The following is a 72089-nucleotide window of genomic DNA, read 5'->3' as shown; positions in this document are numbered from 1 at the left end:
CTTCTGATGATCTAGATCTTGGTTGGCACCCACCAATGCAGTCTGAGAGGGAGGCACACCATGAGCCGACAAAGCTAGGTAAAAGGAAGGTTCCCGCAAGGCTTTTAGTTATGGGTGATGACAAACAAGAAGTAGAAGTGGTGTATTCTGCTGCTGATGAACAGTCTGACGATGACAACCCAGTCATCACAGTCATCACTCCAGCCCCAGCGGGCACGCAGCAGACAGACATTTTTACCCTATTCAAAAATGCTGCTGTGCAGGATGTGTGTGGCGTGGCACCACTCGTGGTACCACCACCAACACAGGTAACTACTACATCAACACGACTTACAGCTTCCATATTTTCTCGTCAGAAGGGCCGGCAGGGACCTCCATCCAGCTCGACCTCCATTACCTCAAGTAGTGGTGCTGTAAGTGCACATCAGAGTCAAATTCCGCCACGACCATCCTCCAGTTCATCTGGCATTGAAAGTAGCACCTCCACCACCACCAGAAATCTCAACTCCCCAGATTGGGACTTCTTTAGTATTAGCAAAAAGGTGGAAACCCTAGTCATTTGTTTGATTTGTAAACAAGTAGTTAGTCGGGGTAAGCTTAGTACCAATTATGGTACCGGAGGCCAGAGAGGTCATCTCAAAAAACACCACATTATCCAGTTGGAGGAGCACCTAAGTAACATCTGGAAAGCCAAAAGTAGAAATCCAAATGTAGACATTGATATTGCATCTGGTGACGAGGAGGAGCTGATCGTGCAGGGGGAGGTGAAGAACCGAGAGACATTTTTTCTGGTACACACAGTACCCATGGCAGCAGCACTGCAGTGGTAGCGCCCACACCATCCTCTACCCCAGCAACATCAAGGAGGCACAGTAGTCTGGTAGAGACTCCAATGCGAAAAAGTACATCAATGAGCCTAACTGCGTTGAAGAAGTCTGGATCCTCATCACATATGAAAATGGTCCAGACCACCATTAAAAGCATGTTTTGGTCGGAGGTGCCATTTGAACGCAACCACCCAATGGCACATCTTTATAATGCAATGCTGGCTAAAATGTTAGCGCTGGACCTTCTCCCTTTTTCTTTTGTGGAAGGGGTGAGTTTTCTAGAATTTGTGGCAACAGTCTGCCCCAAATGGAAGGTTCCTAGCAGGTCCTATTTTGCCAGAGTTGCGGTTACAGCACTACATCAAGATGTGCTGGACGTGATTGGGGTAGCTTTGCAGAAGAGTGCTGTTCACGCTATCCACCTGACAACAGACATGTGGACCAGTTGCCAAGCCGTTAATTACATGTGCATTACTGCACACTGGGTCTCTTTTGCTGGGGTTAGAGACAAGATATCTGCAGGTATTGACAGTGTCACAATTTTTCAAGCTACTCAGTAACATGCAACAGTAGCCATGTTTGCCATGGAGAAATCTCATACTGCAGTAAATATTTTAGAGGAGTTTAACAGTAAGGTCTTTAAATGTTTGCATCCAAGAAAGCACATGATTGGTTATGTTTCCACGGATAATGGCAGTAATATAGTTAGGTCCATGTCTGATGGTGGCTATTTCAGAGTACCGTGCTTGGTGCACAGTATTAACATTGTTGTTCAAGATTTCTTGAAAAAAGAAAACAAGGTCAGCAAGTTACTGACCACCTGCCGAAGAATCTGCACACATTTCAGCCATTCTTTTAAGGCCCGGAAGCAGCTGAGGATCATTCAACGTGTCCATAGAGTGCCAGTCAGAGGACTCATCCAGGAGGTGGCAACACGTTGGAACTCAACCTTCTACATGCTTGAGCGTCAGTTTGAGCAGTACTTGGTAATTAATGAGTAGGTCTTTAACACATGAAAGACATGAGGCTAGAGGTGGAGGAATGGGACCTAGTTAAAAGCCTGACAGACATGGTTCATCCTTTTGAGGTCTTTACACGTGAAGTCAGCAGGGAGGACTGTACTTTGGGCAAAGCTATCCCATTGTTGCGCATGCTAGAGCACCAACTGAAGGCGGTGTCTTCAACGTTCCAAGATTATGCTGAAAAGCAAGACGCATATCAGTTGGCGGAGAGCTTAATAACCCGCCTACTTGACAATGCAAGGCTTAAAGGAATACATTGTGAACAACTATACATTTGTGCCACTATTCTGGATCCACTTTTTCAAAAAGGCACTGGCCATCAATACATTCATTCCTTTTACTGAAGCAGATGTTTCAAAGTACAAACATTGGCTAGCTCCGTCAGCCACTAGGTTCGAAAAAGAGCTGCAGGGAATTGAAGGAACCACCACAAGTACTACCGAATCAGCAGGCCATCCGGCGTCAAGGTCCACTTCTGTGGCCGAAGGCAGTCACTTTCCCTCTGAGCCGTTACCGACACCAACAACTGTATCATCATCATCATCTGCACCAGGCCCAGCCATAATATTGTCGGAAGCAGATTGGATAACTCATCAAGGGTTTGCTCGTTCCAGTGTTGATGCAAAGGCCACAGATGGTACGCAAAGTGGAGCACCCCTGGATGACCTTGAGTGGATGGTGCAGACCTATCTGGATGACCCAGCAGAGGTCTTCTTTGATCAGAACCCATTGCTGTATTGGTATGGGAAAAGGGCTCAATGACCACTCATCACCAAGCTGGCTCTAAATTATTTGTCTTGCCCACTCGCAAGCGTGTCTTCTGAACGTGTTTTCAGTGCTGCTGGTGCCATTGTAACTTCAAAAAGGACCCGCCTCTCGCCCAAAAATGTGGAGACGTTAACAATGATCAAGATGAATCAGCACTTCATACCACCAGATTACAAAATACGTGAATCCACGCAGGAAGAAGAGGACACCGAATTAGGTGACAGAAGCTCTTCTCTGTTAGCTGACCTACTCCCGTTTCAATTCACAGAGTTTGAGGACAAGCTCTACTTCCCTGACACCTAGGCCTGAAATACTGACTTTCTTTTTTTTCCTCCTAATTCACTTTTATTCCTGTGTGTCTTTCTTTGTTTTGCGACTTTTAGCACAACAAAACTCTAATCACAACAAATCCATCAGCAGCACTGTCTTCGTCTTATTTCCTTATTGAAGTTGACACTGTCTGCATTCCTGAAGTTCACAAGTTCACAACTCAGTCATGCTCTTCTATCCTCCTCCAGACTCCCCCCATCCATTTCCCTCAAGGCAGATGGCTGGATTATGCAGAATCAAGAAACTGTCGCCTCATGGACGTGTCCCCTCAAAGGAAGTGGGACTGGAATTACTGACTATATGCTGACTGTTACTTCTGAAATTGACACGAGAGGCTGCCCTGTGGCCCTTCACTCTGAGAATAGGATGCTGACAAAAAGTAGAACAGGTAATGAATGATGAGATGGCATGCAGTGGACAACACTGGCTGTCAGGCTCTGATGAAAGCAATTGCTGTTTGTTTGTTGTGCATGAAATGAATCCTATGTGTTCTGTTATTTAGTTTTTTACACACTAAATGTAACTCAAGTTTACTCTGTTTTCTTTTTACCTTGCTTCATGCAAATTGTACTTCTACTGCAGGGGCCACTATGTTGTATTTTTTAATATGGAAAATGTTCTTGGACTCACTGTGTGTAGACTGTGACTGCATGAACAACATTGAGTTTGCCAATACCATGATGATGATGATGATGAGTCTTGATGATCAAAGTTACATAGTTAATATCTTTACAGTCACTCACTGGGATGGATGGATCATCATCGTCGGTTTATGGAAGAACTATGGCCATTTCGTGAGTGGAAAACAGGTAAACAAGTCAACAACAACCACAGCAGAACTACATGTCTGTCTAGTCGTGGTATGGAGTGGTCGAGCCAGTGTAGTGTTGTTATGCCAGAGTCCAGACAGCAGTTCATGTAAAATTGCGGCTATGTGGCTTGCTGCATAAAATTAGATCTGCTTTGTCTGTCTGTGTCAGAGATGTATGCCTCATGGAGGTTGGTTCACTCAGTGGTGCCTACCTTGACCGTCTGCATTGCCCTGGCATGCTGTGTGCTAATTATTATCCTTGAAAAGGAGACTCAGAGTACGCACTTTAGAAATTATGCGTGTATGTAATACTGTCGCCTCTGAAAGTGAAAGTGTTATTTTTGCACTGCACACCGTACCTTATATTTTTTCTCCGTGGTGTTTTAATATCCCTTCCTGTTTTTCCATTGACAATTACAGGCCGGCTTTTACCATGTGTGATGGGAAAAACATTAACGCAGGCTTACCATATCAATCGGCAATTCCGCATGTGCCAGGCAGGCAGTGGACTGTGTGGTCCCCAAGATTGATCGACGGAGCGTCAGGTGGAATAGAGGAGTACCGCGAATAAGAGGAATGGCTGGATGCATGCAACTTCCCAAATTGAAGAGGACACCTACAACATACAGTTACATTATCCTCTTCACTTCTCCTTATCTTTTAAATAATGTTATTGTTGTGAGCTTCTATGAGTGCGACTCTGTGCGTTTGCTCTCTGCTTCAAATTCATCCCTACAGGTATTTGATAAGTTTCTTTGCTATTTTTAAAACCAATTTTTAATGTACTAATAGGTGTTTATTCTCTCTGAGGGCAGATAGGCAAGTGAAATTGCGTAATTACTGCAGCCCTGTACTGTCAAATTGTTTATTCATAGTTAGTAAGTAGTAGTAAGTACTACTTTTCAGTACCCTAACCATCCATTTAGCAAACAACTTCATGCATGCACTTCCTTTATGTCCCTTAAAAGATTCATGGATATCTTTGTATCCAAAGATTTGTTTTTCTTCATTTGTTGTTTGCCCATGCTGTGTTTTTTTTCCTCTATCCACAAAACCCATCCAATTATCAAACCCTAACCCTCTTCCCCCGGGCTGTGTGGTTTTCATTGAGGTGTGACTAAATAACAACAATAATTCCACACACTTGCTGGGGAGGATAACGTCAAAGCAACAGAAAATCAATTTCAAGGCAGGTCAAGGAATCCGAGGATATATGCTTATTCTGCTTGACACACACCCATGAGTATTTGCAAATCAAATCAGAATTTCATGTGCGCCATCGAGTGGATTCATCATCAACAACATCCTCCTCCTACACATGACGAATGCTTACGCTGCTGTGTCCTTCAGTACTATTTCTTATAGTAGCCATACTCCACGCAACTAGTAGTTATATTTTGAATACTTTAGCATTGCTTAGGCTACAATTTATGGCACTGTTCTTGTGTACTGTACTATCTATCACACTGTTCTAATGCTCCTCTCAGGCCACTCAATGTTTCATTTCCTTTTTTTCCACATGGTGCTACTGCCAGTGTGTACCACTACTAATACCACCACAACGATGACATTTCATTCGTCGAGGATTCCGTAGCCAACCTTAATCGCCATTTGCCACGCAGCCAGCCCTGTGCCTAGCCCTATTCTCAAACACGAATCACAGGTAAGATAATCATTTTGGGGGATGAAGAATAATGGAGTAGGAGGAGAGGAGAGACTGACGGTAGTACTAGTAAAGTAGTAGGACAATTGAATTCACTAACTCTGTCAGTGGCACTTTTGTACAAATTTGGGTGATTAGACAATTTGAATCAACCAGCCTGTTAAGTTTCAGGAAAACAAACGTACAGTTAACCCCCCCGCCTCCCCCACAAAATAGTAAAAACTCGTATGCTATTGTTAAGTTGAAATAAATAATTTTTGGGATCCTAACAAAAATAAACAATCCCACAAGAGCCGACCCACCCCCCTCCCTAAACCCAACCAATGTCCATGAAATCATTTCCCCAAAAGCCCAAAAAACGCCAATGCCCAATTCCCACCCCGCAAAAGTCTCTAAAAAAGGGGCAAGGGACAGTCTCTAATTCCGCCGGTGGTGTCCTTTGGCCAGGTGGTCACGCTGCTCTCTCCGGAGGTCCTTGAGCAGGGCTTTCTGCCTCGCCACCTCCTGCTCAAGGTAGGGCACTCGCAGAGTCAATTGGTGCACACGAGCCTTGCACTTGCAGGTACTGTGGGGGCAGCTGTTGTTTTCGCTGCTCGGTGGTGGCGGGTGGCTGCCGGAACATGGCGCCGTACCGCTGGAGTATTGCGCTGGCTGTATGACCCAGGGGCAGCGGAGGAGGATGCAGCTGTTGTGGATGTTGTTGACTGCGTGTCATCCTCCTCCTCCTGAGCCAACAGCCTCCGATATTCGGCGACAATTGCCTCCAGCTTCCGTTGCCGGGCCCGGATAGCCAACTCCTTCCTTGTTAGTTTAGAAGGAGTATCTATATATGAAGAAAGAAAAACATACTGTAACCAATGCTCTTTAAGATTAACACAACATAATTCAGCAGAAAGTTGTGTCACAGTAGCACTAGCAACTTGCAAGCACAGTACATAACATTTGCGTCATGTATCTATCTAACCTCCCACTTCGTTGGCCTCTACTCTAACATTAGTGGGAGTTTCAGGAATTCTACTAGCACTATATGGACTCACTACATTAGACTCAGACAGTACACCAGTCTTCTTCTTCTCTCTTGTTTAGCGAAATTAGTACGTCAACTTGTGGAAGCCGGCATAATGCCAGCGCAGTCAACTTGCACCCAAGAAAAACAGACACAAGCCATGATGACGCAGACTTGCGTTAATGTTACCAGTCCAGTACATGCAGGTGGTGAAGCTCTTACTTTTCTATTACGGGTGGCACTGGCCATACTCTGTTACAAGGACTACTGCTTAATTAATTTAACTTTCACCCTGCCCTGCCCCTGACTACTACAAAAGGAAAATGAAGAAGATAAATAATATGATCATCTATCCATTTACAGGATATTTCTTATATAAGGGATGACTTTAGGTGCTTTGTTTTTGATTGAGTGAACACCGATAGGCCACACATGAATGACAGAGTTGTAAAAAAATTAAAACAGAGGTAGTAGTGAATGGTCCCCGTAATCGCCGGAGGAAGGCACTTGTGAGTTGTGACTTACTTGACTTGATAATGTGAACTATACAATATAGATACACAATATATGCTATGCTTGCAAACTACTGTTAGTCAAGGTAGTATTCTGAAAAATTACAACTTCTACTTTCCTCGGCTTTGCTACTCTGGCATCGATGTGTGGTGTTACATGCTCTTCAAAGTAACACTCTTCATCCAGTGACCGTCTACTCTGTCTACATACACCTATGCTATCTATGAGGAAGATACCATCCAGTCATCCGTCCATTCAAAGTAAATGTCAATCATTCTTCTTAATGTCTCAACTGGACAAACCTTACTTTTTCTCACCGAAAAACAACCTTTTTATTTTATTTTGTTAACCGCCAGCCATGCATCCGTGCTTGACTTGCATTTGAATTTGAACCAAAGGATATATTTCGCACACATACAATTTCTGTTTCACCCACCCAGGCAGTCCTCTTTTCTTTCTCCTTCCACCCATCCTTGCTTCAGCCTTCAACCGGCCATGCATCAGATTCCCAGCCACCTCTAGCAGCATTCAAAAACACGTATCATTCTTTGCCAGTCATTGATTTAACTCTCTCGTCCTTCCTTACACCCTTCTTTCCCTTTTCGTTCATCCCATCCATCAAGTTCATCTCTGATCTGACTGGGCTTCTCGACAAAACTTTCACAGGTGAGTTGAAGTCAAATTTAGTGGAGGCCATTGGTTACTCATCAACTCCCGCCTCTAATGCTATTGCTAACGAAATACGTTTTAGGTTAAATATTCTTTTTAGAGTTTTTAGCTTCTCTGAGATGAATATTTGGACACGAGAATTGACTAAATGTCCTTGTGATGACCTATCAGAACAATCAGATATTCATATTTTATTCTTCTGCAAGTTTTATACATGGCTACGGAAGAGACTGATTGTCCCCATATTGAAGGAGATGGGAGTGAATCGATGCCACCCCGCTTTTTTAGTAATGCAGAAATTAGACACTATATTAACAATTGCATCTATTTCTGAATTTTTTAGAAATGTTTTTAGATTGCGGAAATCAATTTGTATCTGAGATTTACTATTTTTAATGCTTATGTGATGCTCATCTTTTTATATTGTAACTTTTGACTGTAATTTTTTAATCATTGAAATTCTGTATGTACTTTTATGGTTGTTTTTTTATGATAATAACCAAATAAAGTTTAAAGTTTAAAGTTTTAAAGTGCTAACGAAGTCAAGGGTGACTGTCTTCTACCTGGTTGACAAAAACCTAGTTCTAAATTTGTAAGTCTTCTTAACAGTAAAGTGTACTTGTACTGTACAACAAATCCACCCCTGCAGCGAGCCTACTCTGCAATCTCAATAAGTAAGGAATCTAATAGCTTACCACTGCCCGCCATACCGTGGCATCCCTAACAGCAGTTCCTGCTGGCACTGCATCCACCCCTGGAGTGACCACCACCGCGCTTGCCCCGGCACTGGTGGTGGGCTGTGCCGATGGTGTTACGCCTAGAAAATACATATAATAATTTTAGATGCCATTTACACCACTCCCTATTTTGTCTAGGAATGAAAAAATATATTACTAGTACTACATAAACAAATTTACTTATTTGTGACTCTAAAAATTCCTCTTTCGTAAGGGAAGGGTGTTTTTTATTTATGCTTAGCCATAACATGCTACACTTTTTGGCACAACTGATGAATGCTTGCTTTTTAACACGCACCATTTTTCTCATAAAAGACTGAAGCTTCCCTTCTATGAACAAGATCAATATGTTAGTTGGAGTCGTCATCATCACAACCAAGACTTTAAGTTACAACCAGGAAAGGCTCTCCCACAATCAATGTGTGAAATCATCCACTTTTCAGTTTTCAAGCTTTCACCGTTTATCTTATATGAAGTTGATTTTAATAAATGTTTTTATATAATGCACAATTGAAATTTAATATACAGAGTACACACAGAGCTAGTTGTTTTACTTTTAATAAAGCTTTAAAACATACATAGACTATGTGGTTTTTGGTCATGAGTGAGTGAGCGAAAGGGTTTGCAATTTGCAAGCATGAGTCCGTGACTCTGAGAGGTCGGGACTCTGACTCCGTAGTCTTATATTCTGGGTTGTATAATCATTGGGGATCATCGCTGCATTCGGGAGCTAAATAATGACTCTGACACACTAGGTAGTCAATTTCAATTTCAAAATACTTTATTCGGTTTTGCATGAGTAAAAACCATAAAAGTGACATTACAACAATAGACATGAAGCACAATTAAAAGTCAGAAGGAGATTGGGGGTTCAACTTCTGTTATGACTGAGGTATGTCGAAAGTCCAACTGCGCCTATTATCACCAATGCCCTATTTCTTGTCCATAGTTCTGTATGTGCAGAATTGTCCCTGCAACAGTAGTAGTATGTCCTCCTATCCAATCAAAAAGTAAACTAGCATCTTATTCCTGGTGGCCATTGACATTTTATTGTTGGGAATTGTCAAAGCATAAACATTAAGAAGACTTCAATAGACATTATGGACAACCCAGAGGACTGCACTCAGGGCCCGATGTAGGTAGCCAAATACCGGTCGGTAACTGACAAAAATCGGTAAATTCGGCCATTACCAACCGGTATTAGTGCATCGAGATGTATGTCACCAAAAACGTACCGAATCGGTAAATACCAGTCGGTAAAACACCGAATCGGTATTACACGATTCGGATTTTACCGAATACATAATCTCCGCATCGGTAAATAAGAAATGGCAAGTTACCGAATCGGTAAATACCGGATTCACATTTACCGAGTCGGTAAATAGGAAGTGGTAAAAAAGGCCATTTGAGATGTAGCAAAGTCAGGAAATACCGAATTTCGTGAAATTCGGTATTTAAGAGTCGGTATTTAACATGGATTGGAAGCAGGTGGAAACCAGGAACAGGATTTATATAAGAAGCTCCCAAAGTGCAACAGTACACCCACAATGGCGGCCTTCTACGTAATTGCAAGGCGGCTACGGATACAGGCAGCAGGAGAGAGGGTCTGGCTAAGGGAGGAGCAGGTATATAGGCAGAGGATCACCCTCTTCCAACTCACTGAAGCAGAGATCCTGCAAAGGTACCGACTCCACCCCAGAACAATCCTGGACTTGATCAGGGACCTCCACCCATATCTGGAACACCCAACCCCAAGAGCACACGCCATCCCACCCCATGTACAGGTGCTGTGCTGCCTACACCTTCTTGCCACTGGGAGCTACCAGCACGTGATAGCCACTGTAGGTGGAGTGTCCCAGAGCTGCCTGTCACACTTCTTCAGGAAATTCCTAAACGCCATGATGCAGAGGATGGAGCGCTACATTGAGTTCCCTGAGACACCTGTAGAACTAGCAAGGACAAAAACCGAATTCTATCAACTTGCACAGTTCCCGCACATAATAGGCTGCATAGATGGTACGCACATCCCACTATGCCCACCTGCAGCAACTGAGCACATATACAGAAACAGGAAGTCCACACATTCAATCAATGTGCAGGTGATCTGCAACGCTAGCAACATGATAACGGACATTGTAGCCAAATATCCTGGGAGTACCCACGACTCCTACATATTCACCAACAGTGGGATATACAGACGCCTTGTTGCTGGTGATTTTGGTGATGGATACCTGCTGGGTAAGTATGTGTGAGACACCCTGACAGTTCATGCAGAAGGAGCACTCCTGAGTATGTGACTAATCTAATTATCCTTTCCCACCCAGGTGACAGTGCATATGCCCTGCGGTCATTTGTGCTCACCCCCTACCTGAACCCATCCACCAGGAGTGAAAGGCGTTATAACGTGGCACACAGAACAACACGTTGCGTGGTGGAACGTACATTTGGGCTGCTGAAAAGTAGATTTAGGGGCCTCCATAAGAGTGGAGGTGCACGTCAGTACACGCCAATTATCTGTTGCAAGATTATTGCGACCTGCGCCATGCTGCACAATCTTGCCACCAAGGAGGGCACAGAGATAGAACTCACATATCATGAGGACATTGATGATGGGACAGTACAAGCCGATCACAATGCAGCAGGAGCAGCACCAGCAACAGATGGTCGACTGCAACATGCAGAAATTACCAACAGATACTTCTAATTGAGCGATGACACACCGCCATGTCCAGTGATTGGAACACTCACTTTAATGTACACAACTGCACCTTCCAAAAAAACATATATCAAATTAAATCACTTTGCACAATGTTTTGCCAAAGTTTCCTCACTTTGACCTGTCCTGTGATCAATATGTCTCTCAATGCTGGCGCTTACGCATGATGTTTTGCGAGGCACGGGGCTGGGGGTCTACATGTGCAGTGGTGCCGGTGTCTTCGGCATGGAGTCTGCTGCTCCTACGAATGTCCTGAACAGGCGTGCTGGACCCACTCCTGCTCGTTGACTCTTCAGTGTCCCTAACAACCATGTTGCCACCTTTGGCTGTCAGCTGTGTCAGCATTGCCTCCATTGCTGAGGTCACCTTCCCCATCCCCCAGGACAAGTCACTGCAGCAGTGAACAATGTCAGTCTGCAGATTAACAGAGCGGCGACACTGCAGGGTGGTGGAAGTTGCCAACCGGTTAATCGACTGATTGAGCAGCCTGACCTCGCGCCTATACCTGCGCCTCTCTTCTTGGTCACTTTGCAGCCTGTCACAGAGGGTGCCCATGCGTACCTGCATGCCCCTCACCCCCTCTGCCATGGACTCCATCCCTTTGCCCATTGCCTCCATCCCTTTGCCCATGGCCTCCATTCCCCTTGCCATGGCACCTATACCCTGATCGATGTCCGACATCCTGGTTTTCAGGATACGCACCTGCCGGTGCACAGCCATGATGCCTTTGGCCTGCATATGCTGGACTTTCACCATTGTGGCTTCAAGCCCAGCGAAGACACCCTGCACATCCTGCCACTCATCCTGCTCTCGTGCCCTACGGACACGGTCACCTGCACGGCCAGATCCCAGTGAGCCAAGTTGTCCAGCGTGGCCAGCCATTGATGGTGTACTAGGTCTGGGAGCCACTACCACTTCCTCATCGGAGCTCTCCAGGATCCTTAAAGGTGGTACATCCTGCCTCCTTGGCCTCACGCGCACAGGGGACCCTGAGCTGGGTGTTGTGTCTTCTGCTGGTGCTGGCTGAGTCTGTGTGTCGAACAGCAGGGGCGAGAGTGGCTGAGCAGTGGTGTCGTGCTCCATTGCTGTGGGTGCCTGGGGTGTGGATGTTTCCTCAGGGACAGTGCTAGGTCCAGCAGTGTCTTTGGCCTTCTCCCTCGGTGACGATGTTGTGGCACTACACTCCCCTCCCAGCGCTGCTCTGCGCGATGACTCTCCTGTGAACAGACATGGACAATGATCAGCTGCCTGTTTTCCCAACACAGATTCCTAACACACATTTTCATTTGCCTAGACTGTTTGTGCATGGGGAGTGTGGCATGGCATGCAGGGTTCGGTGTTGGCAGCTTTGATGTATGTACCTATGACTACAACTACCATGATGCATTGCTGGGGACTACAGTCATGTGTGCTAGATTGTGAGTGATTCACCCACATTGGGGAAGGGACCTGGGAATGGGTGGGGTACATGTCCATGCATCTTACCTTTCTTACTTGCAGCTCTGGCTAAGCTATCAGCATCCCGATCCCATGTATGCTTTCAGGCTCCATGGTTGATTCCACGAGCTGCTCCAGGTCGGTGAGGCTTGGGGCACGGCCCTTCCCCCCACCGGTTGCTGCTGATTCCTTCCTCTGGGTGGCTAGTTTTTTTTTGGTGGTGATCCTCAGATCATACCACCTCTTCTTCATGTTGTCAATTTCTCTGTGGGTCACTCCTAGGGCATTGACCTTGCTCTGTATTGCCAGCCAGGTGGTCCTCTTTACAGACTCAGCTACTTGCAGAGACTGTCTCCCGAACAGCTGGCTGTAGTGCTGCACAACCTCCTCCACCAGCACCTGGAGCTCTGTTGGGCTGAATTTCACCTTTCTCTTTCTGTCCCCTCCATCCTTTTGTGCCTCCTGGGACTCCATGCTGTTTCTCTTCTGGCCTCAGTGCAGCCTGCTCCTCTGTCTCCCTTCCAGCTCTCTCTGCAGTTCTGTTGCTCTGCACCTGCATGGGTGTGGCCACCTCCAGGTACTGGGGTGTGGTACTCGCACCTGATTGGCTGATCTCTCAGATGCTTGGTTGTGGGGTGTGGTGGGTGTCCCTGATTGGTGCACAGGCTCACATGTCATGTATTCGAAATTTCGAGATCGGAAATAGACACAAACATGGATGATTGTTGTCAGCCAAATCAAACATTTAAAAAAAACAATAACAAATCATTTTGGGGAAATAGACAACAATTGCACTAAATTTATTGACCTATCTGATGTGGTCTACTAGGAAATTAGTATTGCTCGATTCGCAGACCGTCCACTTGGAAAGTTATGTAACTCACTAAACCAAATACAAAAAGGTTCTACTAGGACTGGCAGGCAGCACTCCGCCGCACGCGAAGTGCCAGACACAGTCCATCATGATTGCAGACCACTAAAAAGTTTCCTACTAAATAACCAGTCATAATATACTCAAACTATCAATCCGCCACCACTATCTCTTCTTAGTGGCAGGAGTACAAAGGAAGGACTGGACTTGAGTCTCTAATGTTTAGCATTACGCAGTTCTGTAAAGTACACTCATACATAATCACTCAGGCCAAATGAGCACAAAATTGAAAAAAAGTCAGCATATTAGCACCGCCAGTGAGCAGGCGAGCACCTGCAATCATAGAACCTTTTGAAACATAATTTGCCTGCAATGTAATCTGCAGCATTCTTGCTCTTCGGAAAAAAACATATATTTGCAATATAACACAGAGCAGGAGAAAACAAAGTAGTGAATAAATAGCTACTAGTACTCACCAAGCCTAGGGATCTCGACGCCAAGCAGGTCGAGCAGGTCTTGTTCCCGGTCCAGGATGTCGGACCACCGGTGAGTCGCCTGGTTGTAGGCGCGCCGGACTCCAGACTCCCGATAAATGGCCCGGCACACCTTACCCCATAGCTGGCAACACCCCCGGAGCCGTACCTGGTACCGGGCCTGCCGCCTGCCGCGATGGTCTTGGGGAGGTGGCGCTGTACAAAAAAGACCAGTGCGGCCACCTCCACCACGCTGAAGATCTCCCTGGGACTTACAGCTTACCCCCTTAGCGCCCGCAAGGGAGCCAGCTACGGGGTGCGGGACCCTTCCCCTTCAGGTTTTTGCCGGCTCCCTTTGCCATGGTCCAGGACAGTTAAAGGAAAATAAAATAGGAAAAAATAGGGAAAAAGTAAATAAAAGAAAAGAGAGTTAAAAAGACTAGTTTTAAAGTAATGAAAAGTAGAAAAAACACAAAATATAGATGTGCAAAAATAGAGAGATAGATAATGAGTAAAAAAGATTTTTAAAAAAGTTCAAACAAACAAAGGATTACAAAGATTGAAGGAGGATTGAAAAAGCATGCCCAGAACCATAGCAATGATTGAAAAACAAGAAGGCCGCGCCCATTGCGACCACGTGGGTAAGTTCGCGTGATATTTCCCCGTGAGCACGCAAAAACGGACGCAAACACGCATTTGCGCCCCGCACGTAGGAAATGCACAACGCAAGCATGCAACTAGCGCCCGGAAACAGAAATACGCAACACGAACACTGAAAACAAGATGGCCGCGCCCATGTACGACCGCATGGGTAACTTCCCGGTAGCTGCGCTGAAAAAAACACAGCGAACACGCAAAAAAAATCCGCAACCTCGCAAAAATTGTGAATTTTGCGGCCCACGATTACGCTATTGCACTAATTTGCGTACCGCAAATTCACAAATTTCGCCCATACCTAATCTTAGCCAAGCGATTAAATGATCTCATGCCCAACCGTATACACCCGGACCAATCCAGTTTCATCAAAGGGCGCCAAACTCAAGATAACACACGCCGCATTGTCCACCTTGTCGAGAAGGCGGATCCCCACGGTCCTTGTGGGGTTGGACGCGGAGAAGGCTTTCAACAGGGTGGATTGGGAGTTCCTGTTCCATACCATGTTGGCTTTCTGCTTCCCTCCCAAGTTCCTCACTATGATCCGGGCTAACTATCTTCAACCTCGATCTTGTGTACTGGTCAATGGTACACAATCCACCTCATTTCGCCACGCTCGAGGTACCAGACAGGGATGCCCCCGTTACCCCTACTTTTTGCCCTTAGCATTGAGCCCCAGGCTGCGGCAATTAGAGCAAACCCTACAATTCAGGGGATCCCTTTCACGGGGGAACAACATAAAATTTCACTATTTGCTGATGATGTTTTACTATCCCTTGCTGATCCGGCGACATCGCTCCCACCTTTACAAACCGAATTAGCAAAATTTGAAAAAGTAGCAGGCTTCAAAGTAAACTTTGGTAAATCCTTTATTCTTTACCTCACACTCTCGCCAGCAGTAATACAAGCTCTCCAGCCCCTCACACCCCTCCAGTGGACCACTTCTTCCATTCAGTATCAAGGTGTTCAGATTACACCCAAAGTGGGGGGTCTCTATGCCGCTAAATTCCCTCCCATACTGGGGCATATCCAAGCGGAGCTCAAAAAATGGAAACCCCTCTTCTTATCGTTGTTGGGTGGTATCCATGCCATAAAAATGACTCTCCTTCCTAAACTCCTTTACCTATTTCAGGCTTTACCTATCGAAATGGAGAGGGTATTCTTCCAATGAGTCAAGACTATGATCTTGAATTTTATATGGCAAGGGAGACGGGCGCTCTTCTCTTTTACGATACTCCCCCGTTTTAGAGAAGAGGGTGGAGTGGGACTCCCAGATATTCACTTGTATTAAAAGGTTGCCCAATTACGTGTGCTTACAGAACGGACAAGATATGAGTCCAATAAACATTGGCTGCACATGGATCGTAGTGTGACCGGTCGAACCATATGGGACTTGGTATGGCGCCCCAAGTGCGATAGACCTAAAAATACCTATATTAGCACTCCTACATGCACAACACTTAAGGTCTGGGATTCTGTATCGGGCGACAAGAGATGGACCTCCTTTCCCTCCCCCTTTACTCTCTTGCATTTTAATTCTGCATTCCCTCTGGGACTACAGTCAGGCCCATTTGATGCTTGGCGGGAGGGGGCATGCCTGGCCCTAACACACCTCTTTCATAATTTTCACCCCCTCACCTTTGATAGCTGTAAAAGGGAGTACAATCTACAGTACTCAGAGAGATACCACTACAATCAGCTATTACACTGGGCCCTCGCACCACACGTCCGGGAGGTGGCTACTCATCCTTTGACAAAATTCGAATCCTTTCTCGCTAAGGCAAAGTCCATGAAGGGCACGATCTCCTTTATATATAAATTTCTCCTTACTACCACACTCGCTCAACACCCACGGTACATGTCAATGTGGGAGGGTATTCTTCAACGGGATATTACAGATGAAGAATGGTCCCATCTATGGTCTGACATCACAAAGTTCAATCATTCTGTCGATCTCAGGGAGGCGCACCTTAAGACCATGATGGATTGGTATCTTCATCCGTCCAAACTTCGACAAATTTTTCCTGGGTACTCCGATAGGTGCTGGAGGGGATGTGTTTTTTTGGGAGATTTCCAGCATATCTGGAGGGACTGCCCGCACATAAGGCCCTTCTGGGAAGAAATGCTTGCCCATATCAAAAAGACATGCTAGGTTATCCTATTCCAACTAACATGGCTGAGGTTCTGTTGGGACTCTGGGATCCTTCCTTAGAGCACCAGACACGGGCGGACAAAAAGATCATGTGGCTCTGTATAGGGGTCGCAAAGATTACGCTAGCAGCGGTGTGGAAAAGGAGAGAAGCCCGGGCAATTTCCATCTGGTACTCTAGATTATGGAAGATCCTCAGTTTGGAGCACATGTCAGATATCTTTAGGGACGACTTTAAAAACTTTGAATTTAAATGGGGCCGTCTGGTCACTTTCCTTTCCCGAGGTCTTCCATCCGCTGTCTGTCCTTCCTCCATTAGTGCGCTTCATCATTTCCAGTTGTGAAGTGCAACCTACCAAACAATCTGTAGCGTACATTTTTTCTTCCTTCTTTTTATTTTAGGCCGCCACCATGTAATGGGAGGCAGGGGGAAGGGTTAGTTACTTACCTTCTTGTTTTATGCTCCATGGTTAGGAGCTATTATAAATCTGCTTTGGTACTTCCTATACAATTCCCTCGACTAAGATGGATTTCAGATTAAGACGCCACAGATTTCGATGGAACTTCTTTAGAACTATTTGCTACACTATAAGAAGAGCCCCATGCCCTATTACACAAGAAGCTGTTCCCTCTAAATGTGCATTCCAATATGTTTGGCCCGGGGTTTGTCTCCAGCAATTTTCATGACTCCTCACACTGTCAATTTCTGTAATCAATTTTTAACATTACCTTTGTGAAGAATGTGATGGTACTGTATCTTGTTGTATTTTGCTAAAATCTCTAATAAAAATAAGTTTGACAAAAAAAAGATACACTCAACTTGGGAAGTCTGTCTTATGTCAGGGCAGGCGATGGGCCCTGCTCCAGAACAAATAGATGTTTCAGGGGCCACAGTATGCCAGACCCCTTGAGCTGCCGTCACTGCCTTTTGTTTTTTGTGACGGGTCGCGGAAGTCCTCCTCCTGAAGGGAGTGCAGACCAGAAGTATTTTCAAATTGAAAAAAGTAACACTTTTCTTGTGGCATGATGACACAATGTCCCCAGGACAGGCACAGATTGCACAAATGTCCCGAAAGAGGAATCTGACGTTGTTTTTGTGGTTGTGCAGGGATGCTCTGCCCGCGAGATTATCAGGAAGGACGTATTTATTCATTCACATTTTAGAGCAACTTGTAAAGGAAGTGCTGCTCCACAGGCAGCGTCGGATTGGTAACGCAGGCACTCTGGAAATGGCCGAAGGGCCAGTAGCTGAGTTCGAGCTGTGAGCTGCTTTTTTTGCACAGCTTGGGGGCTGTCTGTGCTGTTAGGATGCCGCCAACGGCCAAATGGGTGCCTGAGTGGCCTTTCTAGAGGCAGATGGGCGAAGGTATCACTCCCTGTATGTTGATTGAGCGGGGGCAGGGGGCCTGAGCAGAAGTGGTCTCCAGTCACTTGCATTCATGTGTGGCTCAGCAATGTGAACTAATCTGGGCATTAGTTAATAAAACATGCCCCACACCCCTTTCTTTTCATAAAACTTCACTGAAGCAGTGTTTTGCAGAAAGGCAATACGCAAATGTGGCCACTTTTTTGGTGTGCCCGGGGCAATTTTTTATCCCAATCCAACCCTGTCCACAGGTGTGATTGGAGGTCACAAACGCCATGGGTTGATGGCTATTGTTTTCTTCCAAATTGTATTTTTTTTTATTGAACTGTAAAAATCATGTTAATATTACCTGTTGGCACGCCTCGCATCTATCTCAGAAAGATGGACGGTACAAATATGTGACCGCAAGTCTATAATTGTTGCATTAGTCGATCCTATTTAACTTCTAAGGAAAGGGCCTGCTTATTTGCTTTATGATGACGTCACCGCGAGTCTTGTCAGACTTGCGTGTGGTTGATCGCACATCTTAAGTTTTACTGAAAAGCAGAATGTTTTTACGAGTCTGTACCACAAGATGGCAAAATAATGAGCAGATTTAGAAAAGGAAAAGTATAGCAAACCAGTGATATTTATACCACCCTTATAATACACATAATATTGTGCAACTTTAAATAATTGTTGACTGAGACATTGATATATCAAAAGTAGAAAACCATTTTATTTGATTTTATATTTTCTTATGCATTGATAATGCTTTTTTGTCTGTTTTTTTTGGATATATAAATTAACAGTAGTAAAAAAGGGATATATTGTTCATAATGACATACATATATTTACATACTTGTGCAAAGGAAGAAAAACAATAATTAAATACAAGACAAGTGCTATACGATATATTCGGTCGATGGAAGTGTGGAAGAAGACAATGCGGTGGAGTGGAACGACGCGCGTTTCGGCCTAAGGGCCTTCTACAGGAAACCGTCATTCGTGAATTACAATCATGGTGACAGGCAACAGACACCTAAACCCAAAGGAATATATAAAATATATAAGAATATATATCATACATTTATTGTTTATACATTATTATGTCTTCTCTGTCAACATGGCGCACTATAAGGTCAGTAAAACATTTTATTATAACTATTCTATGATATATGTCACAGCAATGACCTTGTTTCATCAAACCAGCTTATATTATCATACATTTTGATGTCTTTTTAACGTTTATTTATATACATGATGTATTCACCATTTATCTACATACATATCAATGTAGATGACCTTCTCTATTGAGTCTTTATTTTAGTTGTTACAATGCACAGACGTTCTATTTAGCATAACTTACAGTGACACTAGCTTCATTGTCAGGTTTATATCGGATTCATTGCACAGGGGATATATATAATAATTAAGGTAAAAAAATACAGGAAGAGAAGAAAATAGAGAAAAAGTTGCCAAGATTTTCTATACCAAAAATAGCATTTAAGTCAAAACGCTTATACTCACATCCGTGATATTGGATGGTATTTTCACTTTATTATTCCTCAAAAGGTAATTAGATTTGATGACAGTAATTCATTTATACTGTGAAAGAAACAAGAGGAATTTAACGAAAATCTAAATTTTAATATAGCATAGAGAGCACCTATGGCTTGTCCTTTTATAATAATAATAATACCTTATGTGACTTCTTTTTAGGGTCCCAGGAGGTTTAGCGTATTAAGTTTTCTTTTCTAGGTCCAAAATATCGTAATGCTTAAGGTATAATTAGCAAATCTTCGAGTTCAATTCAACTGTCGAATTTGTCTGCTTTTAGATGCTGTGAATCAGCCTAATGTTTAAAACATGACCACATTTAGTTCGTTTTTGTTATTGGGCTGCTGCCACCCCAATAGTTAGGTAACGTTGGTTAGATATAATAACTATTTAACTATTGAGTTAAACTTCGATGGTCTTAAAGAAGATCAAATATCAAATATGACATATTAGACCTGTGTATGCACTAAAAATACACGTACAAGAAACCGCTATAGATGTGACCACAAAGTGTGGTGAACTGGTTACCGCTATGGCTCTAGTTTATTGAAATAAATGGTTATAAATATCTTTTCCATACCTTGATTTAAATATGGGCGACCTGCTCTTTTCGGATCAGTATTTGTTTTTCCTATTTGTAGCCCGAGACACCCATTAGTATCTTTTGCACTCTGTAAAATCACCAAAAGCAGTATAAATTTAAACACTGTCCCTAACTAGGGTTTAGATTACGTTTCTAATTAGCATATAATCTGAGTGTTACCTGATATGTATCTTTAGGCTGATAATTCTGTGTAAGCGATCTGGTCAATGGAATTGTCTGAGGGGGAAGAGAGATGACATTAAGCTTCTTCCCTATATCTGTAGAGAATGGCAAACTAGATATAATAGTGCCGCTTATCTCTCGCTAACTTACGGACATACCTTCGTGTTACTGTTGTCAATCTTCGCTCGGGGGTTCCTTTTTGCCGTCAGCTTGTCATCGCCTCTAGAGACAGAATGATTCTGTGCGGCATTTATATACAATTCTGAATGCCGCCTAATTATGCTAATACATTTCATCCGAGCTGATTACGTGTGGCGTGTTTTGATGACAAAGTTGTGAAACTCAGAGACTTCCTGGTCTAAACTCGAAGACGGACTAATAATCCGACGTTCTATTTTCCTAAGGCGCGTTTCGATGACATCGTAGTGAACATAGATATTTCCTGGTTAGATGCGGGTATAGAAAACGGACTAACATACATCCATATATGTGTATAGTCAAGAGACGCGATGTAGGCATTCTCTCCTAAGTCATCGTGACAAAAAACAGACTAAATTGTAGTTCTCATTATATCCGTCTTGTGATGGCAGAGAAAGACGACCGACTTCATACTAGTAGTCTTTCTACGTTGTTTATCTCATAACTAGTCCAAAAAACGACAAGTTTGGAATAAACGCTATAAGGGTAATTCCTAATCGTTGCCTACAATTATAAACATGAATTTTAATACAGCATGTAATGATTATATCCATATTGGCAATATCAGGGCAGTGTTTCTTAACCAAAGGGGATATCTCAGCTTATTTACAAGATTGCTTGTTCCCAAGGGATTTCAGAGTTTAATCCCAATCTTACTGTATCCAAAGTAAATATCCAGTACACTTCGCGCTTACGGCAAATTCGATTTACATCAATTCCTGGTTTGGCGACAATTTTTTCCAAAACTGTCCAACGTATTTCTTCAGGCTTATGGTTATAGTCCACATAATGGGCTACTAATGGAGCAGTCATTTTTCTTGTGCGGATCGCTGATTTGTGTTCTGTGACTCTCGTATAAACTGAACGAGCTGACTCCCCGACATATCCCTTATTACATGGACAAATAAGTAAATATACAATATTTGTGGTCTTACAATTTGTCATACAAGTCGAGGGGATAGAGATGTCGTTAAATTTGAGATCCTTTGTTTCAATGGCTTGTGGGCAGATTTTACATATCCCACATTTGTGATTACCTGTTACCAGAGCCCCGGTAATGATATTTCTTTGGGTTCCTTCCTTCATTATTGGCATCCGTGATCTAACTATTAGATCTTTTATGTTTTTATTCTTTTTGTAAGCAAAAAGGGATTTAGGGATCATTTCATTGCCAATTTTATTAATGTTCAACACATGCCAATTAGAATACACGATTTGGCGAATCTGATTATTAAGCAACGAGTGTCTGGTGACACATACCAAGCTAGCATCCCGTTTGGTTTTGGTGTTTGTCAAAAGATGCTGGCGATCGTAGTATCTTGCTCTTTTATATGATTTGCGAATTAATCGATGTGGGTAACCTCGTTCTTTAAACTTCTCCTTCATTACAACAGCCCTATCATCGTAATCAGATAACCTGGTACAGTTCCTCCTCAGTCTAAGAAATTGACTGAAGGGGATACTGTCCTTTTGTGATGTAGGATGAAAGCTGCTGTAATGAAGGAGAGTATTCCGCGCAGTGGGTTTTACATAGAGGTCCATGACTAGCTGTCCCTCATGATGTTTGATCATTAAATCCAAGAATTCTATTTCAGAATTGCTAATTTTTTCAGAGAATTTTAAGTTGGAATCACAGGCATTAAGCCACATAATGAATTCTTTTAATGACTCCTCATTGTCATCCCAAATAAAAATAATGTCATCAATATATCTTGACCAGTAAAATACAGATTCAAAAAATGTTGCCACTTCATTAAAAATATGCTTCTCTTCAAAGTACGCCACATAAATATTTCAAATTGTTGGGGCGCAAGAAGCGCCCATGCTTACTCCTTTGGTTTGTTTATAGAGATTCCCTCTGAATTCAAAGATGTTATTTTCTAGAATGATGTTAAGACAATCCAAGATGAAAGGCACATTGCAGTCGATGTTAAAGGACCCTAGAAACCATTTAGTGGCTTCAATTGCACCTTTACATGGAATATTAGAATAAAGGCTTTCTACGTCCAATGTAACCAGCCATTGTCTATGGGCATTGAACGCTGTGCCTTCTAATTGCGTGATGACATGTCTTGTGTCTTGAATATATCCTAGTATTTTCCCAATGTGTGGACGCAAAATTGCGTCTAGATATTTTGATATGGGCTCAGTTACGCTGCCAATCGTAGTAACAATGGGACGATATGGTGGATCATATTCGTTTTTATGTACCTTTGGGATACCATATATACTGGCCATTTTAGGATGGTCCACATTCATATAGTCAAATTCTTTTTGGCAAATATCCCCGTTATTGAAGGCTTTTGATATCAATTCAGAGATTTTATTTTTGATCTTAGCTGTAGGGTCTCTTTGGATTTTCGAGTAGAAGACGGTATCGTTAAGCATATGTTCCATTTTTTCAATGTATTTATCTGTGTCAAGGATAGCAATACCACCCCCCTTGTCGCAACTCTTGACAGTTATTTTAGAAGAATCTTTGAGTTCGAGTAATGCTTTGTGTTCCTCTATCGGGTTGTTATAGGGAGTACGTGGTATATATTTCGTGATACTTTTTAACTTAGAGACTACAATTTTTTCAAAGATTTCCACTTCCGGGTCTACTTGGTCCAAAGTGGGTGTAAAAACCGATTTGGGTGCTAAGCCAGATTTGTTTTGTTCAATTGTTTCAATTGTTACAGCTTCCCTTTTGGAAAAAAAAATTTTTAGTCGAATTTTTCGGAATTTTTTTTTCATATCGTTAAAAAGCTCACATTTATTCAACCCTGAATGGGGAACAAAAGAAAGTCCCTTAGATAGAACAGAGAAAGTGGCAGAGTTGGCATCATGACTACTCAGGTTAAAAATGGGGATCGTATTTACTCCCTCCAGTATCTGGCATTCCTCGTTTCCAGATACCTGTCTGCATTCTGCTGATGGTCCTGGAAATGAGGTTGGTATTGTCTCTGTGGTTGATAAGATTGATTTTGGGGGTATTGTCCCTGAGGTGGATATTGTTCGCTTTGATGATATTGATATTGGGACCGATATTGAGATCGATAATTCGGTCTCCAATTGCCTCTTTGTTGGCGCCTCCCTAAAAAAGGTTTATATCCTTGGTTAGATCTAATAATGAGCAGCAAATGAACCCAAAAACAGTAAAATCTGCAAAGCTAATGCAAGAAGTAAATAACTGGTTTCCAAATGTAAAGTTATTAATTTGCTTTTACAGTACGATATGAAATATGTATGCATATTTTTTGTGTTTTTTTAATAGTTTCACAGGCAGCAAACATTATGCGTGGCTTTTGTTGGATGGTTGTTGTTTTTTCAAGTTAAATACAATTGTAAATGCTCTCTCTCTGTTTTCTTAGCCTAATGTATTTAATGATCTGGGGGCCACATGTGAACCTCGACTGTCCACTCTCTTCTTTCCAGCTTTAGATTATGGATGACTTACCAGGGTTGGTCCAAGGCTAAAGGCAGTTGGGTACGGTTTCAGCAGAGGCCAAACATTGCAGGAGCCAAGGACTTGTAGATTGCTCTTTGTCTTGAACACTGGATTGTGGTGTTTTCTGCGAGTGGGTGTACCCTTCTACAGGCCATTCTGTGAGTGGACAGATAGCTAACAGCACCCAAAACCCGTCTTCATGTAGAAACAAGTGCCACCTTGGGCTGTTGTGCTGCAAAATATTGATATATATACAGATCAACAAGGGGCACACTGGGCACAGTCTCCCCTATGTTGAAAGGGTAGGTGTACCGTCCACTTTCTCTTTTCATGCCCTGTTGCGGCAGCATCCTTTTATGTGCCTAAAACTCTCTGCATGAAGTCTGGGAGAAGATGCTGAAGAGTCTCAACCTTTGGTGACTTCCGTGACCTGCTGTTCGCTACTTAACCTCTTCCAGACAAACACTTACCACAGCCACAAGTGGCACATTCTTCACAAAATGATGAGTTAAAGTACATGTACTCCTTTAGCCCGCTCCTTACTCTGTTTGTAAAGTTTACAGTGGTTGAAAGAGCAAAACTTTGATTCTGAATGCGTTTAAGTAATGTACTTTTGGAACAATTATATATCAAAGAAACCCCCCCAAAAATTTGGCAAACCCAGATGCTCAGATCACGAGACTCCGGCTGCTTTTTTACATGTATTGGTCATGTCAATCGACTTGAAAAGTGTAAACAAATACATAAACCACAGGTGGGCATGCATAGGTGTGTTGGGGGGGGGGTAAGTAAAAAGTGACACAGCACAAATTAATTTAAAAAACACGAAAGTTAAACAAAAATAAAAAGAGATTAGCCTACTAGCCTGATACATAACTGGACTCCTTTTTAGTCGGTCATGCACATGTGCAAGATGCGGTCACTCACAATGAAGAGAGCTGGTGACTGAAATTAGCTGGCCCTTTGCTGCATGCTGTAGGCTGGGGGTGGGTGGAAATACATTGTGTATTACACTTCAACAGGAAAATGGGTGAAGAGTGTTGTCCAGAATTTCCATGATGCCTCCACATCCATAGGTATTTTTAATATCAATGCTTTGGAAAACATGAGGCTGGTGACACAGTTAAAATTACCTCTAGGCCATACCTAAAAGTCAATGTTGGATGCTGGACCAGAATGCCTCAGTATTCATGTTGAGGCTGGCACGATCTGCCATAATGCTTCCCTGGACTCGTACAGCTCTTCAGAGTTAAGGCTGGGGTTAATTAGCGCTTGGTATGTACTAAGGTCTATTGACATCTTCACCCTTTGGGTAGTTAATCAATCAATGTATGAAGAACGTGGGATGTGCATGGCTGCCTGTCCTGGTCCATAGGCACCTGGAGTAAATTTACTACTTCTGCATCGTTCTTCTCACCAGTACCCCAAGTCATGATGGCTGGTTCAGCGCCAGTACTTAATTTGTAAAATAGTAGGTGCCAGGGCCCTGACCTGGACGCCATTGCAGCTTGCACAACCCATTGCCTCATCATTGCTGCCAAAGAGGGTACCAAAACAACTACTAACCATCTGTCTCACCTGCAAGTGCAAAAATTCAGATTATTCCAGGTCCCTAAAGCTAAATGGATGGCCCAGGAAGCAGATATTCGTTTTTTAGATCGAGCCTGGGCAGCCATTGCGTTGCTCTGGGCATGTTGAATTGGAGTATGGAATAGAAGCTACGCCCACTCCCCATCCATATTTGTCATTGGCTTGTGTCATTGTCATTCATAAATGCTGGCTTCTGATTCTGTAATAGGCTTGTTTGTCCCTCTTAGTACCACCTTGTCTTCATTTGTAACTTCCCATGAGGACTGGCCCTTTTACTGTGGTTGGTAGGCGGTATGTCTTTTTAATCTGTCAGCACTACTTTAATGAGTTTCTCCTGCTCCTGCAACAACATGCTTTCCTGCAACATTCAGCACGCCATGCATGCTTTTACTTTCAGAGCAGCCGGGACAATGGCGGACGCTTCTTTCAATAGGTCTCGCATTTACATGAGTTTGAGCTATTGGCATTGTAAATTGTAGATGACAACGCCTTTTATTTATGTGTTAATTAACAAAATAGATAGATAAAAGGCATTGTCATTTACAATGCCAATAGCTTAAACTTTTGCAAAAGCAAGACCTATTGCATTGCAAACGCTTGTTTTTGCTGGCTGTCAAGATTTCTTAGTGGTGCAAGGTCCACTGTGGGGTATTTGAAGACTCCCTTTTTAGATCTCAGCTAGACAGTGCATGTGCTGTCTCGAAGAGACATATTTATCTGTGGGCTTCAGCTCTCCCACAAGCTACCTAATTGCTTGCTTCATTGTCAGTCTCATATTCTTTGTTGCCATTTTTCCCTTGCATGCGTGGTCATGCCACTTATTGTGTTTCACCCTCCCTCAGAGATTGGACCAAGTACTTGTAAGCATCCACTGCTCCCATTTCTACGACTATTTTAGGACTACTTTTATGACTTACTTTTTTCTTTTGTTTTCCGCACTCTGCACGGTGCTCGACTTTTACCAGCTCAGTCTCCTCCTACCTGCCATCATGCCAATTCACAGATCACCCCCTCCCATGTCACTGGTTTTCCCTTTGTTGCTGCTTTTGTTTCCCCCACCTCTGTTCTGTCGCTGCTTGCTCCCTCACACCTCCTGGTGCCTGCTACGTCCATAGATCACAACCTTCCAGTCACTGCTTTTCCCCTTTCTGCAGCTTTCCGTTTCCCTTATTTTCTTCCTCCCATCTCTCCTTACTCCCTCACACTTCCTGGTGTCCACAATTCACCCCCTCCCTGGACCCCATCATTGCTTTAAACCCCAATTGCAGTCTTTTTAATTCTGGTGAGTCGTGGTGTTCTTCCTTTTAATGTCCTGTTAGTGTACAGCTGACGTGCTGATTGGAGCATGTGTACACGGCTGCTATTACTTGTCTGCCTGCCCCTCAGTGTCCATGGCAAAAGTAGTCCTTTTAATGTGGTTGCAGATGCAATGTATTTCCTCATGGTCAGTACTGTAAAGCAAGGTAACTCTGATTTTTTCAGTTTTTTGTGTGCAGTTTTATATAGTGCCATCATCACCCAAAGGTAGTGGAGGTCTTTAAATTAGCACAGTTACTTTTTTGTGCAGTTTTATGTAGCGCCAACATCTCCTGAATGTATTGGAATGCTTTACATTAGCACCAATTCCTTTACACATGCACACCTTATTTTTTGTAGGCACAGGAAGATTAAGTGATTTGCCCAGAATCAAGGATGTTAAGCCAATGCGGAAACTCAAACCTGATTTCCCAGCTCCATAGTGGGCAGCTCTGGCCCCACACTCCATATCCTCTCCCAAGAAGACACCCCATCATCTCCCTAGCCTCAGCTTCATTCAACATTTTGTAACTATGGTTAAATCACTCAGTCTACCCGTCGCAGCCCTTCATTTGCCGTTGGTTGCCAGTCTACCTCCCGCCCATCGCTGCTTGCCCCACTGAACTTCATTGCACGGATCCCCTCCTCTCTGACTCCGCTTTTCACATCTTTTTACCTGTAGTTTTAAAGAGGACCAACACCACCCGAAGGTATTGGAGCACTTTACATTAAAACCAGTTACTTTTTTGTGCAATTTTATGTAGCAGTAACACCACCTGAAGGTATTGGAGTGCTTTACATTAACACCAGTTACGTTTCATGAAGACACTGTAAACGTAGGCAAATCACTTAATACCCTCACAGCAGCCCGCATTTGCTGTTGGTTACCTGTACATCTCCTGCCCGTCGTGGTTGCCCACGCCAAACTTCACTGCACAGATCTTGTCTTCCCCCAGACCCCTCTCACCCGACTCTGATTTTCACATTTGTTTTTTTGTGCAGTTTTATGTAGCTCCAACACCCACCAACGGGATTGGAGCGCTTTACATAAGCACCAGTTATTTTTTTTTGTGCAGTTTCATATAGCGCCAAATACCACTTGAAGATATTGGAGCACTTTAATTTAGCAATAGTTACTTTACACAAGGACACATTCCTTTCTGCAGGCATTGGGAGATTAAGTGATATGCCCAGTAAAGAAAAGATTGATGGCAGGGGTACACAACAACAGCCAGCACCTCGGTACAGTTTGCATCAAATGTATAGTGCAACAAAATGTCCTCCAGCGTGCTCAATGTCTAGCACCGTGCCATCCACAATGCTAATCTGCATATAGAGGAAACCTCTGTATACATGAATTAATACATTAATTGACAGAGTACAGCACAAATAATCGTTATCTACTGACTCATAAAAGTCAGGGTTCGGTTTAATGACCATAGAAACAAATGACAAAACATATGTGGTAATCTGAGATCTTCATCACTGTTGACACGTCGTTGCAGCGATGAGACAGTCGACACGTGTTTCGTCGTAAAACGACTTTTTCAAGGCTGTTGATACAATAATATTACAAATATTAAATATAAAAATATTTAAATAAGGGGACGGCTTATAGAAAGAACTCTAAATGTAAACCATAAAGAAATCAAGTACAAGCAAGGAGATCAAAGAGACCTCTATCCCAATTTAAAGTAAAAAATTAAGACATTTGTAGTGACAGGCAAAGCTCATCAATACATACTGCAGCAAGTAGATATTGGGAAGATGCGAAAGTGAACACTCAATCTTGTGTAAAAACAGTTATTAAAAGTGAAAAAAGCAGAAAATAGCCAAAATCATCATAAGAAAACTACCCGTGCAGTGTAAAGGCACAAAAAGTACCTAAAACCAAGTGGAGCTAGCAAATAAGAATAATAAGTACCTCAAAAACTAAGTTGTGGCATCTGAAAAGTGACTGGTCCGCTATCCACTACAACGCAATAAATGGACAATCTTATCCGTACCCTTGGGTACTTAGAAGAAAGGGTTCATCTATTTTTCAGATAGCACAACTTAATTTTTTAGGTACTTATTATTCTTATTTGCTAGCTCCATTTGGTATTGAGTACTTTTTGTGCCTTTACACTGCACAGGTATTTTTCTCGTGGGGATTTTGGCTATTTTCTGCTTTTTTCACTTTTCATAACTGTTTTTACACAAGATTTGGTGTTCACTTTCACATCTTCCCAATATCTACTTTCTGCAGTATGTATTGATGAGCTTTGCCTGTCACTACAAATGTCTTAATTTTATTCTTTAAATTGGGATAGAGGTCTCTTCGATCTCCTTGCTTGTACTAGATTTCTTTATTGTTTACATTTGGAGTTCTTTCTATAAGCCTTCCCCTTATTCAAATATTTGTATAGTTAAGATTTGTGTAATATTATCTTATCAACAGCCCTGAAAAAGTCGTTTTACGACGAAACACGTGTCGGCTGTCTCATTGTTGCAACGACGTGTCAACAGTGATGAAGATCTCAGATTACCCCATATGTTTTGTCATTTGTTTCTATGGTCATTAAACTTAACCCTGACTTTTATGAGTCAGTAGATAACAATTATTTGCGCTGTGCTCTGTCAATTAATATATGATATGCCCAGTATCAAGGATGTTAAGCCACCGTTGAAACTCAAACTCGGTGTCCCAGATCCATAGTTGGTGGATCTGGCCCTTATTTCACATCTTCTCCCAAGAGGACACCACAATATCTCCCTAACCTAGGCCTCAGTTCCACATTTTGTGATTATGGGCAAATCACATAATGTCCCTGTGGTTGCTGGCATTTGCTTTTATTGCCCGTCCACCTCCTTTCCATGACTGCTTGCCCATGCTGATTTCTGTTTCACAGATCCCCTACTCCACCGACTCTGTTTTTCACCATTTTTTGTGTGCAGTTTTATGTAGCGCCAATGCCTCCCAAGGTATTGGAGCACTTTACCTTAGCACAGTTGCATTCTTGTTGTCTAGGTTTATATGGTGCCAAAACCACCCGAAGGTATTAGAGTGCTTTACATTAGCACCAACTACTTTACACAAGGACAGAAACATTTTTGTAGGCAGATCGTGATCAAGTAATTTATCCAAAATCAAGGATGTTAAGCCAACACCAAAACTCGAAACTGGTTTCCCAGCTCCGTAGTTGGCAGCTCTGGACCTTACGCCACATCATCTCCCGAAAGGTCGCCATATCATCTCCATAGCCTCAGCCTCAGTTCCACATTTTCTGATTATAGATAAATCATTTAATCTCCCTGGTTCTACACACACAAACATTGACCAAGCCAGTAGATTTCATCAGTGTGAAATCTATTGATTTAAGGTTTTGGCTAGACAGAGCGCATGCTCTGCTTGGCTAGACAGCGCATGTTCTGTCTCGAAGAGACGTGTTGCGTTCTATCTGTGGACTTACTGCCCACCCATCTCCTACCATTGGTAAGCTTCAGCATCACTCTATTTTTTTAGGTGCCATTCATCATGGCATGCAGACATCACGCCCTCTTCTTGTGTTTGGCCCTCCCATACTACATGGACCAAATGCTTGTTTCCTTGTTTTCAAGCACTCCAAAAGAGTGCTTGTGTTTTCAGGCTGTCTCCCTTTGTATACAAACCCATATACCACTAAAATGCATGCATCTGGACAAACAAACACATTTCTTAAAAAGTTGTTAAAACACGAATAGCACTTGTTTATTTATTTTTTTAACGATCAAATGGTATTGGAGAGCTCGCTCTGCCCTCTGTTTTGCCATAGCACGTGCCGATGGCATTGAAACGCTTTAAGTGCTCACCAGTTATATTCCACAATGACACATTAATTTTTTATAACGGATCCCGCTTCAATTAAGGTAGTTTTTTACCCTTTCATTGTTACTTTATCCTGCCCTCTCGCTTTATTAGTTAACCATCTCCGCATCCCGTCCTGCCTCCCTGCTTGACCCGTCCCCTCACTAACTCCCTAGTCGCTGGTGCTTTTATGTTTTTTTTATACAGTCTGATGATATTGAAGCGATTGTTCTGTCCTCTGTCTTGCCATAGTCTCCCTTGCACACATACACATCTACCACTTAAATGCATGGGAGTGTACATAAACAAAAACATTTTAAAAAAAAGTTGTTAAAACATGAACAACACTTGTTTTATTTTTTTTGCATGATCTGATGGTATTGGAGCACTCCTTTCGGCATTGCCTGCCCATCTCCCCATCCCTTTCTGCTTCTCAGCTTGACTCTTCCGCCCACCTCCTTTGTCACTGCTGTTTTTTTTTTTGCACGATCCAATGGTATTGGAGCGCTTGTTCCGTCCTCCATTTTGCCATAGTGCTCACACAAGCCGATTACATTGGAGCGCTTTACGTGCTCACCAGTTACATCAAACAATGACACATTCATTGTTGTACAGAGTAAGTGATTTTTCCAGAATCTCAAACTGTTCAGCCAACCTTGAGATTCAAACTTGGTTCCCCAGTTCCTCTGTCAGAAGCTCTGGCCATTACACCACATCCTCACTTCACTTCAAAGTTCCCTAACTGTTTCTCACTATCACTTTCCCGTTTGTTCAGCTGAATACCATCAACACCGAACAAGCATTTGGAAAGCCAATAGATTTTGGCAATGGTTGAGCTATTGGCCTTGACAATGTGAATTGACAAGGCTAATGCTGTCTAGCAGCATATCTGCTGTTCAGACTGGCTTAAAGTCACTGAAAGAAGTGCTAAGATGCGGCCAGCTCAAGCCACATCACATCACATCAATTTTTTGAATTAGGAGGGGCAGGACATTTGGGGTGAAGATACTTGGCGTTGGCACAACATCCTGTGATTCTGGACTTTCAGTGACTTTCAGCAATGTTAAACAGAAGATGTGCTGTTAGACCACATGACCAAAAGATACTCACTTTGACTAGGCAAATTGCTTGAGCATTGCCGAGACCTATTGTCTTTGCCAATGATTTTTATTGATGGCTGGAACACTATTGCATCAGATAGATGGTTGTGCAAGAGCCCGATGAGATAGCCTTACCAGGCTCTATGTTTTATTGGAAGTGCCAATATGGAGTTTGTAGGTAATTTGGGTCCTCTGTTTTGCTTAAAACATAGGTAAGTATTCTTGGTTTAATAAATGTTCTTATATACCAAAAAGTTCCTACCCTCATCTGCAACCTTCGAACTCATCAACCTTTGTATTATCAAAGAAGCCATCTAGATCTGATGATTATGAAGTCATGGATACAACGGCATGGGCAAGCAGCTGCTCTGCTCAATACTCCTCGGACTGGTATTTATCTAGGCAGATTAATCATAAACCGGTCTCATAGCTATATGAGACATCCATTACAGTCACAAAGAGCATTCAGAAATGGTTACCCTGGTAGTTCATTCCTGGACACCTGAAATATAGGTTTGGGTTTGCAGACATTATCTGGGAGGTTATGACTTTGAAGTCTTCAGTGTGGATTGGTGAGTAGTTCTGCAGGACCAGTTATTCTAGATCATGTTGGCTCTTCAGAATGCATTTTATCATTTCGGCAGGAGAATCTTTTAACATAATTTGATCAAGTGGCTACCTTAAGCTTTCATGCATCTGCAGCTCAGTGCTTGTGCCTTCAAACATTTTAGTTACTTGGGGATAATATTACTAGAATCTACTATTGAGGTTTTCCTTGTTTCTGAGTTACCTTTCTTTGGGAAATTCACAGCACTTTCTAACTATAATGAGTGTCTTCCTGGGTGCAATTGTCTCATCAATAAGAATTAACAAAGCATTTCTTTCTCTTCATCTACATTTCGAATTGTTTAATGGTAGATTTGTCTTACCTTTCTAGCATAACTTTCTTTAAATAGGTTTTTCAACCTTTGCTAGAGATTAGGAAATGTCCTTCTCATTCTGAATCTCAATATCAGAGTCAAGGATTTTTAATTCCCCCTCCAGAGGTTTTTGGGAGCTTTCTGTTGGCTTGGCTGAGAGTAACTGATCTCAGGCAGTCCCACTTTTATCTAACTTTAGGACACCTGAGATAGGTTGTGTCACTTTTGAATCTTCTGTGAGTGGGCGGACTGTTTTGCTTGATCAATTCAGGGTAAAGATTCTCTAAGGTCAGTATAGGCATTTTCTATACAGGTTATTTCTGCCTCCTTGAAGAGTTCCTTTTGCAGATAGCTGCAGACTGCCACGTGGGCCAGGTCATTTCTTTCCTTGTTTCTCAGACGGAATGTGGAGTGGGGAGTTTATATATGTTTTGGAATTAGGGTTCCCTTTCATCGCAGTAACTATTTTTGAAATCAACATTGAATGTAGGATAGTAAGATATTTTTGTTTCTTCAGGGAAGTCATTGTATTGGTAATGTGTCTTTTTGGTTGATTCTAATGGACCATAATGAAGGCAGACTTCTTGGGTATATCCTGAATGAGTGTGGAATGGGACAGGGAGAAGATGGGAAGATAATGTCTAGATTACGTACCAGTAATCATCATTACTCTGATTCTTCCTTCATCATCCCAGTACTAACAACCCTAGCTCCCTTCCTTCCTGAAAACCGCAATCAATAATCTATTAGAGGGCCTTGTAAAACAGGAAGTACATTTGGAGGCAATGGAGTTTATAGGAGAATGACTGTTGTCATCCATCATAATGGAAAACAGCTTGGGAAATTGTGACCGGTTGCGTGGTGGAGGATACATTCTCAGTAAGTAAGTACTTGGACAACGAAGGAAGAATTTGAGTAATGAAGCTTACCAGTAAGTAATCTATAAATAAGAAGCCAATTTGATGTTGTATAGATCTGCTTTCAAGAGCTCATTGAAGCTGCATAAAAGATGGTTGTCCGTTTTTGCAGTCACCTACACTGTCCTGCCTTTCCTCAAGAAACAGTTGCATACATAGTTATCTAGTGGTAGATGTCACCTGGGATTCCTTTACATACCTCTAGCCCTTCTAAATTCATAATGTTCTTTACTCTTGGCTTGTCCATGGTCTTGAATCCTATTCCAATCAATGGTGTGTGTTTGTATGTTGTTGGCTACTTCCATGACAGTTAGTTTGAGGCGGATTTAATTGCATGGTGCTCTACATGTAGCCGCCACCACCCCTACTACCGTTGACAACTTGGCCAGTTCTTCTGTTTACATGACCAATTGTTCACAATACTTAAATATATAAGGTGGCATTTGGTTGCTCCACAGAGGACTGGTACCCTCTCACCTCAAGCTGTTGGATATTTGGTGTAGCATTCTGTCTTCTAAGGAATACGTATATGCAGTGCAAGAGGGACTACTTTGCATCTCACAAATACACTCAATCATCACACCTGATGCTCCCACTGGGCATTAACAGGAAACCTAAACGACCTGCTGTTTTCCTGCATGCTCCCACCAAGATCTTTTTAGAAGCAGTCCACAGCAAATTGAAGATCCTTCTTGTTCCCTCAGGACACTCTCACAGGAAATCCACAGCCCCTGGCATCTCCTTTCATGCACCAGCAGCTGCTTTTCCATGAAGTCCACATTATCCAGCTTTTCTTTTCATACACCAGTGGTCCCTCTCACAAGAAATATGAATACTGCCTGTCATCTCCTTCATGTTCTATCAGCCTTTTGTACAACGTATCAACAGCACCAGCCATACCCTTTTGTGCTTCTGCCAGGTATCCCCTCCTGAAGTCTACAGCAACCAGCACTGCCTTAGATGCTCACTCAGTGTGCTCACATGAAATTTATTATGCTCAGCATCTTCTTTCATTTTCCCTCCTGGCCAACATCGGCAAATTATCTATTAGACTGCTGATTTGCTTTTCCTAGACTTTGCATCTATGAAATAAGAGTGTTCTAAATGATAGACAATGAAAGGTATGGCTGCAAATATAGAACTGTCTGGAGTTCATAACATAAAGTGAGCCTCTGAAATGGCAATTTAAGACTAGGAGCCAGATGAAAAGAGTTATAACAGATACATGTCCTTGGTGGTATGTAAGGCAGTTGCAAACAACATCCACTATTCTATTAAAAAAGAAATATTTCTTGAGGTGTTATTAAAGTGACAGGAAGGTAAAATCTATTTGTTGTGTTGCTTTTTCTTGTACTGTTGATATGTTACATTATTGTTTGCAGTGCTTTTTTAATGCATTATTCCATTGTGTTTTTTTTGTGCAGTGATGGTCGAGTTATGCTATGTTATGTTATCCGCTCTTGTATAACGCACAGTTTCCCCAGCAAAGGGGCGTCCCGGCGCTTTCAGCATCAGTAAGACGGGCCAGACACCACAGCAGAATAGCCTCAAAAGAAGATCACAGAGGCTAAATTAAGGGAAAGAGAAAGGTTTTAATGGCTTTCCTAAAAGCAAGCAGACATTCCATACTGCGTATCTGCACAAGTGTTGCATTCTGTTTTAACCGTTTTGGTGTTTTTTGCTCTATATGCATTATTTGTATTGTTATGTTACTTTGTGTTATGTTATTGTGCTATGTTCTGTTGTTTACTTTAAGTAAAAAAAACTGTTACTTTTCCAGCCAAAAGCAACACATTCTTTTACATTTGAAGTGACAAACACCACTTTAGCACTATTAACTATTTGAATCGGTCTCTGGTGTTCCCTCCCTTCATGTCCCATCATCCATTCCTGTCTGTAACATGCCAGTGGTCATGTGAGATGTAAGACTTGTTATCAAGTAATAGGGAATGCAGGAAGTGGGAGGGAGGGAGGGAGGGCAGTGTTCTGCTAAGCAGTGCTAGCAGGAACAATTGCCCAAGGATCCTAATCGGTCTTCTGAGAATTTGATTAAACCAGAGACATTTTAAGGCATGAGCAAAGTGGGCTATGGCCCAGGGCCTGAGCCTTTCGGAGGGGGGGGGGGTCTGGGGGAGGGGTAAGGGGGGGTCTGATCGACCCAGCTCTGTTCTGCAGAAAATCTTTCCCTAATTACCTTTTATGATCCTTAAATAGATTATTTTAAATACCATTTTCTGTTCACGTTTTTTCAATGTGGGTGATGAGTGAGAATCTATTACATACATTATGCAGAAAAGTGTTTTTGTTTCATGCAACATCCATTCAAAAATAGTTGATTTTAGATCAATGCTTATGATACATGGGAAGGTGTCACAGAGATTACTTGCAGTAATATTGGTGAGCTGCTGCTGTGTTACAATATTGAAAATACACTTCATTGTCCCTGCGTATTTGGTGTAAACACCTGAACCATCTGGACAAGTCTGCCAGTGCACTGTCAGTGACTAGGTCAAAGAGGGAATAAAAGAGCTGAAACTAGATCATAAATTGAAATCTCTTGAAAACAGGGGTCCCCAAAATACGTTAGGCCCAGGGCCCCAAAATCATTAAGATGTCCCTGGATCAAACCTGGTGATGTGGGTCTTTAGAGACTCCTTCTATAGTCAAACATGCAGTGGAGGTGGCTCTAAGAATAAGAGACAGTCATCCGCCTCTCAGAGAGTTAGGATGGGAGAATGTTCAGGTTCTATACACTCACTGTGATAAAATGGAGCAAATGGCAGCTATTATCAGGGCCATAAACTTTTTAAATGATTCCGCATTTAAAGGTTCTGATTTAAAATTTCCTATGCTCCCTGTAAAGAATGAAGAACATGACTTATTCCTTTAATGTCAGCATAGGAACCACGATTACTTGCGTTATCCACGATGCTGTCTTAAAAGTCCATCACAGATATTGTAAATATATGGTTTGACTTGGCTTTTCACACTTTTTAAATAGATGTCCTTTGGCATATTTTCTGCAGGAGTTTTTCATCTCTTTTTAAGGTGAACTCATTATTGGCTGGATTAACATCGCAGTGTACGATAATTTCAGAAGCCTCCCCTGCGAATGAAGTTAATAAGAAAGTGCTATCTGCTATTGAAAGGTTTTTTTCTCCAGCCAATGTTGTTATTACTTCCAGCCCGCAAAAGACAGTATGGACAGGAAGAGGACTGTATATCCTTTCTGTCTCTCAAGGCAGTAGCAGGTCTTTTTTCTTTCAGATATTGCTTTGGACTGTCTATAGGCAGCAGCTGCAGCATCTGGTTTAACTATTTCTGCTAGACCCCAACTATAATGAGGTCATCTGTCTCTTACAAGGACAAAGTGTTGAACTTTAACCATCCGGCCATTAGATTGCACTCAAGAAGGTCCTGTAAGCTTCTCACTGTAGATAAGTGCATGTCAGAACACTGCCAAGCACATTGCACGCCTTGTATCACATCTCACTCGAGTACTGGTTTCCACAAAACCATCCAGATGCATTACAGTTCAGGTAGTTCAGTTTCTTCTATTGCCAAACCTTGCCTGGATCCCATACTGGAGGTGGATATCTTTTTAACGGATCACTGAAATAATATCGAGGGACAGAATATCGACCAACAAAAATATCGTTGACAAAATATCGAGAGACAAAATATCCAGTTTCTATCTACAAACAGGTAAGTACAAAAATATCGAGTTAAAAATATCGTTTACAAAAATATAGTTGTAAAAAATATCGACTTTAATAAAAACAATGTTTAATTACATTAATATAAAAAATTAGTTACTAAAATATACTTAACAATACTTAAAATAACTTTTAAAAATTAAATAATTAATGAAAGTAAAAAATTAATATTTTTTTAATCATATTTCTTAAAACATATATATATATATAGTAACAAAATTTAATTAAATAATAGCCAATATTATTAACGTACAAATACAAAAGAGTAAAAATTACTATTCCCACTCCAGTGGGTGCAACAGTAGGGAAAGCGTTGGATAGCGTAGGGGTTAAAATTACTATTCCCACTCCAAAGAGTGCAACAGTGGATATATGATGTTACAACGCAACTTTTACAACGCACTACCATTACAACGTAAGTATTGGTAAGTATATAATAATTTTTTTAATTTAAATGATTTAAAATTAATTTAATATAATTTAATTTAATTTAATTTCATTACATTAATTTAATGTAAATTTAATTTTACTTTATTTTTACAATGTACCCCTGTACCCCAAAAACCCAAAACTGACCCTGAACCCTAAAAAAAACCCTTTAGCCAAAAACCCAAAACTGACCCTGAACCCTAAAAATACCCCTTTACCCAAAAACTAAAAACTGACCCTGAACCCTAAAAATACCCCTTTACCCAAAAACTAAAAACTGACCCTGAACCCTAAAAATACCCCTTTACCCAAAAAACAAAAACTGACCCTGAACCCTAAAAATACCCCTTTAATTTAACATAATTAGCAATTAATTAATTAAATTAAATTAATTACCAATTACATTTTAATTAATTAACAAATATTTTTTAATTAACAATTAATTAAATATTACTACCAATTATTAAATTTACATATTTAATTAATTATAATTAAATTACTTCCCACCCTATTCCCCTATAAACCCACAACCCGCTACAGGAAATAAATTATTTAAATTTACACAATTAGCAATTGATCAATTAAATTAAATTAATTACCAATTCAATTTTAAATAATTAACAAATATTATTTAATTACCAATTAATTAATTATTACTACCAATTAATAAATTTACATATTTAATTAATTATAATTAAATTACTTCCCACCCTATTCCCCTATAAACCCACAACCCGCTACAGAATAAAATTACACAATAATTTAAAAAAAATCATTAATTAAAAATAATTATAACATAAAATGACACTTTTCACACATATTATAACATAAAAAACACTATAAATAATTAAATATTATTTAAAAACGATATTTTTTACTATCTAGATTATATACTTGGATATTTTCACTTTCTATATTATTTACAGTCGATATTACTTCACTTACCTTAAAAACGATATTTTGGCTGTCTATATTCTGTCCTGTCGATATTTTGTCCAAACGATATTTCAAACTCGATATTCTGTCCAAACGATATTTTGGAGTCGATATTATGTCTGTGCACCCTTTTTAACACCTTGGTTTCTGGCTGGTATGAATATACTGACATATTTGTACTTGATTCCTTGACCTTCTCACTATCAGTTCTAATCTACACACAATTCCTGATTTTCCTTGTTTTGGCTACCATCTTAGTCATTCCCTCTTTAGGCCCCAGTGCAACCTTCCCTCATTTGGTGGTAGAATGATTCCCAGCACCTTGGGGATGCTTGCTGCCTTTCTGGCCCGAGGAGGAGGGGCCGCAACGACACGCACGGGTTCTGGAGCACGATAAATTCAGAAGAGCTATCCTGCAGCGCGTTGCGTGAACGGGAGGTGCCCGGGCTCGTCCTAGACTAAGTCCCGGCTCGGAGCGGGTTTGTCTGTGCCTGACTGCAATCTTCCAAGGCTGGCCCATGCCCTCCCTCCCAGTTTTTGGGCAGGAATCCACTGGAAGTAGGTGAGACTATGCTTAACTTTTCCCCAATGCAAAAATAATGCAATTCAGCACCAATCACGGTGTTCTGGACGGTCTCTATGCCACTCTCACTGACTCACGGTCAGCTATTGTCAAAATATGCCCCAACACTGTTATGATGGAAAACAAAGTGCAGCTCCACACTCCGGCCTCAGTACTGCCACTCCGCTCAAGTTCCTATTGCGGCCCATACTTGCTGAGGAGTGGGAGTACCATGGCCGTAGTGTGGAGCTGCACTTTGCTTTCCATCATAACAGTGTTGGGGGCATATTCTGGCAGTAGCTGACTGCGAGTCAGTAAGAGTGGCATAGAGACCGTCCAGAGCACCGTGATCGGTGCCGAATTGCATTATTTTTGCATTACGAACTGCCTGATTGTTGCATTACGAATTGCATTTTTTTTGAATTACGAACTGTCTGATTGTTGCATTACGAATGTAATTATTTTTGCATTACGAACTGCCTGATTCTATGTCAGGACCGAAGGCTTCGGATTATGCTTTTCTCTCTTCACTGTTTATTTAACAAAACCACATAGCAGCCAGAAAAGCAACTTATTTTTTGAAAATATATGTCATGTACCCAAACACAGGGTTAAAACACATCAAACATCAGAAAACACGTGGGATAAACTACAACTCCCATGAGTCCATGAACCATAGTCCTTCCATAGTGTCCACAACATTAAGGTAGGGCGACCATCTTATGCTCCCTCCCTCTTTCTTCGCTGCCAGTTTAGTGCCTTTTTCCCTTTCTCCCCTCATAATTGGTGTAGTGGGATAGTTTGGGTGTTGGCACTGTGTTTTTTCTCTAACCGATTGATGGGCTCGTTATTGCGGGTTTCACATGTGTGTGTTTTTCCCTTTCAGAGCCCCGTGATTGATACTTTTATCGCGGGGACGTTTTCGCCCCTGACGCGACTGTCCCCGGAGTTGCGGCCTGTATATATTGCCGCTAGAGGGCGCCGTCGTGTCTCGTTCTCCTCGGCGCGGCTTTCCCTCTGACGGGAGCCGCGCGGAGGAGAGCGACAGCATCGGAGCCTTCGGTAGCTGCCTCACCGTGACGCCCGATCAGGGTTGTACTGCCCCGTTCCTCCTGATGCCCCGTGTGGGGTCTGTAATAGCGGATTACCGCTCCCGACGCCTGCGGGCTGTACCTTCAGCACTTGCCGTTTTACACTGCGTTTTTGCCCTCAGCTTCCTTTAGGTGCGCTAGGGAGGTGGCATTGGGCCCGGTCTTGTGTGAGAGGGCCCCAGATCTGAAAAGCCTTGCTAGCCTTTGGTTAGCCCATACATTCTGGTGCCTGGGGCCAGTTCTATAATCCTTCCCCTACCCTCGAGCCTTTAGTTATGGCGGAGGGCTACTATGTGGAGGAGGAAGAGACCCACCAGTATCTGGGGGATGACGAATTTTATGAGGCTGTTGACCAATCTATTTACAGGTGTGTTCAGGAGATTGTGGGCCCTATGGAGGATATACTCTCGGCCCGTATAGTGGAGGAGTGCGCGAAGTTGGCCCCGGTACCCCTAGTTGCCCATGGGGCCTCCCCCACTTCTACTGAGGGCAAACCCCCCGCCCCCAAGAAGGTATGTAAGGACGGTGGCGCGGGGGCTGCGCAGGGCGTGGATAAGGACGCCTTTGAACGCCTCAGAGACGCGTTTTTAGCGAAGGCGACCGAACCTGAGGCCTCTGCGTCGCTCCCGACCCCAGGTCCTTCAGCGTCGACGGCGACAGCCCCTTCCTCTCCGGGAGGGCTCTCCCCAGTGGACACGGACGATGACGGTGATTCGGTGCGCTCGTGGCGACCGTCCGGATCAGCGACTGAGTTACCCCACGACGCTTCAGAGATGCTTGATCCGGATGACATAATCCATCCGAGGTCGGCGGCCTGGGCGCCGGGCGACAAAGTTGCGAAGTTCGTGGCGGGGCGTCTACGCAAGCTGCTGGAGAAGGAGGCACGTAGTTGCCTAAGGGGAGAGTGTCCGCGGCCCACGCTGGAGGGAAAAGTGGCCTTGACCCCGGAGTTGGACGGCAAGATGGCCACCTTTATGGCTAAATTTGTCAAAGACCCCCGCAAGGGCATCGATCACTCATGGCGATCATGCCAGGATAAGTTGCTTGACACAATAGGCCCCCTAACTAAAATCCTCGATATGGCTGAGGAAGCCAAAGTCTCAGGGTCCACCATTTCACCGGAGATTCTGTCCAATTGGGCGCAGAGAGCGGTGATATTTTTGGGGAATGCCAATTGTGCCCTTTCGACAGAGCGTAGACGCTCCCTTCTCATCAAATTAGATCCCAAATTAGGGGATTTGGCCTCCTCAGAAGCAGGGGCGGTGGCGCAAGGCGGCCTGTTTGGGGATCCCTTCATTAAAGAACTGGGGAAGTTCGTCTCCACCTTCTCGTCCCTAGATAAGGCCCAGTCCACCATTAAGAGAGTGTTCAGCCAGCGTTTTTCTAGGGGGGCCGGTCGTGGTAGGGGCCTCACGACTGGCCGTGGCGGTCAGAACCAACCGAACAAAAGACAAGGCTCCGGCAGAGGCCAATACAACTCCTCCGCCAATTACAATAACTTCTATCCCTCAAGAGGTCAACGTTTCAGAGGAGGCCATGGCAACTACAGAAATGATGCAGGAAGCAACAATTCCCACGGTGAGTGTAATCCCGGCGGACCACGTCCGAATAGGGGGAGACTGGCCTGTTTTCCGGATGCTTGGTCAGCACTCACGAGCGATGCGTGGGTTCTTCAAACTGTACGCGGATTCCGCATAGACTTTTACGACCACCCTTGTCAGTTAAGGGATCCACGTCCCATTCTTTTTTCCCAGGTGGATGCCCGTTTGATCGACGAGGAGGTCTCGTCGCTGTGCCGGAAAGGGGCCATCTGTCGGTCGACAAGGCATCCCGTGGGTTTCCTCAGCAATATTTTCCTAGTGGAAAAAACGTATGGGGGCAAGAGACCGGTGATAAATCTCCGAGAATTCAATGGTTGGTTGGTCTACAACCACTTCAAGATGGAGGGCATCCATCTTTTGAGAGACGTCCTTCTGTCCAACGACTGGATGGTCCGTCTGGACCTCAAGGATGCTTACTTGGTGGTCCCCATCCACCCGCCTCATCGGCGATTCCTGCAATTCCTCTGGAGAGAACAGATATACGAGTTCACAGCCCTTCCTTTTGGACTCTCCTCAGCCCTGTGGTGTTTCACCAAGTTGTTGCGCCCAGTGGTGGAGGCCCTCCGAAGTCAGGGCATTCGGATGATTGTCTACCTGGACGACATCCTCCTTATGGCGCAATGTCCCAACAGGTTGACCCTCCAGCTCAACCTGACGATCACCTTGTTGCAAGGTCTGGGGTTCATTGTCAATCAGGACAAGTCTGTCTTGACTCCTTCTCAGAGGATGGTGTTTTTGGGGTTCCAAGTGGACTCGGTGCGGGCCTCTCTGAGTCTCCCGACCCGGAAGTTGGCCAAGATAAAGCACGAGCTCCGGCAGACTATCACCAAGTCCCAAACGTCCCTACATCAGATCGCCAGGATAGTAGGCCTTCTTTCGTCCTCCATCCAGGCGATCTTCCCAGGTCCGCTTCATTATCGGGCCCTTCAGCGCCTCAAAGCATATCACCTCAGAAGAGGCCTGTCCTACAACCAGTTGGTTCCGTTGTCCGACGAGGTGAAGGAGGAGATGTCCTGGTGGCTCACCCATATGGAGGCCTGGAACGGTTGAGCTATTTTCGGGTCGGTGCCAGACTTAATAATAGAATCGGACGCCAGCAGATCAGGCTGGGGCGCCCATTGCGGAGACTTCTCCACAGGCGGAGGTTGATCATCCGAGGAGCAACAACTCCATATCAACTGCCTGGAGCTCCTCTCAGGCTCCTTTGCGGTTCGTTGTTGGACCAAGGACAAAGCGACATCGTGCGTCCTTTTGAGAATGGACAACATATCGGCCGTCCGCTATGTCAACCATCTGGGCGGCCCTCAGTCCAGAGCCCTGGCAAACCTGGCGAGAGACTTCTGGGATTACTGTCTCGCCCACCAAGTCTCAGTGACGGCGGAGTACCTGCCTGGTCGGGCCAATCAAGTGGCGGATTGGCACTCAAGATACCTGCGGGACTCGAGTCTGTGGAGACTGGACGCGCGGGTGTTCCATTGGTTGGAGACCATATGGGGCCCATTCTCGGTGGACCTATTTGCTTCTCGCCTCGACTTCCAACTACCGAGGTTCTTCAGTTGGAGGCCAGACCCCCTGGCGGAGGCGACGGATGCGTTCCTCCAAGACTGGAGTCAGGAAGGGCCCTATGCCTTTCCTCCTTTTTCCATGGTGATGAGATCGGCGGCCCTTCTTCGCCGCCAGCAGGTGGAAGTGGTGATGGTGACGCCATGGTAGAGGTCACAAGTGTGGTTTCCAGTTCTTCTGGAACTTTCTTGGGATTCTCCAATCCTACTCCCCCAGCTCCCTCACCTTCTTCTCAATCCGGACAGGAGCCCGCATCACCTGATAATGCAGGGTTCTCTCCGCCTCATGGCATGGAGGCTTTCCGGAGACGCTGGTCGCTCCCGGGACTTTCGGGCTTGGCTGAATCCTTCCTGTCAAAGACATGGGCTAGTAGTACCACGAAGAGGTACCGATCGGCAAGGTCCAGGTAGGTTCGTTGGTGTATTCGACGAGACCTGGATCCCCTGGTCGCAGGCGTCGTTCACATTTTGAATTTCCTGGCGGAACTGGCAGTGAGTGGTTTGGCGTACCGGACCATCAATGCTATGTGCTCAGCGATTTCGGCGGCACACGAGCCGATTGACGGGGGCCCGGTAGGAGAACATCCTTTGGTTTGTAGACTCCTTCGGGGAGTGCGCCTTAGTTTGCCCCCGGAACCAAGATATTCCGTCCTTTGGGATGTTAATGTGGTTCTGAATCTCTTTCTTTCGTGGCAACAGAACAGATATCTTTCTTTGAAGGAATTATCAGCAAAACTGGCCATGCTCTTGTGTCTGGTTTCATGTCGCAGAGTATCTGATGTGCGCGCTTTAGATATATCAGCGAGGGTGTTTTCCCCGGATGGGGTTACCTTTACGGTGGGTCGTCGTACGAAGTCTGCTACGAGATCTATATCTTTCCCAGCTTTTGTGGACGTCCCCAAACTTTGTGTTGTTCAGTGCCTAAAAACATACAAAGATGTGACATTGGAACTTCGCCCTCTGGGCGAACAGCAACTTCTGATTGCCTTGCGAAAACCGCATAAAGCGGTATCTTCTCCCACCATAGCCCGCTGGGTGCGGTGGGTGCTGCAGGAGGCTGGCATTGATACCAAACAGTTTGGAGCACATTCGGCCAGAGGGGCCATGGCATCAAAAGCTTTCTCCTTGGGAGCGCGTTTGGAGGACCTAATGCGTGCTGCGGATTGGTCCTCAGACTCCACTTTCAAACGGTTTTACTTTAAACCAGTGGTGGATATTGCGAGTCTGGTGGTTAGTCAGCTTTAAACAAGCATAATCCGAAGCCTTCGGTCCTGACATAGAATCGAAATTTGCCTAGCATAGTAACGGTAAGTTTCAATTCTATTAAGGACACGGAGGCGAGGATTATCCCACCCTTTTTTCCTACGGAAATCCCTCTCTGTATTGGTGTAAGTAAACAACCTTGTTGGATCGTACTGGATTTTTTTCTATATCTCTGCCTTTGCATTGTGTTGAGTTGCTTACTACCCGGTGGGATTTACAACGCTGACGCTGTGGTTGTTTTTCCTACCAGGTAACGAGGCTAAACAGGACCGTGGCTGATTCGGCGTGACTCGCGCGAAGAAAAGAGGAAGGGAGCATAAGATGGTCGCCCACCCTTAATGTTGTGGACACTATGGAAGGACTATGGTTCATGGACTCATGGGAGTTGTAGTTTATCCCACGTGTTTTCTGATGTTTGATGTGTTTTAACCCTGTGTTTGGGTACATGACATATATTTTCAAAAAATAAGTTGCTTTTCTGGCTGCTATGTGGTTTTGTTAAATAAACAGCGAAGAGAGAAAAGCATAATCCTCGCCTCCGTGTCCTTAATAGAATTGAAACTTACCGTTACTATGCTAGGCAAATTTCGATTCTTGCATTACGAACTGCATAGCATTGCATTAGGACTGCATTGAATCATCAAGAATTGCTCAATAATACTGCAAGAACCTACAAGTGCTTGCAGGCCTAATAACCAGCAAGGTGAAATATTACAAATACACATATGTTTGATTTTTATCATGTGGTTTCATCGTATATCTTTGTTTATATATAAAAATATAATTGTTTTTATGAAACTCATATGGAGACCATTTGTGGTGTTAGCACTGTGTTACCGAGAGCGTGGTTGCAAATACTTTGCACATTTACCTTGGAGATAAGCCTGGCTGCTCGTGCCAAGCTACCAAGGGGGTGAGCAGGGGCTATCTGAGAAGGTGTACTTCCTTTCTCTGACTTAGAAGCAAGGGTCCCTGTTTGGACTAAGGTACATACCTCAGCCAACTAGAGACCCCCACTTCTAACATTGGTGGTCAGCGGTTGGGGATTTGAACATGTATTTGCAAATTCCCTCACAGTGATTGGTGTTCATCACTAGTTTAGCGCAGACCACGATGCAACCACATATTGTGTTTTGATTTTTGGTTCTATTTTTTGAGCGACCTTTAAGCCACATATCATGTTTTAAAGGAGTCAAGAAGCCAGTGAGGTTGCAGAATTGGAGTTCAACATTGAGGCCTTGCTTACCTACAAAGTTAATCAATTGAGGCAATTCTGCAGAGCTTTGGGATGTCCCATGAAAAGTAGAGCCAAGAAGGAAGAACAGAAAACGGTCTTGAGGGCCTGGTGGGAAGCCAAATAGGCTCAGGAGACAGGAGATGCTGAGGTGGATGAGGATGACCAAGGGAATGGATTTGGTCCTCAGGATATGCCAGTGGAAGGACCAGCCTCAGGGGCTGGTAGTAATCATTCAGGGAGGAGTTTTCCCCCAGAGGAGTTGGAGGAAAACCAAAGGGTCAGAAAGCATGAGTTGGAGGTTTTAAAACATAAGGCTCAATAAGAAGAGAAAAAGCTGCTCATTGAAAGTGAAAAGTGAGCAGAGGAGAGCAGGTACGCTCTCGCCTTGGACAAGAAGAAGATTTTCTTAGCTCATGAGTAAAGCATGAGGGAGCTGGACATTAGGGCTAAACAGGCGGAGTCCAGTTTGAATGGTGGCAGCACACAACCAGTGCCAGCGGGTAAGGTGTAAATTCCCAAAGACTTAGTGCGAGACTACCAAAGGGGTGATGATATTTATGGGTGGTTCACGGCATATGAGATCGCACTGAGGATGAATAAGGTGCCTGAGAAGCATTGGGGGCGGGCCTATGGAAACACTTTGAGGCTTCTGGAAGGGATGTTTTACCACCTTTAGAGACGGCAGGAACTCTGACCTACACAAATATGAAGGAGGCTTTATGCCTCAGGTATGGGCTCACTCCTGAACAGTACCAGTAGAAATTCAGGAACTTCAAGAAACTGGAATCCAGTACTTGGGTGGAGTGTCTGAATGCGTAGACGCGTGCTCTGGATGGTTGGATGAAGAGCAGCAAGGTAACTGATTTTAAGGGCTTATGCGATTTAATTAGTTGGGAGAACTTGAGTAGTCTATGTGTTCAAGAGCTGCGCCAGCATCTTTTGGACTGTAAGCTGACTGATCCTAGTAAGCTTGCTGGAGAGACGGACCACTGGACCAGCACCAGGGCCCACAAGGGGATTTGAGGTACCACTGCCAAAGGTGTTCAGGGTCCCCCACAGAAGGTAGGGGAGGACAAGGATAATCACAAGGGGTTCTCTAAAGGGCCACTAAGTAGTTCCCAGGTGAAAGGGTCTCAGCCCCTCAAGGCTAAGAGGCCCTGGTCCCCCAAGGGCAAGCGGGACCACAGAAGTCCTCCTACTTGTTATTTCTATAAAGAAGTGGGTCACATTGCCCCTAAATGCCCCAAGAAACTACCTGCACCCACTTGTGCTCCAACACCGGGTTTAATGAGTATAGCATTGGGGGTAAATTGAGTCATTGGAATGGGGAGGAGCAAGCAGTTATGACCCTGGTATCATAAGGAGATCGAGGGATGGTCCAGGAAGCCTCTCTGCCTGAGAATACTTAGAAGTACAGGCAGTGGGTGACCATCAATGGAAGGAGGGTGGAGGCTCTGAGAGACAGAGGAGCTAGTTTGATATCTGTCAGGTGTCAGTGGGTGTCTGAGGAGCAGGTAATTCCCAATGTACTTGACCCTGTAGTTGCAGCAGACAACTCTGTTCGCCTCTGCAAGGTGGCACTAGTTCCCTTTGAGTGGGGAGTGGTCTCAGGTCCCTTGAAGGTTGTTGTAAGTCCGTCCATGCCTGTAGACTGTCTGCTGGGGAATGACCCGGAGAGTTCCCCCTGGAAGGAGGTGGAGCGCCAGGCACATTTGGAGATGTTGGGTCTGCCTGAGTGGGCTTGTGTGACCATTAGGTCTATGGCAGCCAGTAAAGGGGTTCAAGAGGATCTGGAGCCTGAAACAGTGGTCCAGGTGCCTGACTTAAAGAGAAGAGGCAGGGGGCATGGGAAACCGCCCCACAGAGTTCCAATGGTCCAGGCGGAGGCAAACCTTGAGGGGGATGCCCTGGAGCCTACGGGGGAGCAAGTAGCTGAACTGGGGGGCCTACCTGAGCTGACCAAATGGCAGCAGGAGGGAGGGAGGTATTCTGTGAGGAGCAAAAAAAGTGCCTTTCTCTTATAAGTTTGCGGCAACAGGCAGCAGGTGCTCAGCCCGAGTCACATGTGATTTACTGGGAGAATTATCTCCTATACAGCGAGCCTGAGGTTGCTGAGCCTGGGTCAGCCATTGTGCTGGTGGTACTCCAGCGCTTCAGAGCCTTACTACTGGGGCTCGCTCATGATGTGCCTTTAGCAGGATATTTGAGGCAGGACAAGACCTTTGAGAGGCTTGTCACCCACTTCTACTTGCCTCAAAAGCGCAATAGTTTTGATACTCATTGTAGGACCTGTCAGACTTGCCAGGCAACTGGTAGGAGTGGGAGGAAATGCAATGCTCCCCTCTAACTTTTCCCTGTAGTCAGCACCCCCTTTGAAAGGGTGGGCTTTGACATTGTGGGGCCTCTGGATCCCAAGACAGGCAACAGGTTAATCCTGGTCTTGGTGGACCATGCCACCCGGTACCCGGAAGCCATCCATCTCTGACGGTGACAGCCCCTGTGGTGGGCCGTGCACTGATGGGGATTTTGTCCTGCATGGGGTTCCCCAGAGAGGCTGTGTCCGACCGGGGGACTAATTTCATATCTAGGTATATACAATCTCTGTGGAAGGAGTACGGTGTAACCTATAAGTTCACCATGCCTTACTACCCCCAGGGTAACGGCCTGGTTGAGAGATTTAACCTCACCCTGAAGGGCATGAGTATAGATCTTGAGGAACCCATGAGCCATAAGTGGGACATCCTCTTACCATGCCTATTGTTTGCTTACAGAGAGGCGCCACTTAAGTCCCTAGGGTTCCGTCCCTTTGATCTCCTGTATGGACACCCTGTAAGAGGACCCTTGAGTTTGGTGAAGGAGGGATATGAGACGGCTCCTAGTTAAACCCCCCAAGGATCTATATAGCTACATGCTGGCCTTTAGGAACCAAACTAGGCATTTCAGGCAAGTCGCTCAGGTGAATCTGGAAGCCAGCCAGGAAGAAATGAAACAGTGGTACCACCAGAATGCCACTTTGGTCGAGTTTCAACCTGGGCAAAACGTGGGGGTGATGGCTCCAGTGGAGCCTTGCAATCTCCAGGACAAGTGGACTGGGCCATATGAGGTGGTAGATCGCAAGAGCGAAGTGACCTACCTGCTTGACTTATGGTCTCCTGGGAACCCTTTGAGGGTCCTCCATGTGAATCACCTCAAACTACACTTTGAGAGGTCTGGTGTGACTATGCTCTTGGCTACAGATGATAGGGCGCAGGAGTATAGTGAACCCCTCCCTGACCTCCTGTCAGCCAAGGAGAAGGATGGGTCAGTGGATGGGGTGCACCTCTCACCTACCCTGACCCTGGAACAGCAGAGGGACTGTCGCCAGGTATTGGGTCACTTCCCCTCCCTGTTCTCCCTGACCCCAGGAGTCACCCATTGGTGTGTCCATGATGTGGAGACAGTAGCTGATAAGGTCAGTGCCAGCATCAAGGAGGAGGTTCCCAAGATGCTGGCGCTAGGGGTGATTAGAGCAATCCAGCAGACCCTGGGCTAGCCTAGTGGTCCTGTTGCCAAAAGCTGCTGCGCCTGGTGCCACCTCAGAACTCCGGTTTTGTGTGGATTACCGTGGGCTCAATGCGGTCACAAAGACTGACGCTCATCCCATCCCCAAAGCTGATGAGCTCGTGGATCGGCTGGGAGCTGCCCATTACCTCAGCACATTTGACTTGACATCTGGGTACTGGCAGATTGCCCTGACCGAGGGAGCCAAGGAGAGGTCAGCGTTCTCAACAGCAGAGGGGCACTACCAGTTCAGGGTTATGTCCTTTTCGGTTGAAGAACGCCCCTGCTACCTTCCAGTGACTGGTTAACCAGGTGTGTGTGGGCTGGAAGAGTTCAGCGCCGCCCACCTGGATGACATTGCTGTGTTCAGCTCCAGTTGGGAGGAACATTTGCAACACCTCTGTGAAGTGTTGAGGGCTTTGCACAGGGCAGGCCTAAATATCAAGGCAAGTAAGTGCCAGACAGGGCAGGGTTCGGTGGTGTACTTAGGACACCAGGTAGGAAGCGGCCAAGTGGCACCCCTACAGGCAAAAATGGATACCATCCTGGCTTGGGAACCCCCCAAGAGTGAGGGCCTTTTTAGGGCTCACTGGGTATTTCAGATGGTTTGTGAAGGGGTATGGCACCATTGTAGCCTCCTTGACAGAACTGACTTCAAAGAAACAGTCCAAGAAGATGATCTGGACTGATGCCTGCCAGACCGCTTTTGGTGCCCTGAAAACTGCCATGTGCACGGCACCCGTGCTCAAGGTGCCTGATTTCTCCAAAGAGTTTGTGGTGCAGACAGATGCTTCAGAGCATGCTGTGGGAGCAGTACTCTCCGCAGTACTCTCCCAATTGAACGATGAGGGCGTGGACCAACCTGTAGCTTTCATTAGCAAGAGGCTACTTCCCAGGGAACACAGGTGGAGGGCAATTGAAAGGGAAGCTTTTGCTGTGGTCTGGGCGCTGAAGAAGCTGAGGCCTTACTTGTTTGGGACTTTCTTCCTGGTTCAGACAGACCAAAGGCCCAGCGGATGGTTGGTGCAGATGAGGGATGAGAAGCCAAAACTGTTGAGGTGGTCCATCTCTCTACAGGGAATAGACTTAACGTTGGAACACCGACCTGGAACAGAACACGCCAATGCTGATGGTCTGTCCAGATTTTTCTGCCTTAGTGATGAGAACTCCCATGAGGGTTGGTAGTGCCCCCCACTCTCTCGTAGCCCGCACCCCGCCCTAGGCGGCGGCACACACAGGCTCGCTGAGGGTTACCTGGGGGGTGCAATCTCACTCTCCTCTCTCCACGCGGCTTGGGCCTCTGGTGCGACTTCGTTGATCTTTGGCAGTGGAACTTGGACCCCTGAGGGTGATGGTTAGAGGTCTCTCCTTGGCAAAGGCAGGCTTGGGCCAGCGGGGGTGACTTTTCGCAGCTCCTGTGGGGATGCCGGTCCGGGCCGGTGGCAATGACGATTGCAGCACTTCTAGTCACGCTGTTGATCGAAGCAGAGAACAAGACTGCTCCGGGACACACAGTCACGGGGCAATTTCTCACAAAGGTCTGAGGCTGCAACAGGGCACACACACACAGTGTCGCTGAGATTCACTTGAACTCTGGGTGCACACGATCACAGGGTTATGTTTGCAAAGGTCTCAGGCTACACGAAGCACACACACATTGTCGCTCAGACACACTTGGACTCTGGGTGCACACGATCACAGGGCAATCCTCACGAAGGTCTCAGGCTGCACGAAGCACGCGCACACAGCGTCCCTGAGACTCACGTGGACCCTGGGTGCACAAAATCACGGGGCAATCCTCACAAAGGTCTCAGGCTGCACGAAGCACACACACACAGCGTCGCAGAGACTGACTTGAACTCCGGGTGCACACAATCACAGGGCAATCCCTGCGAAGGTCTCAGGCTACACGAAGCACACGGACACAACGTCGCTGAGGCTTACTTGGATTCTGGGTGCACACGATCTCAGGGCAATCCTCACGAAGGTCTCAGGCTGCACGAAGCACACGCACACAGCATCGCTAAATCTCACTCAGACTCTTGGTGCACACAATCACGGGACAATCCTCACTAAGGTCTCAGGCTGTATGAAGCACACGCACACAGCGTCGCTGAGACTCACTTGCACTCCGGGTGTACATGATCACGGGGCAATCCTTGTGAAGGTCTCAGCCTGCACGAAGCACACGCACACAGCGCCGCTGAGACTTACCTGGACTCTAGGTGCACACAATCATGGGGCAATCCTCACGAAGGTCTCAGGCTGCATGAAGCACACTCACACAGTGTCGCTGAGACTTACTAGGACTCTGGGTGCACACGATGACTGGGCAATCCTCACAAAGGTCTCAGGCTGCACGACGCACAGGCACGGGGCAATTTCTCATGAAGGTCCCAGGCTGCAACAGGGCACACACACACAGTGTCACTGAGATTCACTTGAACTATGGGTGCACACGATTACAGGGTTATCTTTGCAAAGGTGTCAGGCTACACGAAGCACACACACACATTGTCGCTGAGACACACTTGGACTCTGGGTGCACACGATCACAGGGCAATCCTCACGAAGGTCTCAGGCTGCACGAAGCACGCGCACACAGCGTCGATGAGACTCACTTGGACCCTGGGTACACACAATCACGGGGCAATCCTCATGAAGGTCTCAGGCTGCACGAAGCACACACACACACAGCGTTGCGGAGACTGACTTGAACTCCGTGTGCACACGATCACAGGGCAATCCTCGCGAAGGTCTCAGGCTACACGAAGCACACAGACACAACGTCGCTGAGACTTACTTGGATTCTGGGTTCACACGATCACAGGGCAATCCTCACGAAGGTCTCAGGCTGCACGAAGCACACGCACAGAGCATCGCTAAATCTCACTCAGACTCCGGGTGTACACGATCACGGGGCAATCCTTGTGAAGGTCTCAGCCTGCATGAAGCACACACACACAGCGCCGCTGAGACTTACTTGGACTCTGGGTGCACACAATCATGGGGCAATCCTCACGAAGGTCTCAGGCTGCATGAAGCACACTCACACAGCGTCGCTGAGACTTACTAAGAATCTGGGTGCACACGATGACTGGGCAATCCTCACATTGGTCTCAGGCTGCACGAGACACAGGCACACAGCGTTGCTGAGATTAATTTGGAGTCAGGGTGAACACGATCACAGATCAATCCTCACGAAAGTCTCAGGCTGCACGAATCACACGCATACAGCGTCGCTGAGACTCACTTGAACTCCGGATGCACACAGTCACAGGACAATCCTCACAAAGGTCTCAGGCTGCACGAAGCACACATACACAGCATTGCTGAGACTCACTAGGACTCCGGGTGCACACGATCACGGGGCAGTTCTTATGACAGCCTCAGGCTGTAAAAAGCACACCGCGTCGCTGAGACACACTTGGAAACTTTTATTTTCCAGAGTTTCCACAACAGGGAGCCAGCTCTCCTCGGGGCGTTGGAGACATATTACTTCGGGAAACAGCACACAGCAAAGTCCTTTCAAGCAGGGGGACGCAGCACACAGCAAAGTCCCTTTGCCTCTCCTTAGTTAAATCAGCAAATTGCAGGCCAGTCCCAGAGCACACAGCAAGGGTCAGTCCTTTTCTTCAGTCTCTTCAGCTGTTTTTTCTTGGCAGAGGTTATTCTTGACTGTGAAGTAGTTTCAATCCTTTTCAGTCTCTATCAGTCCAACGTTTGGGGGTTTCAGCTCTCATAGTTATACCCCTAAATGTCTCTGAACACTTTGTGTTCAGGGGCACTGACCCCTGTCCAAACCAGGTCTGGATGTCTCCCTGCCAGTGACACCTTCTTCCTTTGACAGTGGAGGTGTGGATCCTCAATCACTCAGCAGGAGAGGGAGCCATTAGTTTATGGCAGCAGCCCAGGCCTCTTCACCTCCCGGGGCTACTCCTACCCCCTACACTCAAGATGCAGGTCAACCGTGGCTGTCCCACCTACTTCTCCCCTGGGTCAAGACATTTCCCAGATCCTATCACATGCAAATCCAGAGAGTCAATCCACAAGCAGGCAGAGACACACAGAATTGTTAGAACAAGCATTTGCAATGCAATAGGTCTCGCATTATTTAAGTTTGAGCTATTATTATTGTAAATGGCAATGTTTTTTGCTTTATGCTATAGTTTTCTTATGTACATTAAAAGCTACATATAAAGTATTTGTTGTTAAAATTATTTATGCAGTATTTAAATTTGTTTGCATAAAAGATTACAAGAATATCTTAGCAAAAAAGTAAAACTTTTTAATGGTAATTGACTAAATGTCCATTTGTACATTTTAATTTCAAATAGGTAAGTGTAAACATCACAAATATATTGTGCAAACAGTGCAAAATATTTTAGCTATAAATATTTGAGCGTACATGATATGTGTTCCATAAAAGTATTATTATCAACTGACGCTGTCAGCAGTGTGCAATATTCTTCAGCCTTTGCTTTGTTTTGCTTCACTTTGGATATGTATACCTGTCACTGCACTATTTACACTGTGCTGTTCACACACGCCTATATTTTTTATAGTGAACAAGAGCTTTGGTAATGGGCGACAGTCGGAAATGGGGCTCAAGCGCCTAACTGTTGCTCATCAGCACTGAGTTGTGTGCCTCGATTGCAAATCATTGTAAATAACTTACATTTTGTTGTAATTATTTTTTTAAATGCTGTTTAGTTACCCACTATGCAACAAGATTAAATTTGTGACGGATTTTAATACTAGACGTACAATTTTGAGGGATGTATGCCAGTAGTATGTTTTCACGGTTTACTTAATTTGTAGTTCTTGCACTATCACGTGATAGGCACTCGGGTGTATTTAATCAGGTTTAGCCAACAACGCAATTATGTGAGCAAGGCCACCCTGCTGGCCGAAACGCGTCATCCCGTCCTGCATGTTGCGCTCATGGAATGAAAATAAATACATTTTGAAGTATTCCAGCCTGCGGTGAATTATATTTCCTGTGTCCGTTTCTCGTGGTTGGTGAATTTCAACACCAGGAGAGGGTGTCTGTGCGCTGTACATACAAGAGAATGAGGTTACACACTTCAACAACACACATTAAGACTCACCCGCGAATGAAGCGCGAGTGATTATTAATATGAGAACAAGGTTTTCAATCCCGGGCGGAAGTCAGGCAGGCCGGGGGCGGGACGTGAAGACACACCGGAAGCCTGGGCGGGCTCCCGTGAGGTGAGAGAGCCTCGCACGCACAGAAGGAAGAGACCGCCGCCGCCTGCAACGAGCCCTCGCCTGAAGACAAGTACCGGTGAGTGGGGGCCTTTACTGAGCCTTTACTGAGCTGCGAGGGCGGGGGGCATGTGTGTGTGCGTGGGGCGGCGGGGGGCTCTGTATGTGTGTGAGCGTGCGTGTGTGTATGTGTCTTGGAGTCTGTGTGTATGCGTGCGTGTGTGTATGCGTGTGTGATGACTGCGGGGGGAGGGAGAGAGTGTGTGCGAGCGAGTGTCTCTGTGTGTGTATGCGCATGCATGCATGTGTGTATGTGTGGGGATGTGCACGGCGCGGGAATTCTTGTGAATGTGGACGGAGCCGACGTGCGCGTGCAAGCAGCTGAATCCAGCCGGGGAGAAGCGCGTGACAGTTTTTTGTCCGTCATTCCCCCGTGTCAGCTCGCTATAAGTCTCCAGCCCTGGACGCATCCTTCGGATGCGAATTCCAGGGCGAGACCTAACAATAAAAACAGCTACTTCTAAAAGCATGGTTTCTAAACACACAATTAAAAAACCACCTTCACCAAAAGATATGTTATTAAATTGTGAGTTCAGGCACACTAACTTCACCTCTCCATCTTAAGCCTATGGTAAGACAGGCTGGAAACATATTACACAGCTTTCCCCTTTCTTTCCTTTGGGCAAGATGGCCTTGCCACATTGAAAAACGAAATGGAGAGCATTTCACCATTAGGACATGGTATACACCTCGGTACATGTCCTACCTTTCACAGACACTGCACCCTACCCCAGGGGGGGGTACTTTGGACCTACTATAGGTGTGTCTGATGTGCATAGAAAGGGAAGGGTAATGCCTGGCAAGTGGGTGCACTTGTCAGGACAACAAGGCAGTTCAACAAACTGCGTGCAGGCACTGCAGTAGCAGGTCTGAGATCTCTTTCCATGGCTACTTATGTGGGTGGCACAATTAGTGCTGCTGGCCCACTGGTAGCATTTGTATTACCAGGCCTGGCACAAATAGTGCTCTTTACTAGGGACGTTACTAGTAAGACAAACATGCCAATTATGGACAACCAATTTCCATTACACTTTACACAGGGACCACTTGGACTTTGACACTGATCAGCAGTGGCAAAGTGCCCAAAGCATCTAAGTCAGTAAAACGAAATCCATCACAGCATCAAAAATAGAGGATGTAGAAGCAAAAGTCAGGGGGTAATCACGCCAAAAAATGCCAGGTCTAACAACAGCCCAATCGGATGGCACCTTAATCAACCAGTGGGTATCTACCTCATTGCAAGGACTGCACCAGCAAAATTCCTCAAGTGACAGTAGACCATCCTCTGCGAATCACCTGGAGAAGGGTCCTGACACCAACTCAATTTGCACTACCCGCAGAGCACGGCACACTGAGTCCCCAGGCACCAATAATGTGCGACGTGTAACAGCAACTCAAGCGTTTTAGGGCTCCTCATATATCTTTGACCTCCCTCCGCAGCTTATCTCTATATGATAGTCCTGGCAGGAGTGCCACCTCTGAGAGCTAATCAAAGAGTATCCTGGGAGGACCTGGGAAATAAAAGTGCTGATTGGCTAACTAAACATAGAAGCTTCAGGTTTACTAATAATAATGACCTATTAATGGTTCAAAGGGTGAGCTGGGGCAGCCGTTCTGAGAACCCAATTGCAGGTGACTGTATTGTGATTAGCTTCCGTAGACCAGCAATTGCTTGTAATCTACTAAGACATCAGGAAGAGAAGCAAGTTTTTGCCATGAATATTTGTTGCCTGCTACTTGGTTATTTTTGTAAACCCACAATGACAAGGCCCTCTACACCTTCTCCTCACCTTACATTGGAAAATAGATGTGCCATTCTAGAGGGTTTAGATTGACTGGATTGACTAGGACTTACTCCTCTTGACAGATCTGATCCAGTCACCATTGAGCCAGCCTTAGACCTCGCCCCATAGAACATGCAAGGCCCTAGTGTAATTGAAAGCACTAAAGATAACATTTTAAAATATTGAGTTGGAATAAAGCTGGACTACGTTCCAACCTAACATGCCCCGACTGGCTCACTTTCATTGCCCAGTACAACATTCTGATGTTTCAGGAGACTTGGTCCGAACATGAAGTACATAATAATTGTTTTGTCTGCTTTCACAACCAAGCATCTCCATCAAGGTCAGGGCATGCGATAGGAAGGTTAGCAACCTGGGTTAACATTCAGGCTGGAGGCAGTGTTAAGGCCTTGGAGATAGTTGATGCCAACTTTTTAACAATAAGGTATACAAAAGGGTGGACACTATACTTAAAAAATGGTTACCATAATGACTCCACAAGTCTGTCTAACACCAATTTTATCTCCCTTCTTCTGATTCCTATACAAGGAATGTTCATCGTACTTTTGTGAAGTGGACCCTCAGACCTACTCTTCAGTACATTCCTGGACCAGTGGATATTACAGAAGAATGACGCCTTGCCGACCTGCTGCCCTGCAGCTTGAAGCCTACCCCGCTTGCTGAGAAGGAAGACTGGACCTGCTCCTGTTATCCCAGGCTCAGTGGCTCCAAGGGTCAGCTGACTGACTTTCTTTTCTGAGCTACAGGGACATAACAAGCTCCTGAAGCCTTCCTCTATTTGCCCAGCTGACCTTCAACTGGACTTGTAACTGGTCCTGCAACGGAAACTGCCTGAGCCCTGCTCTTCTTTGCATGGGTGAGTCCCTGATCCCCAAGAGGTGCCTCCCTAGGTCTTGTACTCTTGGCTGGCATCGGAGTGCACTCCTCGGACTTAAAAAGACGAAATCCTGTCCGTGCCCAAATCTTGCTGCCCACACTGACTGCTACTTCAATACTCCAGTGTAACTGACTATTCACATTACAGCAACCTCCAGTGACAACTGACAATGCGAGATCTGCGCTTTGCATTACAGCATCGACAACCCGCAGTGACCGCCAATGTGAATCTCTAGCAATGATCATCTGTGACGGTTGACAAGACCTTCACACAACAGTGACAAACATCTATGATGCCCAGACTGCTCTTCGCCCTACAGCAATGACCAACTGCAATGCTCTCCCCGCTCCTCACGTGCAAACCAAACTCTTAGCATGGACTTTAGAAGATAACTTTTTCAGCAAGACTAACCTGGTCCCCATAGCCAACCCACACTTCATTGGGGTCAGCCTGTACTTGTGACTTTAACCCAGTCTCACATGACCAGATAACTGCAAATGGCATTTTGTACTTTTATGCGCTATACTTACCATAAATCTTTAAAAAAGTGTATATCTCCAGTTCTACTGATTAGATTTTTGCTGTTTATTGTTAAATAATTTATTAAATGTTCGTTTTTTTTCTAAATTAGTATGGGAGTTTACTGGTATTGGGCCCAATTCACAAAAGTAATTTGAGACAAAATCCTAACTTTACGGCTGTTTTGGTCTTAAGTTTAACTTAACACCAAAACTTAAGCTTAACTGAGACAAAATCCTAACCTTACAACTCCTAAGGTTAGGATTTTGTCTCAGATTACTTTTGTGACTCAGGCCCGTTGTGTATTCACTTTATTGACAAACTACCGGGTTAATTTAATGACTGTTTGTGATTCACCTTGACAAGGATTGTGGTTGTTGCTTACAGAAAGGCACCCCGCCTCCCTAGCCAACAACACAATTTCTCATTTTGGTGCTCAGTGGTGGGATCCAATACTTACTTTTGCATAGTGCCATATTGTGATTTTGTCTAACACTAAAATTCCATTACAAATAATGTGATACCATTTTGACTTTTATTTTGTAAATTCTTTATAACTGTCCATTTTCGCTTTTTCCGATTCACTTCTACTGTACCTGAGTTTGTGCATCTGTGGCCCTCCCTGCAAGCATTAAGTTTGAACTCAATAATCACAATAGCTACACTGTGGATGAGCTTAAGGAATTCTGCAGGGAGAGCCCAGTCGCAGCAACGAAGGGCTCCAAGAAGTAGAAGCTCTAGAAGGCCCACAGACCTTCTTGGGAGGCCTATTAGTTACAGGCTACAGAGGAGGAGGATGAAGAGGTGGGAATGGAGGAAGAGCAGGAGGAAGAGATCGAGAGGGAGGAGAGCAGCCCTCTAATCATGACTTCTGAAGAGAGAGGAGGACCCACAGGAGTGAGCGCCCATATGCAGGACAAGCAGCAGCATTTCTTTTCACAATCTGTCTCCAATGGAGCTGGAGGACAGGAGGTCTGAGAGGAAGTTGAAACTCTAGAGCCAAACATGTAGAGACCAGCAACAATGGTGATGGCATAGGTCTCTACTAGAGAGGGTAGTGTCTGCATACCTCAAGACCTGGTACCCAGCAATGTGGTGTGGGATAACATAGACAAATGGTTTTCAGAATATGAGATAGCCCTCAGAATGTACAGGGTCCCAGAAGGAAAAGGGGGAGCAAGATTGTAGAAATGCCTGGCCACTGTGGGGTGGAACACCTTTTTACCCCAATAGATGAGGGCGAACAGATGCACTATGCTGCCTTGAAAGCTATCTTTCTTGCCAAGTATGGACTGACCCTTGAAAGGTACCACCTTTGATTCAGGGACAGATACAAGCTTCCAACTCAGTTGTGGTTTGACCTCTGGATTACTCCAGCAGGGACTAAAAGGTTGGATGAGAGACAGCAAAGTCAATGATTATATTAGGCTGCACAATTTGACCCTGAGAGAGCACATGGTCAAAGTTGTTTTACAAAGCAGTGGCAACAGCTAGTGGATAGTAAGCTCACTGACCACAGGAATATTGTTAAGGAGACGGATGTCTGGGTCAGCACCAGAATGGCCAAAAAGGCACCAAAGGGATGCTCAGGGACCCCCCGGAACAAAGACGGGGGTTAAAAACATGAAAAATATGGAGTTCTCTAAAGAACCCCAAATTATTTCCCACAGGAACAGTAACCATTCTAAACCTGATCAGAAAATGAAGGGCTTCTCAGATAAGCATTCACGTAGGCTTGCCCCGTAGTGTACTGAATCTTACAAGTATGGGCCCCCATAGGTAGATACTAAATGCCTCAAGATGTCACTGCTGTCCACTGAAGGGCATACACCAGGGTTGTCCAGAGTAATGCTTGAAGAGGAAGTAGGCCCTCTTAGCTTCAGGGAGAAAGTAGATGTTAACTTAGTGTCCCTAGGTGATAAAGAGATTTATTTCATTTATTTATTTATTAAGCGCAACATTCATCCCAAGGGACATAACAGCGCTAGGACAGTCATTATTCCGGTATGGTGCTGCAAATTATCCAAACAAGATAATGCGTGTTTTTGTTAAGTTTTAGGGAACAGCCAAGTTTTCAGTTTCTTCCTGAAGGACAGATGTTCCTCAGTTAGGCAAAGATCTAGGGCTAGCTCATTCCAATGGACTGCTGCCAGATTGGAAAAAGACCGTCCTCCGGCTCTAACTTTTTTGATCATTTTAGTCCTGGCTTTGGCCTGATGGCCGGATCTCAGATTTCTTGTAGGCATAGACAATTCAATGTTATCTCTTAAGATTTAAAGGGCTCTTTTTATGTAGTGCTTTGTGAACATAGCACAGGGGCTTGAACTTAGCCCTTTGGCGAATGGGTAGCCAATGTAATTCTTTCAGACTTTCAGATGCTGAACTCTACTTGCTCCTATGGCAAACCAATCTAGCAGCAGCATTCTAAACCACCTGAAATTGGGAGAAGAGAGAGTCAGATAAGCCCACATAGAGCGCATTCCCATAACCCAGTCTGCTAGAAAGTAGTGACTGAGTAATGGATGTTCTGCAATTTAAGAGAATCCATGAAAAAAAGTCTGAGTAATAGTTTCATCAGGGTAAAGCTTTTTTCACATAGTGCTTGGACTTGTTCCTGCATTGTTAGAGCATGATCAAAGAAAATAGTCAATTTTTTTGCCACTCGCTTGGGTTCTGGGGCAGTCCCAAGTGCTTGGGGCCACCAGGTGCTGTCCCAGATTAGGTGTGCTCCTCCAAAAAGCAGGATTTCTGATTTTTTGGTGTTTAATTTCAGGCTGTGTTCTGTCATCCAAGTTGCTGTTTCTGTGGGGCAATTGATTAGGTTGTGTTTAGTGTTTTCATGTCTTTCTTTGAAGGCTTTTAGCAGTTGAGTTTTATCAGCGTAGGAGCAGATATTGAAGCCCCAGTTCCTGATTATCTCTGCCAGGGAGGAGAAATATGTGTTACAGAGAGTGGGGCTCAATGTGGCTCCCTGTGGCACTCCATACTTGATAGTTTGCGAGCTGGAAGAGTAGTGGCCCATTTTGATTTTCTGTGTTCTGTTGGATAGTAAAGAGGTGAAACACTGAATGGCTTTATATTCCTTTTTCATACAGAATTTTTAGTAAATGGTCATGGGAAACAGTATAGAAAACTGCTAAGTCCAGAAGAATCAGTGCAGCGGCCTTCCCTTGGTCTACCAAGGTTCTGATGTTATCTGATACAGCAAGTGGAGCAGCTTCTGTGTTGTTGTTAGCTGTAAATCTGGTCTGGGAGGGATCCAGCAATTCATTAGTTTCCAAATAATTTTCCAATTGCTCGTTCACCAGTTTCTCCAACACTTCGGAGAGATAAGGTAAGTGAGAGATTGGTCGGTAACTAGCAGGGTTGTAAATTTCTAGACCAGCTTTTTTTTAGTAATGGAAATACTATAGTTTCTTTCCATAAATCTGGGAAGGAGGCTGAGTCCAGGGATTTGTTAAAGATGTGAGTGACATGCAGGCTTAAGACTGAGGCAAGTTTTGAAAAAATAAAGTGGAGAACCTGCTTTAACCTCCATCCTTGCTTTTGTGACTTCTTCAGGAAAAAGGAGCCAGGTTGCTTAAATAAGCCTGTGCCTTGGGGTGTGGTGTTGATGATCCCTGTCTGGTTTGTTGACAGTAGATTGTCTATTGAAGCAGGAATATATTTTAGTGACTTTATCAGTAAAGAAATTGTTAATTATCTCACAGTTTTCAACTGAAGGGTTCATAGTGTGGGCCATACTAGCTGGGTTGCAGAGTTCCTTGACAATGTTATACAATTTGTTAGAAGAATTACAATTATCTTCAATTCGTTTTTCATAATGGAGTTTGTTCTGCCGTTTTTAGGGCCTTATGATAGGTTTTTAACTCCTCTTTGTAGAACAGTCTATCATTGTTTTCTTTGGATAGTCTCTACTTGTGCTCTAGGGATTTGCATCTCCTTTTTTGTAACTTTAACTCTAATGTACATAATCTCTCAGATGGTGTGTTCCTATTAGATTTTGTATTTACTCTAAGGGTGCATACATTCAATGCATTCGAAATTTCAATATGCAAGTGATCAGCCTCTGCCTGAGCGGAGAGTGTTTCCACAATGTTTAGTTCACAAGCAGAGAAATGGGAGGCAAACAGCTCAGGTGTAATAAGGTTCTATGGTCTTTTTGCTGTTGTTTGAGTAGGTGCCTTGGTAAGCCTAATTGGCAGGTTAAGGGAAAAGGAGATTAAAGAGTGGTCTGTCCATGACAGAGGTATGACTTTGGAGACAATGGTATTCTTAATGTTAGAAAATAGAAGGTCCAATGTATGCCCTGCCGTAAGGGTTGGTCCTTTAATCCATTGTTTTAGTTGCAGTTTCTGTATGTCATTTTCTAAGTGTTGCACTATTGAGTCCCTGGAATTTTCAAAGTGAACATTGAAGTCACCCAGTGCCTCAAAGTGTTTGTATTTTAAACAGGCAGGGAACAGTTGGGACAGCAATTTGGTGCTGAACTCTGGTTTGTATCCTGGAGGGTAATAGATTACTGCCCCTCCGATTAGATTTTGCACACCCCTGGATATAGAGAAAGCCAAGATCTCATGTTCACCCAGTTGGGCCACTGATTCAGATACGCTGCTAAAGCATTCTTTAAATAAGACAGCTATGCCCCTTCCCTTTCGTCACTTCCTGTCGTATTTTAGTCATTTATAACCAATCGGTAAGGCAGTAGCAATATCAGGGGAGTTGTTATCACCCAACCAGATTTCTGTCATGAATGCTAGGTCAGGATTTACATCTGCTATGGTGTCCCAGACCTCGAGGAAATGTTTGGGCATTGATCTGGAATTAAAATAAATACAGGTCATCTTGGCTGATGTCTTTGCTTGTGTGCTGCACAGTTGATAATTGTCAGCTCCATTTACAGTGGAGGCAAGAGAAAGGCCCCTCCATATCCCCTGGGGATGTTTTCACACAGGGTTCATTATTATCTGGCTTGACTTTGGCTAACTTCAAAAGCATCTCTCTAGGGTATTGGTGGCAAATATTTGTTTTTTTAATAAAAGGCTTGCCTTAGGCATGCCTTCTGTGTGCCGACGGCGCGCCCGCTGCACACGCCCGCAGCGCGGGCACACAGTGGCCCCGTTTTTGTAGTGCCCTATGCTCCAACCACTAGAGCAACCCCTCCTCCAGCACTGCTTCCAGCACCTGCCTATTGCACTGAGGTTTAGCTGTGGTTTCGCGCCCTCCTAATTAGCAAAGATATTGGGTAAGCACAAACAAATTCTAATGACATTCCTGGAATTATTTATGAGCAGTTTCTAGTAAGTGCTTGTTTTATTCAATCGATTTGGTTTAAAAGTGAGCTTAGACAGTCACCGTTTAAAATGTAAAGTGATTTTTTTTTTTTAAAGCGAGACATGACATTTACAAAAGCAATAGTGCGGGGGACGCAAGTGCTGTCCTGAAGCTTAGGGGGAGTGCAAAGCAAGTTGGGGTAAAGTCAAGTCAATAGTGCAGTAAGAATAATCAATGGCCCCCAAGACCCACATGCCTTCAATTACTTGAGATTTTGTATATATCGTCCTCTGCAAAACCCTTCTGATCCTCATGCACCAATTTACCAGCAACACCATTCAGTCTCTCTGCTAAAATCCCGGCAAAGGTTTTATAGTCCAGATTCAGCAGAGAGACTGGCCTGTATGAGTCGCATGACGCCTGTGGTTTTGAAGGTTTGAGAATTAACACCACCGTTGCTTCGTTCCATGATGCAGGAATCTTCCCTCCCTCCTCAAAAATTGAGGAAAATAGTCTACACAGAATTGGGGCAACAACTGGAGACAGAATGTTATATAGCTCTGCTGGCAGCCCATCAGGCCCCGGAGCCTTACCCCTCTTACTTGAATTAATTGCCCTAACCACTTCCCTCAAATCTATTTTCCCGTTTAAGTTGGTGGCTTCTTCGACCTCAATTCTCCGGACTGCATATTGTTCTAACCATGCAAAAATCGAGGAGTTCTGTGGAGACAGATCCTCTTCGTATACCTGTTCAAAATGGCTGAAGAAAGCTTTTTCTATGTCCGACGCGTTATCTAAGGTCTCCCCCGTTATATCCAACTGTACCTCTTTAATTCTATTCCTCGATTGGTCTTTTTTCGTTTTCCAGGCCAAAAGCTTCCCACTCGCTTCCCCGTATTAAAAATGGGCGAGAGAGCTAGCCTGCCACCGTTTCCTGAGTCTAGTATCCAACACTTCTTCTAATTGGGCTTTACACACCGCTAATTTTTGTAAAGCAGATGGATTTGGTTGATAATTCTGGGCTAACAGATCTTGTTCTAGCCTGGCTATTTTTACCTCTATTTCGGATACCTTAGCCCTGAATCTTTTTTGTCTCGTGGCTTGAATAGCTAAAATCACCCCCCTCAAAAAGGCCTTGTAAGCGTCCCATACAACTTCAATTGGGGCAGTTCCCAGATTTAACTAAAAAAAAACGTCAGACTCGTCTATCAGCTTTTTTGCCACATCATCTTCCAACAAAATAGTACGATCCAGAGCCCACCTCTTCGTACATGGCTCACCCAGCAGCTTTAAAGTTAGGGAGACTGCTGTATGATCAGATAGGTGGCTCCCTAGATGCTTGAACTCCTTCACCTTATCCCCCAATTCTTCTGCAATTAAAAAGAAGTCTAGCCTTGATTTATGCCCTAAATTCTTATTATGAAACGTGAACTCCTTCTTTGATCCCCATTTCTTTCTCCATATATCTAACTAACCAAACTGGTGCATAGCGATTCCCAGGAGATTACGAGTTTTGGAATTATATATGGATCTATCCCTATATGTTTTATCCATTTGTGGGTCCAAAACCACATTGAAGTCACCCGCTAAGATTAGGGGATCCTTAAACTCTAGCAATTCTTCCATCATTTCCCTTAAGGAGAGAGGGTCATCCAGATTCGGGCCATAATATCCCGCGACTGTAAATTTATGGAAATGATATTTAATCGTGGCAATCGCCCATCTGTCCTTTTTGTCTACCCTGGACTTCTCTACTGATCAGGCTGGATTCACTTTAACCAGAATTGCTACCCCTCTTATAGTTAGTTGTTGCGAGGTACAGATCACCACTTGGATCCATTTTTTCTTATTACATACCTCTCGCAACTCTTTCTCTGTCAAGTGGGTTTCTTGGAGTATAAAAACCTGCTCCGGTGCGTCTTTTATGTATTGAAATAACCTTTCCCGTCTATGCACTACCCTCAGACCGTTTACATTCCAGGATAAGACCTTCAGACATATATCCTGGGTTAACTTAACCTGTACCGTTGGTGGAAATTATGATTACCTAAAACACTTTGGCAATTCAGGCATTTTTTGTAATTTTTTTCCCACATGCTCCCCACCTAGTGTGCCCACTCCTCCCACCCCTCCCCCTTCCCGTCCCTAGTGCTCCCCCTGGAGAACCCCCCTTCTTCTTCTTGGCCCTACTCTGGCCTTGAGGCTCCTCCCCTGACTCCAGATGGCTTATTTACATATTTACATAATGAATTGTCTCCCTTATGTGCCCCTTATTCTCGTTTTTGCACTTAGTTACCTATCTATCTGTCTTATATCCCTCAGACCAGAAAGGAAAGGGCACAATGATAGAATGATTATGGAAAGGGAAGGGAAAAAGCTAGAAAGTTCCAGAGCTCCAATAAGACCCGAGCATTATCCCATCCCTGCCTCCTGAGCAGATTCCATAATTAATTGTAGATAGGCTTCAGCTTCCTCCACTCTTTTAAATATTCTCATCTTATTTTTAAACATGATCTTTAAAGATGCCGGCAACTGTAACTGTGCTGTTGCCCCTTGCTGTCTATATGGATCTAATAATTTCCCAAACTCCCACTGCCAGGATGCTGTGACTGAAGATACGTCCGATCTAATTTGAAAAGTAATCCCCTCTGCTGAGAGAGTATTGCTTTTCAGAGCCCTATTAAGAATCTCATCTTTCAACGTATATGTTAAAAAGTGAACCAGAATCTTTCTTGGCCTTGTCTTATTTGGCTTCAGGCTGTATGGGTCTCTATGTACTCTCTGTTTGTCTTTGATTATGTCCGATTTTGAGATTTCAATTTCCGTGGCTTGTTTGATTAGCTTAGGAACAGACTCAATAATGTTCTGCCCCTTCTGGTACTTTTTTTTTTTTAAAGCGAGACATGACATTTACAAAAGCAATAGTGCGGGCGACGCAAGTACTGTCCTGAAGCTTAGGGGGAGTGCAAAGCAAGTTGGGGTAAAGTCAAGTCAATAGTGCAGTAAGAATAATCAATGGCCCCCAAGACCCACTTGCCTTCAATTACTTCTAAGCACTGACAGTATATTTTGTATCTCATTTATAAATCACAACAATCGCTTCAAAGGAGCATACTGGCGCTAGGCGGAATTTTATGGGGATTCCCCCAAAAAGTAGTTGGATATGACGGGGGATCAATTAAGTGAGAAGGACAGTGAATCGGGGGCTGCAAAATTCCAGGGGGCATATTACCAACGATTAGCGATATTTATCGCTAACGATGCATAGCAACGAATTTTTTAACGCTAAGCATCGCCGGAAATTATCGCAGAGATAACTTGCTATTAGCAAGGTTTATCTCAAAAGTGATAAAAATCCTCGCGCTAACTGCCAAATGAGAGATTATCGCTGGAAAACCAACGATAATCTCTCGAAGTTTGGTGTTAGCTTGATGATAGGGGCTCACAAACTTAGCCATGATATCCACCTTCCATAGGATATCATGGCTAAGTCAGGAAAATACCAGGTGTAAAAAAAGCAGTGCTAACCACGGTTAGCGCTGCTTTTTTTTATCACTAACAGGGTTAGCGAAATCCTTGATAATAGGAGAAATGTCGCTTAACAACATTTCTCCTATTATTTTTCTGTGGAACGCCCCCTTTGCATCTCATTAGAGATGCAAGGGGAAGCGTAGAGAAAAAGGGTGCTAACATGCGAATTTGCGTGTTAGCACACTGTTGCTGATAGGGAGATCATTTTATCTCTGCTTTCTTGGCTTTTAAAGCCAAAAAAGTAGAGATAAATCCCTTGATAATATGCCCCCTGGTTTTTAGTAATTTACTAAAAATAGTTTCTGATTCCATGGATCTCATATGGAAGAAAGTAGGCTCCAGGCTTTGGACCCAAGAGCAGTCAAATATTCGCTGTGGGTAATTATCAATGGACAGAGTTTGAAGGCTCTGAGTGACACAGGAGCCAGTATGACTACTGCGAGGTGTCATCTTGTGTGATGAGAGCAGGTTACACACAATAACTTCTACCAGGTCATAGTTGGAGATAACTGTGAGTTGCTACACAGTAGCTTTGGTTCCCTTTGAGTGGTGAGTTCTAATGTTCTCTAAAAATAGCTGTTAGCCCTGCCATGCCTGTAGATTGTCTGTTAGGCAATGATATAGAGCACACAGTCCAGAAGGAAGTGGAGCTCAGGTCCCACCTGCAGATGTTAGGCTTGATGATTGGGTCTGAATGACCACACGGTCCAGGCTGCTCAACAGGGGAATCAAGGAAGTCTGGAGGAGTCTGGAGGACTGGCAGGAAGAGGAAAGGTACAGGGAAGAGGGAAACCAGCCCCTGGGACTGCCACAGACTGGGTTGAGAGGCTGCCTGCAGAGGTGGACCTGAAGCCTACCAAGAAGGACAGTCCCGCCCTTTGAGAACCGCTGATGCTTGGTGGATGGCAATGTTGAGTGCAGGCCCACCAAGGAGTACTCTGCAAGGTGCATAAATAGTGCCCAACTCTAGAGGGCTTGATTAAGCAAGCTGATGCCCATGCAACTGGTGACACCTCTGGAGAGCATCTCATCTATTGAGATAATTATCACCTATATAGTAGGCCTAAGGCTCCTGCACAGGGGGCAACCCATGTGTTGGTTGTTCCCCAGTGCTACACAGCCTTCCTACTGGGTCTGGCACACAAAATACTCCTGGTAGGATATATGGGTCAGGACAAGACCTTTGCCATGCTTGTCATCCACTTTTATTGGCTCTGGATGTAGACAGCCTCAGATATATTCTGCAGGTCATGTACCACCTGCCAGGCCAGTGGGAAAGCAGGGAAAAAGCTAACAACTCCTCTGGTCCCGATTCCTGTTTTTAGCACCCTCTTTGAAAGGGTGGGCATCTATATTGTTTGGAATCCCTGGAAGCCATAACTGCCCTGATTCTCCCTTTGAGGTCTATAACTGCACCTGAAGTGGTTAGGGCCCTTGTGGCAATTTTTCGACGAGTGGAATTAATGAAAAAAGTAGCATCTGACAGAGTCATCAAATTCATGCCAGGGTACATGAACTGCATGCGGAATGAGTGTGGAGTAACCAACTGGTTCTCTACACCATGTCACCCTCAAACCAATGGGCTTGTAGAAAGATTGAACAAGACCCTCAATTACATGGTCACGGGACTGCCTGAGCCCATGGTGCAGAAGTGGACATCCTCTTGCCATGCCTGCCTTTTTGCCTACATGAATTTATCACGTAAGGAAGATTGAGTTCAACCCATTTTGTCTCTTCTATGGTCACCCTGTTAGGTGACCTCTCGTTCTGGTGAAAGAGGGGTGGGAGCAAGCTGCTGGGAAGCCCCTCCAGTATGTAGTCAGCTACATGCTGGGTCTCCAAAACCAGATGCAAGACTTCTGTAAGAAGGTTAAAGAGACTCTTGAGGCCAGCCAAGAGTTATAAAATTCTGGTATGACCAGAAAAAAAGTGTGAGTTATGGAGCCCATTGAGCCAGGGCCCTCCAAGACTGCTGTTAAGTGCTCTATGAGGTAAAGGAGCGAATAGGGGAGGTTGCCTACCTGGAGGACCTTAAAAACCCAGGTGCTCCATATCAATTGCCTGAATCCTCTCTATGAAAAGTCTCAGGTCACCCTGCTCCTGGTGGCAAATGATGTGGTGGAAGAGGAAAGTGAGCCTTTTCTTACCTCGTATCCTCCCAGGAGCACAATGGGTCAGAAGAGCATGTCAATCGCTCAACTACAGTGACTCCAGAACTGCAGAGGAGATGGGACATTTTTCATCCAGTTCTCATTTTCCCCACCTGTGTACCCATGACATTGATACTGGAAACAGTATGCCAGTGAAAATCAACATTTACAGGTTGTCAGACTAAGTGAGGACAAGCATTAACGGAGTTTTCTCCAAAAATCCTCACATGGGGGAGGGGTGGGGTTGATTGAGCACTCCTGTAGTCCCTAGTCCAAACCTGTGGTACTGGTACCTAAGGCCACCCTACTGGGCACCACCCCAGAACTCAAGTACGGTGTAGATTACAAAGAACTCAACTCTGACACCAAGACAGTTGCTTCCAATTTTGGATAGATTGAAAAATGCCCCTTCAACTTTCAGAGGTTTCGTCAACAGATCAGGAAAGGAGGCATTCAGTACTGCCTACTTGGATGACACAGCTGCCTACTGCTCCAGCTGTGAAGAGCACCTGTTCTACCTCCAAGAGGTGCTTCAGGCAATGCAATAGGCAGATCTGACAATCAAGGCCAGCAAGTGTCAGATAGGGCAGGGTTCAGTGGTGCATCTGGGACACCTGGTGTGTGGGGGCAAGGTGCAGTGCCTAAGGGAAAACATTGAGATCATCCTGGCCTATGAACCCCTTGAAACTCAGAATGAGGTGAAGTCCTTCCTGTGCATCACTAGCTGCTAGTTAAGGTTTTTAAGGACAATTGCACCATTGTTGATGCCTTAACTGAGGAGCTGCCTTCTAAGAAGCAGCCCAATAAGGTGACCTAGGCAGAGGCCTAACAGAAAGCCTATGACACCCTCAAGGGCACTGTGTGCACAGCACCTGTGCTCAAGGCCCCTGACTTCTCCATTGAATTTATTGTGCAGACAGATGCTTTTGTTCATGGCATAGGGACTGTGCTAGCACAGTTAGATGAGGAGGGCCTAGACTAACCAGTAGCCTTAAACAACAGTAGGTTACTTTCCCAGGAACTGAGGTAGGGTGACATTGAGAGGGAACACTTTATGTTGGTCTAGGTGCTGAAGAAGTTGAGACCATATCTGCTTGGGACTTATTTCTAGGTTTAGATAGACCACGGACCCCACCGATGGCTAATGTAGGTAAAGAGTAATCCTAAATTTGTTGAGGTGGTCCATCTACCTACAGAGAATAGATATTACGATGGAACACCACCCTGAGTCAGACCAAGCCAATGTTGATAGTCTATTTAGGTTCTTCTACCTTAGTGATGAGAACTCCCAGGAGGTTGGGAAATTTCCCCCACTTTCAGCTGGAGGGACATGTGTTAGACCTGTCATCCTTAGGGGTGTCTTTCCCTAGACCTTTGGCCTTCACTACTCATGTTTTGCTGAGTTCATTTTTGTTCTCCATAGGACTCTATAGCACTTTACCACTGCTAGCCAGTGCTAAAGTGTTTGTGCTCTATCCTTTAAACATGGTGAAATCGGCTTACACCGAAATGGCACATTTCATGTACTTGTAAATCCCTAGTAAATGGATTCTACAGGTACCCAGGGCCTGTGAATTAAGTTATACTAGTAGACCCGTAGCACTGATTGTGCTACCCGCCTAAGTAGCCTTTTAAAACATATCTTAGACCTGCAATTGCAGCCTGTGTGTGCAGTTTTAAACTGCTATTTTGACCTGGCAAGGACTGAACCTTCCTTTTAATAAACATAATTCACCCCTAGGGTAGGCCCTAAACAGCCCATGGGGCCGTGTGCTTTGTATTAAAAAAAAGCTGTACATTTACTTTTAAGATTTACTTGTCCTGGTAGTGAAAAACTCTCAACTTCTTTTACTATTAGAAGGTCCACCTCTCCCATATGATAACATTGGTTAACCTTATTACATTTAATAGGTGATACATTTTGATTAGGAGCAGGTCGGAAATTCATGTTTGATGTCCGACAAATTGGAATTAAAAAACCCCTCTTATGGTAAAGTGAGATTTACAGTCACAATTGTGAAAATGCCAGTTTTAAAAAGTTGGTATTTTCTTGTTTTATGCATCTGGTGTCTGCAGTCTATATCCTGGGTTACATACTAGGTGTAGTTAGCAGTTGACCCTTATATATTCCTCACAGACAGTATGATAATAGATGGTATGGGTGTTGGCAGAGTGTGCCACCCTTGCTTGATGGGGGGGGTGGATCACCACACACCACACTTGCGCTTCAAAGGCATTAGCCAGGCACACTCACAAAGGACTTTACACTAGCCTATTGTGCCCACAGGCAAACTGGGACCAGGGTGGAGAAGCAGAAAATACCAGACACCTCTGTGGGGGAAGACTTAAGAAGCTTCTCCGTCTTCAAAGCATTCACTGGGTATAAAATAGGACCCTCAAACCTACTCTTTAGTTCACTCCATGACCAGTGGCTATTACAGAAGAAGGCCTGCCCTGCTTGCTGAGAAAGAATACAGAACCTTCTTCCTTAATCCCATGCTGAGTGATTCCAGGGGTCAGCTGACTGACCTCCTGTTCTGAGCTACAGGAACATAACAAGCTTTAGTGGCTTCCCGGCATCTGCCCAGCTGATCTGAAATTAGACGCACAATTGGAACTCCCTGAGCTCTGCTAGCCTCTGCAAGAGAGAGTCACTGATTCCCATGAGGTGCCTCACTGGTCCTGAATTCTTGACTGGCATCAGAATGCACTCCTCTCACTAAAAAGAAGAAATCCTAAAGTTTTGAGCTCTTCGTATCTGTCCATTCATGCAAAGATCTTGCTGTCCATGCCAACTACCAACACAAAGCTCTAGGGAACCCAAGTTTTCGCAACACAGTGACCACACGTGATCAGTTCTCTTTCTCTCTCACGTTAAATGTTATCAAGTGCTTTCCTCCCTTACATTTTACCCACCTTTTGCAGTGATCAATTTCATTACCCTTAAGAAAAGAAACAGGCATATCACACAAATCAAAATCAACTCCCAATACCACTAATCCATGTACTATCTGCAGAAAATCCTTTAACTATAGATTTACTGGCATCTGTGTCTTCCAAATCCTTCAAATCTTAGTAAATGTCTGAAATGTTTGTAGCACCTGTTAATTTAA

The sequence above is a fragment of the Lissotriton helveticus genome, chromosome 6 (assembly GCF_964261635.1).
Source record: "Lissotriton helveticus chromosome 6, aLisHel1.1, whole genome shotgun sequence".
Classification (NCBI taxonomy): domain Eukaryota; kingdom Metazoa; phylum Chordata; class Amphibia; order Caudata; family Salamandridae; genus Lissotriton; species Lissotriton helveticus.
This window is presented reverse-complemented; position numbering follows the sequence as displayed.